This window comes from Topomyia yanbarensis, chromosome 3, assembly GCF_030247195.1.
Source record: "Topomyia yanbarensis strain Yona2022 chromosome 3, ASM3024719v1, whole genome shotgun sequence".
Taxonomy (NCBI): Eukaryota; Metazoa; Arthropoda; class Insecta; order Diptera; family Culicidae; genus Topomyia; species Topomyia yanbarensis.
In genome coordinates this window covers 319,619,368-319,691,456 of record NC_080672.1, presented here as the reverse complement: position 1 = coordinate 319,691,456, position 72,089 = coordinate 319,619,368, and positions in this window count along the sequence as shown.

The window sequence follows — 72,089 nt, the reverse complement described above, 5'->3', positions numbered from 1 at the left end:
TAATAAGGGTCTTTATTTAATAGGAAGCGAAGTTGATTCAATGTCTATAAAACATAGAACTGCTCACCAAAACATTGCATAACTTTCAACATTTGCTACAAATGTTTTTGCATTTCTCATTCAGTCTAAAAATCGATCCAGCCATCTCTGTTTCTTAGAGATGGCTGAACCGATTTGCACAAACTTTATCTCAAATGAAAGGTACAACCTTCGCATCGGCTGCTATTGAATTTTTCATTCCGGTTCCGGAGTTACGGGTTGAAGAGTGTGACCACACAGCAAATTAATAACGGAAAATTTCAAAATCAAGTTCGTAGCATTGAAATTTTTTTTTTGACTTTTTTGACTGGCACATTTTTGTCTTTCTCATATAGAAAGGTTATGCAATCATTCTAAAAATCGTCAATCATACCGGCCCGGAGGGAGTATGCAGTGAGGGGTTGCTACTTTAAAATTAAAACTAGTTTAAAATTTCTTAACAAGTTGAAAATTTTCGGCAGGACCCGGACCTCCCGGATCTTTCTCCATGATCCGCCGCTGGTTTCAAGCGATGTTTCAGTATCATATAGTATCTCAAGATCGTGGCTGTCGATCCATTGTACGTATGTGCAAATTGTACTGAACATGTAATATTCATTTCCACCATTGTATTGAACATAACCAGCCATGGAATCGTAGTCTGGACAAATGAGAAAAGCACAATTGCACCACTAGGTGGATTAAAACTGGTTTTTATTTTGGGAATGCGTCGAGTTGAGACGAAAACGTAATATGATTAATAACGAGGATAACACTTTCCGAATGTAGAGAGAAATTTATGAAAAATGGCGTTTTCCATTCGACTCTAGCAGGTCCTGATTGATTTTGATGAGCAATTGAATGACCAATTAAAGGAGTAGGTCAAATAAATGTTCAAAAACAGTAATTTAAGGGCAAGATAGCATCATTTTGAAACCGCCAATTTCGGAGGTTTAATATCTTCGATGAGTTTTACAACCGTTACCTATTTCATGCCTCCACGCGAGTCTAAGTCTATTGATGACATTTGGTCCTTAGACCGGCGACGACTGGGTGCTATCAGCCTTCTGCCGATAGTAGCAGAATGAGAGGGTGCGAACAGATCTAGTCGATGATTTCCATGATTTATAACATCTCGCGCTATCAGAACTCTTTGCCTGTATAATGTGTTATCACTCGGTAGTTTTCAACCCAATAAATATATCGTAGAGACGAAGTAACAAATTCCGTCTAAATACTGTTTCAATAAATAGTGATCCGGCCCATTACGCAGATAAGATTAGCTTACCTAGGCAATACTCCCACGGTCAGCTGTGTGGAGTTCAGATTGCTTTTGTTTAGGGAACATAGGATACTCTCGGTAGCCGGCTGTCCAGAGTTTAAAAAGAACCAAAAACTAAACAAGATCTTTTCTTTTTCGAGTCATCGTGCACTCGAAGACTAACTAAACAACTACCTAATAAAATATGCTTCATAGGTCGCATCGCTTGCTTGGAGCGAATCCTACCAACTCCGCGACACCTATGGAAGAGTCTGATGAATCGTCGTCCTTCCATTAAGTAGGTGGAGCATCAACACTTCCTGTCTACCTTATCCTTTATCCTTCCCCGTGAACGATGAAGATGGGGGCGGCCGGCAATGATGGCTATCATGCTGTTGAGGTTTTAATGTCGGTCGGATTGGTATGAATTCCTACTTACCATTTCCTGAGCAACTCTTAATAGATAATCAGCAGTCAAACATGATGAAGCCAGTGTGCAATCCGCCAAAATCATCGTCACAACGCACAGTGGATCCACTCTATACAAAAGCTGGACAAAACCTCAAAAGTAGTTTAAAATGTCTGAAAATATCATCTATGGGTAAGTTTGGTGCGCTGAACTCGATTTCAATTAAATTACGCTAAAATAAAAATTAGACAGCCTAGGGTGGCTCTAAAAGTTTTTTTTGAATTCGCAAAAGTGAATTTTATTAACTTCTCAAAACAGATACTTTGTAAATGAACAGAAAAATTTTGATTTCCTAGGGTAGTCCTTAGTAACAAGTTAGCTAGGGTGGTTCCAATTTATTGAAATCTGGTGAATAAAAAATGATGTAATTTTATACATTTGTTTGTAGATCTTCAGTCCAATCTGAATACCATCGTAAAAAAATCATCCCTTCACAACTCTTTAAGATATAATCCTCATTTACTAATTTACGTATGCGTTTAGAATAGTTATAAAAGATAGCATATCTTAAGGTGTTTGAAAGAATGCCTGAAATATTTGTTTTATTGGTTTATTTCTTTATAGTTATCGCCAAAGCTATTAAAAAATGACAGGTTTATTTGATTTTAATGGAGATCTCAAATCATGCCCTACTATGCTCTATTCACAGTTTCTCATACGATTCGTACTGCAGCTAAGCCGCTCAATACTTTTCCATTGATTTTCAATTCCAATGATTTTTTTTATTCATTTCGTTTATTTGATAGGCACAAATGCGTTAGCTTGGCGGTGCCAAATTCTTTTGTTCTTACATTTTGGATATTTTAAAACTAGGAGGTTACAATGTTGAAATATTTTTTTTATGAAAGAGAAAAATTTTACAGCTATCTTAAGACTAGAAATAAGATTCTATATACAAGAGAGGGAGCAAAAAAAAATTTTTTAATGAAAAATTTTAAAACAAGGAATTCAATAGAAATAGTTTTTAGGAAATATTTACAGTTATCTTAAAACTAACAATATAGTTTGGTACACAAAAGGGGGAACAAATATTTATGGAAAATTTCACCGGTGTTTTAAAACTATTGATACAATTCTATTTACAAGATGGGGGACAATAGTTTTAACAAAGAGGTAAAATTACAAATATCTTAAAACTAGGAATACGGAATACAAATTTGATTTTTTATCGGAGACTTATGCTTGGTCAAGATATTCAGAGGGGGGATTATTTCCAAAATCGGTGTAGAAGCAGTTGTATCAAGGACAGGGGAGAGAAGGCGTAGATGGTGACCGGGAGAGAAGAGCAAAACTTGCAACTTTCGGCCAAACGGGAGATCAGCGAAACCAATCAGCGCCTCAGTCCAGTAGGTCGGATTGGCGGATGGTACTCTTCGGACCCGCGGGGAATCCTTCAAAAGTCATCGGACCTCGAGTCGCTCTCGGTTCAGTTTCCGCAGTGGTAAGGGCGACGGCGGTTACACAGTGGCAGTCTGGAGCTGATCGGTTCCACACGGCAGGAGGAAACTTCTAAAAACGAGAAATAAAAAGGGAGGGGCTAAATTGGGATATTTATCGTTTTTATGAAAGTATAAATAAGGGACATATAGGGGAAATCACGATTTGCCAGCATATCTCGGACTGGGACATTGGGTGGTCTACCTCGGGCCCGAAGGGAATCCTTTAACTGAGACCTGGCGTCCAAATACCCGGCGCATACCCAGACAACGTGCTCGATGTCGTAATAGCCCTCCTAACAAGCGCACAGACTACTCTCCGCAAGCCCAATACGCCCGCAAATGCGCATCTAAGGTGTAGTGGTTGAACATAAGTCGGGACATTACACGAATAAAATCCCGACCCACATCCATCCCCCTGAACCAAGGCTTCGTTGATACCTTTGGGATAATGGAATGTAGCCATCGTCCAAGTTCACCATTGCTCCACGAGGTTTGCCAGCTGTTGAGTGTGCTCTGTCGACAAATACTAAAAAATTCGTTGAAGCAGATTGGTCTTTCGTATATGTCACCATTTAATGCGCCCACCTTTGCTAATGAGTCGGCCTTTTCATTGCCCGGGATAGAGCAATGAGAGGGGACCCAAACAAAGGTAATCTGGTAAGATTTTTCAGATAACGTACACAAAGACTCCCGTATCTTTCCCAGAAAATATGGGAATTGCTTTTTGGGCTTCATCGAACGAAGAGCCTCGATAGAGCTGAGGCTGTCCGAAATGATGAAGTAGTGATCTGTGGGCAGAGTGTCGATGATCCCAAGGGTGTACTGAATTGCAGCTAACTCTGCGACGTAAACTGAAGCGGGATCATTGAGCTTGAATGAAGCGGTGATAGTATTGTTGAAGATACCGAAGCCAGTGGACCCATCGAGATTTGATCCGTCAGTGTAGAACATTTTGTCACAGTCGACTTCTCGGAATTTATTATAAAATATATTGGGGATCACTTGCGGGCGCATATGGTCCGGGATTCCACGAATCTCTTCCTTCATGGATGTGTCGAAGAATACAGTAGAATCAGAAGTATCTAGGAAACGAACACGGTTGGGAGTATATGAAGAAGGATTAATGCTCTGTGCCATGTAGTCGAAGTACAAGGACATAAAACGGGTTTGAGAATTAAGTTCGACGAGCCTCTCGAAGTTTTCAATCACCAACGGGTTCAGAATGTCGCATCGGATGAGCAATCGATATGAGAGTTCCCAAAATCGATTTTTTAGCGAAAGAACGTCCGCCAGCACTTCGAGACTCATCGTATGGGTCGAGTGCATGCAACCCAAGGCAATGCGCAAGCAACGATACTGGATTCTCTCTAGTTTGATGAAGTGTATGTTCGCAGCGGAGCGGAAACAGAAACACCCGTACTCCATCACCGACAATATCGTTGTTTGGTACAACCTGATCAGGTCTCCTGGGTGAGCACCCCACCATGTTCCAGTTATTGTTCGGAGAAAATTGATCCTTTGTTGGCATTTCTATTTCAGATACCTAATGTGACATCCCCAGGTACCTTTAGAGTCGAACCAGACCCCGAGATATTTAAATGTGAAAACCTGGTTGATCGTTGCACCCATTAATAGAAGCTGGAGTTTCGCCGGCTCACGCTTCCTAGAAAAAACAACCAACTCAGTTTTCTCCGTGGAGAACTCAATACCCAGCTGAAGAGCCCAAGCAGACAAATTGTCCAAGGTATTTTGTAATGGTCCTTGCAAGTCGGCAGCTTTGGGCCCTGTAACAGAGACCACGCCGTCGTCTGCAAGTTGCCTTAGCGTGCATGAATTGGCAAGACAATCGTCAATGTCATTCACGTAAAAATTGTAGAGTAGGGGACTTAGACATGAGCCCTAGGGAAGACCCATGTAGCTAAATCGCGATGTTGTTAAATCGCCATGCGAAAAGTGCATGTGCTTTTCAGACAACAGGTTTAGCAAAAAGTTATTTAAAATTGGCGAAAGACCATGCTGGTGCAGCTTCTCTGACAGAATGTTGATAGAAACTGAGTCAAAAGCCCCCTTAATATCCAAGAAGACTGATGCCATCTGCTCTTTGTTAGCATAGGCCATTTGGATTTCTGTAGAAAGCAACGCAAAGCAATCGTTCGTCCCTTTGCCTTTGCGGAAGCCAAATTGTGCATCTGACAGTAAGCCATTTGCTTCAACCCAATTGTCGAGGCGAAACAAGAACATTTTCTCGAACAACTTCCGAATACAGGACAGCATTGCAATCGGCTGATACGAGTTGTGGTCGGAGGCTGGTTTTCCTGGTTTTTGGATGGCGATGACCTTCACTTGCCTCCATTCATAAGGGACAATGTTACCCTCAAGAAACTTGTTAAATAAATTCAACAAGCGCCTTTTTGCAGTGTCAGGCAGATTCTTCAGCAAGTCGAATTTGATTCTGTCTAACCCTGGGACGTTATTTTTGCATGATAAGAGAGCAAGTGAGAACTCCACCATCGAAAACGGTGTTTCGTTCGCGGTATCGTGAGGAGACGCGGCGCGGCACGTTTTCTGTACCGGGACAGAGTCCGGACAGATTTTCTTGGCGAAAGCGAATATCCAGCGGTTTGAATATTCCACGTTCTCGTTGGTACTATTACGATTACGCATACATGGAGCCGTACCCCAAAGAGTGCTCATCGCTGTTTCTCTCGTTAACCCGTCGACGAACCGGCGCCAATAACTGCGTTTTTTGGCTTTCATTAGACTCTTCATTCGCCTTTCTAACGACGCGTACTGTTGATAGCTAGCGGGTAACCCGTCTTCCCGGAAGGTCTTATATGCAGTGGACTTTTCCGCGTACAGCTCTGAGCACTCTTTATCCCACCACATTGTGGGAGACCGTCCATGGGTATTCGCGCTGGGTACTGGTTTAGTCTGAGCTTGATTCGCACTGTCGAGAATCAAGCCAGCCAAAAACCTGTACTCTTCCTCCGGAGGAAGTTCTTGAGTGGATTCGATTCTAATGGATATCGCGGTCGCGTAACTCTTCCAATCAATGTTCCGTGTGAGGTCATACGAGACATTGATTGTTTCCGATGGTCTTGAACCGTTAGCGATTGAAATCACGATAGGCAAATGATCGCTGCCGTGGGGATCAGGGATCACCTTCCACATGCAATCTAACTGTAGCGATGTCGAGCAAAGCGATAAATCCAACGCGCTTGCGCGTGCTGGTGGTATAGGAATCCACGTCATTTCTCCCGTGTTTAAAATTCCAATGATGATATGTATATCTCTCCTTGTGGGTACTGACTTGGTTTTTTTTTACGAAAACATCCTGAGCATACTTTGCACTATATGTGTATGCTTTGAAATAGAGGCGTGAGCGTTTTTGTATAAAATTCTCAACAATTTGGAAGTGAATTATTGAGGGAGATTTTGAATTTGATTTTTGATTGTTTTTTCAATTTGTTTATTTGATGAAGCACGTATGCGTTAGCTTAAAGGTGCCATTTTTCATTGTTTTACATTTTGAATTTCTTAAAACTAGGAGGTTACACATTTCAATATTATTTTGTTTTATATATTGAAACTATAAAAAAAACTTTACAGCTAACTTATACATATAAAAGAAGGGAAATATAATATTCGTAAGATCAGGGGGACGGGTCATTTTGTGTGTTCTGATTTTTGATTGTGATAGATTCAATAGGGAGTTTACGCTTGAAAATAAATTTTGCATTACTGGCCAATAACTAAAGATTGGGTAAAAAAGAACACTTCCTCACGTGTTTACCTTACATCGGTCGCCAGTAAAACTAACAACCAATACCTACTAAAGATATAGTATTCATGGAAAGATATGATAACAGTTGCAGTTAGTTTGCCTCGTTGGCTTGTATTTATTTGATTTTTTCTATACTGCAGATAACTGTGAAAATGTAGAAACACGAGTCACAGTTGCAAGACGGTTAAGGCGTATTTATATTTGTATCAAGAAAATCGCCCCAAACCCTGAATTTACAAGCAGCGTTCAGAAAAAGAAATCCACCGGTGAAGAATAAAGCAAAACTTCATGAAATTAAAAAATACTATGCGTCTCCACAAAAAAAAAATAATTTTACAAATGTCCAAATATCAACCTTCGGTGCAAGATGGCACTATGATTTTGAAAAATTAGATAAAATTCTACGTCAGTTGTACTAGATGAGATCCTTCAACACGCTTTTACCGATAAAGAAATGACACTCTGAATCTAAATAAGTCCGTGTTAAACAACATAGTTACATTGATTTTATTGGTATCTTTCGAAATACTCATTGTTTCTCAAATCGAAATACACCATTGAATTCCTGAGATATTTATTATTTATTAGATTTATTAGATCTATTAGAAACGCCTATATGTGTTGTTAAATTATCATTGTAGTACTTATTAAAGCGAGATGAATTAGAATGAACAAAAGCTTTTTATCACGCAAATTCTTGCAGATTTTGAAGACCTTGTACGGTACAAAAAAAAATGTATATTTTTCAAAAAATTAACTCAAAAATTTGGCGAATACAGCTTTGGGTCATGTATATTTAGAAAAATAAATATAAAAGATGTGAAAATCGACAATAAATTTTGGAGGTTTTGACCGACCCGGCCCCCACTGTGCAACGCAACGCAACGCACCAGCTTGATATCTTCGCCAATTGGTGTCAATTACACAAAATGATGCTGAACGCATCAAAGTGCTCTATTATCACCTTCACTCGTAAACGTAACCCTATCATATATCATTATTCGCTGCTAGGATCTAACTTGAAACGGGAGACCTGCATCACAGATCCCGGGGTTATGCTAGATAGTAAACGGTCGTTCTGTGATCATACATCGTGTCCAAGGCATCCAAACAGCTCGGCTTTATATTCCGGATGACTAAATCATTCAAAAACATCCATTTCTTCAAGGCGTTGTACGTCGCCCTTGTTCGCTCGTTACTGGAGTATTCGGCAGTCGTTTGGTCGCCTTTTTACCACGATGGAGTGCAGCGCATTGAGGCAGTACAACGTAAATTTGTTCGCTTCGCTCTACGTCAGTTGCCTTTGGAGGGATCCAATAAATCTCCCGAGTTATGAGCACCGTTGCAACCTGATTGGTCTTGAAACACTCAGCGATCGGCGCAACACCTCAAAAGCAATGTTCATAACCGACTACTTTTGGACAATATAGACTGTCCCAGCCTCGTTAGCCAACTCAACATTAAATTTAGACGCAGGACGCTCCGGGCCTACTCTTTTCTCATTACACCCTTTACTAGAACAAATTATGGGTTCAACAAACCGATGGCAAGCATGTGCAAAATTTTCGACCAATGTTAGACGTCCTTTGACTTTAACTTGTTTTCCCCTTAGACGTCTATACAGTGTTATTTTGAAAACATGACCCGTAATTTAATACATAGTTCGTAACGCTTATTGTTATTATAATATTAGATAAGATGTGTTATTTTAGGATGTAATTTATATAGCTATAAGTAATTATGTATCATTTGGATTATGTCATATCTGTTGGTTCGAAAAAAAAGAGGAGGCTTTGCGCCCATTTGAGAAAGAGTGCTTAAGTTTTCTCATCTCAAGAGGGTTTTTCCCTGCTCCAATAAATAAATAAATAAATAAATAAATAATGGGTACGATGGGAAGAGTGTGTATCTCAATAATGACAATCACTCATCAATAGTGATATGTCATAGTAGATAGTACACTTGGATTAAGGAAGGGACATACCACAATAGATCTAAATACTGGTAGCAGTGGTTCGTCTCCAACAAAAAAAAATACGGTCAGTTACTCTATGTAGCTTAAAAACCGTGACCTTATAGCCAGACGAATTGAGTTCAAGTACCGTAGCAATGAACCTATATTGATTGTGTGCAGCGATTGTGTCGTACAAAACGCTTTTAATCCACCTAACAGTATGATGAGATATTTCTTATAACTTTTGTAACTCTCTTCGTACATTATATCAATTGTAAACATTTAAAACATAATGTTTTGCGATGTTATTGATAACGCTGATAGCTGGACTCAGAGAAACGCTCAAATCAGCTATATCAATGACAATTCGTACGCACGAAATCTGACGAATAATTTTTCACTTTTCTTTTATACACATTGTAAATATATAAAAAATCCAAGGCTCCGGCTGTATCAAATAAACGAATTATAAAACAGTGCAAAGCCAGTTCATTATGTCCTTATTTATTACATATGAATGGAACACTTTTTTGGAATGGAAAAATAAACTAGAATTGACTCTCTAACTCAATTGACAGATGATATACATAAACTTATCACTCATTTACAAGCTTATGCAAATAATCAGTTAAAAACTACTACTATTTTACTACAATATTTGTCGCCATTTATCAATTTAAATATATTACCTAGGAGGTATTGGACTTTTTGAAATTACCAAGGTGGCAAATATTTTCGCGCTTATAACCTATCCTTGTGTGTAGTTTCTGAGCTTCAACAGTGTCTTTGGTTGCATAGGTTGATATAAAATTTGTAATTGTCCTACTTTTGCTTGCTTAACGATTTGAGAGAACTGGTTGTGATAAATAACTTAAAAGTTATTGATAGCTCGTTGCCAAACTTATTTTTGATAAACTTAAATTCCCCTACCCGATCTAATGTTTATCTATATCCTGCAAAGCATGCTTAATATTTATTAGTTTCACAATCATTGGAAATAGATAAATCGTTCGATGCTGTACCTGACCTAAAACAAACAAGTTGATCGCACTCGATAACAAGTGATGTAGTGCAGGCTTACTTGCAAGCGGTCATCTATTGCTTGCGAATCATGCGTATTTTTTCCTCGTTCGGTTCTCCGAACATTGCTTCACTTTTCCTCCTACGTTCGTCGCTGTTCGTTAAGGGGTGCCACCGTACCCAATCAGTGCGACGAATGGCAATATTTGCATACTGAGACTCTCGTTTCTATTCGCCTGTCTGTTTTTGCTAATGTAGTTATGGAATATACGTATGTTATTGAAAATCAAACCTAGACAAATTAATCGAACAAGGCCGGTTCGGATCAACAGCAAATGTTCAGCGACGACGACCGGTCCAACTTTTAAGGCGGAACCGAATAGGCGCACATTTCTATCACCCATTCATGGACGCGTGACCGAGTCAAGTTCAAGTGAGTCATTTGGGAAAGAATGTGTTCTACTGAGTTTATTACTATATTAATAATTACACCTTAGAAGGATTTAATCAGCAAAATCACCGTCCAAGCCCGTGATAATTTTTATTACTTTTTACACCTTGTTGGCCTGCAATCCTTGTTCCAATCATAATAGTAGTGGATTCCGGTTGATTCGAACGCTGGCCTTCAGTTTTTTGTTCTGACGACGATGGTCCTAACTCTTCCCCATGGTCTTCGGTGGTCTGATTTTCGTAATAATTCTCTACGTAATCATAATCAAAATGTTCAGGTTGTTCAACGGGGACACTGCGCACCGGAGTGCGATACGATTCAACAGGAACTGCAACGATCGATAAGGCGACGAACAGTGCTATCTATAATATGAATTGAAATTGTTAATGTACGATGCTTCTGTAAAATTAAATAATTTACACTAAACATTGCGGTGTTGATGAGAAGGTTGTTTACAGCTTGAAGCAAATGCCAAAATTAAACTATGGGGAGTGGGTACATTTCCATTTTCATTTATACTGCAGCAAAGGTAATAACGCACCAAACAAAAAAAACACAACTCAGCACTATACCGAATGAGATGCATCCAAATGAATGAGATCTACCGAGGGGCCGAAGAGTATTCATCAACGTTTGAGCCGAAGCAATTTCGATTAAACTGGAGCGAAGTTTTTTGTAAAGTTCGGTCGTTTACAACCCCCCTGGTAAAAACCAATATTTATAGATATTATTCAATTTCCTTACAGCTAAATTTATATAATAGCTTTATTACCGAACTTTTCAGTCGTGAGCGATAAAAAAAGCAGTCGGACTGCCCCTTGACAACACGTCATTTCAATCAACCTTGCGCATCTTTTTTTTTGCTCCATTATATTTTGACTCGTAGCTAACAACACAGGCGGATGTATGATTGTTTTCGTTTGCATTATTTCCTATCCATAACAAGCACCGAAATTTGCCGGTTTAAGATCAATAGCTTTCAGGTGACTCTGCTGAAATTCTTTCTTGAGTGACTGTGTAATATTTCCACATGCAGCGAATAAGGGAACTGGTTGTAAGCCCGACAACGCGGGTTAGCCCGCGTCTTTTCCCAGATATCAAATTTTAAATCATGCAATAATAATAGTATATCATTAGTTCGATTATTTCGAGCATTTGGAGACACATCGATGCCATATAGAACGTCCAACGTCAACAAAATGAACAAAACATGCGAAAGCAAAGTTGATGCGCACTTGGATGTTATTTTTAGTTGATATATTTTAAGGTTTTAACAGCACAAAAGCTTTGAAAATCACCAGTTTTTCTATCGCAGACCGATAGTTTTTCGTAGGGTAAGATCGACACGGCGCTGTTGAGAAGGTTGAGTTCATTTTTGATTCAATACGAACGACTGAGAGATGTTTATGGTGTTTAATTACACTATTATTACATCATGGTAATAATTAAAATACACGGAAACTCTGGTTGTTGCATTTATTCCTTATCAGTATTGTCTCAAGCCGACCAAAAAACTAAAAATGAAATTGAGCGTGATTCATAGCTTTATGTTAAAACGAAAGGAAAAAATATAATCTAATATGAGATTCTGAAATGATATTAAAGAACAATTTTCATCGGCTGCCGGATTGTTGACCAACAAAGTTCCAAAAAATCATAACACGAACCGGATAGCTTACTATAAAGCGTATGTTACTTCTACGTGAATGAATCATAGTAACATGGAGACATATTCTTCTTGCAAAACTGATCTTACTTCTTAGCATGGCTTTACAAGCGATAATAAAGCTCAAATAGATTATTGGAGAAAATCCATACCATAATACAACCCAATTGTTAAACATTATTTATTCATAACAACACGCATTCGAACGCTCTTCCTCTTGCTACGCGATGAAACTCCAGAAAGCATGCATTTGCATCACATATACTCATATACACATAATTACACTTTATCACACATACACAACACATTTTAATATAAAGTTAAAAAGGGTGTCGCTCTTGCCACTTTGGGGTGTCGGTCTTACCCGCAGCGTTTCTAAACTTTATTTTTTCTCAATTTTTTGACAACCAATAATTTTTAATCAATTCAATTCTTTGAAACGCTGAAAAAAATCTATTTTGTTAAGAACAATCTAAACAAGGATTATACACAAAATATACAATTTTTGGAGTTTTGTGGTATTTTAGAAAAAATATTGCGCTTAAGGTGTCCGGCTTGCCCCCGGTTCCCCTACTCAAATTAATCACAAAAGATCGTTCGCTCTCTTCACTAGCTTGTGTAATAAGTATATAGTATTTCCGGATTCTGCATTGTTGTAACCTTCTTGGTATTGTTATTTTTGTTCCAAAGGATCGTAACATTAGCCCTAAGACAAGATATGACAATATAAAATGTCGTTTTGTTCCAATTTTACGTCAGAATGGTCCAGCTTGACAACTTGCACCATAGGAAATGAGAAACAAAAGGTACTACGGGAAGAGAAAAGTTAAGTTTGGCAGTGTTGCTATGTTTATAGGAAAATATAGAGAAAACATTTTTCAAATAAAATTATTGTGCTAAATTATACAGGAATTTAGCGCAAAATCAGAATGAGTATTAACCATGCTTTAGCCGTAAACGTGAAAAATAATAAGATAAATAGATTGGCATAATCAAAAAAAAAACTCCAGAAGGAAATTTGATTAAGGAACATCAAACTAGTGGAATAGTAGACGCTTGACTTGAACAAATCATTATAATTCATTAATATGGTGGAATCACGTTTCAAAATAATGCATATGTAAGCTAAGCGTAAAAGCGTTTTCATTAATAAACTTAATAACAACATTGTTCGGAAACGTTACATGTCAAGCAATCTTGTCTTTAACAATGGTGTTAAGTTTTCAAAAAGAAGAGTTCGAAGGAAAAATAAGAAGCCGATTGTGTTATTCATACACAAAATTGCTGCGCTGGCGGAGCAATCGTTCTTAAAGAAACCTACTATAGGAAACGAAACCCAACGTAATCCACCTAGCAGTGACCTACGATTTGATCCACCTAGCAGTGAACCTCGAATGACCATTAACCAATTATACAAAATCAATAAAATGAATTAAATTCAACAAAAAAAAAACGAAATAAATAATATTAGATGATTGAAAACAATTTCAAAACGTCATTTTCACGATCAAAATTCAATAACCGTTACTGAACCATTGGTTTTGGAGAATGGACTTCTTCGCAGAAGTTTATAGATATAAATAGACGCATCTTTTGATACAGAGAATTGAGTGATTAATCCCCCTAAAAGTGAGATAGAAAATTTATTTCCCCAACTAATTTAGCTAGAAGCTCGCGGTCTTCATCAAAGTTCTAGAAAATATTGTTGTGAATAACTTTACTGAAGATACTAAATTTTTAATCATATTTCTAGTCCAGTGGAAATCGAAACCTGTGGCAACCCTATTAAAAACTCGCTCAAGTCCGGTCCCAGCGCTGTGGCGACCGTAGTTGGTTCGCCTAAAACGTAGCCGCAGTAGAGAGTTAGTACGCGGTGCTCGAATGCGAGTTTGAAGATTCAGGCATTCGAGAATTGTAGTGAAGTGTAAGTCCGAGACGAACAGGGCTCGGGAGCAGTCCCTCCGAATGCTGAGTGTATCGAGGAGTATTAACTGGCAGCGGGATTGAATGATCCCCCGGCGTTGTCTGACGACTTGTAGTACTACGATATGAATGTAAATAATATCGAGCGGCCCCTCGAAAAACTGGTCCGCTCAGCATGGGTAAAGCTTCTGTAATTTCTCCCGAAATGTGAATGAGAGTGAGTGGTTGGTTGGAGTTCCTTCGAATGAACTGTCAGATGAGTGGTTGAGCACCCACCGGATCCAGTCGTGGTTGGAGCCGAGTTACTTTTGGCGGGTGGTCGCGACGCAGGCGTCGCCCCGCTTTGAGATAACCCTTTCTGCGACCTTTAACCGCAGAATCAGCTATAGTGGAGGGGAAACTATTTGTCTCTGGGTTTTGAAAGCCATTCGGCAGCCCCCGGGATTTGGTGGTACAGGATCGAGGTCTGGGGATATTCAAAAGAAATTGAAGCCGTATACAAAAAAGGCTTCGGGGAAACTTGCGTAATTTCGTGAACGATTGCGTAGTTCCGGTCACGAAGATATGACTCATGCTTTAAACTGAGGACTCCAAAGATCTGATTTTTCACTTTGTTCTGGATCGTGGAAGAGGCAGGAGTGGTTTAGTTTTTTTTCTCGCGCCTCGGTGTGGTTTTATAGTTCTAACTCGTACAAGTTAAGTGGCCTCCCCGCATATCGAAGCAAAAGTTTAGAGTCGGTATTCCCGAATTAAGGTTCGAAGCTGCAGCATCCCGTCACACCGATCATCATCCGTCATCAACCGCTTCTGACCCCGCCATCTAGCTACAAAGTTCCCGGTGAACCATCCGGAAGAGCGACGACCGTCAAATTCGCGCTAGCTAGGGAGCAGCGTCGTTGCCAGCATACGTCCAGTTGCTGGGCACCGACTATCGATCAACCCACGTGGGAAACATGTAATGCAGTGACCTCCATCAGGTCAGTCTCTGCCAGCAAACTACCGGGCAAATCGTTTGTGACAACCGGATCAGCATCTCCAGCGGACTGGATCTTCGAGCGACCCACGTAAAACCATGGTAGTGTCAGTACTCATTTCCTTTTTTGACATGCGCATGATCAATTTTGTTTAAACACGCAAATGCCGGTTCAGTGAGCTAAGTGACAGCGTTTTCGTGACAAGCTCAATAAGCCCGAGTTCGAAACCCGATTATCAATTTTTTTGTTCGGCGGTTTTATTTTTCCCACCCCGTAAAAATCCTAGGTCAGCGATGAAATCGCTGTATTACACGCAAACACGCCGACTGTATATGCAGTGCACCGTAAGTTGAGCCACTCATTTTCGGATGAACACCACGTTAGGTAGTTAGATTTTTGGTATGCTTTGGGAAGGGAGAGAGATAGGATAGGCAGTGACCATGTTGGTTAGCGCGCTGCGAGGAAATTAGTTAGCAAGTTGGAAGGCCTGGGTTCGAGAATGTGAAATAAATATTTTTTTGTAAGCGAATTATGAGTTGAAATGATTAAACAGTTTTTTTGCAGTAAACTATTTTTTGGTATTTTCTGGTGTAGGCAGTTTCACGATTTTCGGTCGTTCCGTTTTTAGCGAGCAGAGTTGACTCCTTTTTCCTTCGACTCAACCTTTCCTAAATCGGCCACGATTGGGGACCTTGTGTTTGAGTAGATCTTTGCCCGTGATGATAAAAAGCGTTAGAGCTAATTAATTATACAGGTCTGAGGCCTTCTTTGTATACTGTTGTTGATTTCTAGCGAATGTTTTCAGACTGGTAATCAAGGTACCTGAGTCCAGTTGGACCATTCTGGAGCCAGAACTCAGAAACAAATGGTACCCGCCCGTAGAAGGGGTCTCAATAGCTGCGCAAACCAAAAAGGCGAATGGTCTGCTTCGGGAGTGGCGCTGAAGCCATCCGCTAAATATTGATTTAGGCTCCGGCTCCAACTGTCTCGGGTTACAGACTCCGACAATGCTCACGGCCTAGGAAAAGAAGCTCCGCTCGCAAAGGTAAATTGCGTACGAAAGATTCAATGGAAGCACATTGAAATATAAATTTTTAACCCTCCGGCACTCGCGCGAAAGGCTCCCCGAATGAGCAGCCGCTGGTGCTGGAAGGAGATTTCGCTAAAGTTTCGGAAGGTGTTGCACAAAATACAACGACGGCGCGAGTGCCACAGGGCTCCCATGGCTCCTTTTAGCTCACGCAACGAGCCATGTCAAATAAACGAATTAAAAAAAACTGGCAACGGTTTTCATAGCTCGGCAGTTGGAATTCGCTCCGCCATGGGAGATGTCGACGGGCGAAGCGTATGCAGTGCGGTAAAATATCAATTTCAAACGAAAATATTCGTTTCAAGTGAAACTGCGAGTCTTTCACTGTAAGCATACCACCACTATATCAATTGAGTTCTGCTGCCGTCTTCGTTTGAGTCACTCAGAGTTCACTGTCAATTGAATAACAGGTTCTGGTCATTTGACGTTTTTGCCTGTTTAGTTTCTACCACCAGAAAACCAGAGGAGGATCAAACGAAGGAGGTTGAATATGAATTGCAACTCATTTGAAAGCATCGATGAGTGAAGTGCCACGAACTGAGCTTCAGATCAACAGCAACTGATGCGTTAAATGAATATGAATGCTACCGTAGACGACTGATTGACTGCGTTCATTCAGTTTCGATTGAATGAAATGAAATTTTACTGCACTGCGTATGAACCCGCGTTGGACAGCCTCGATTCGGTCAATCCCGTTCTGATAGTACGGATTCCAAACAGCAGAACAATATTCTAATATTGAATGGACCAACGCGCAATAAAGCGATTTAAAACAGTATACGTCCCTGAAGTTTTTCGCTATTTGGAAGTTGAACCCAAGCTGTCTTGAAGCCATATCTACGATGTATGAAGTATGTGGTTTGAGCGTTAGTGCCGAATCCATGATGAATCCGAGATCCTTGTTGTGAAATTGTTTGAGAATGCTCGAGTCGAAGAAATGGTAATTAAACTGAGTTGGATGGCGTTTCCGCGTGAACGTAACGATTGAGCATTCACTCGAGTTTAAAACCATTCTGTTTAGATCACAGCACATACTAAAGTTGTCCAGTTCCCTCTGAAGAAGCTCGGCATCGGTTTTATCACGTATATGTCGAAAAAATTCATGTCAACGGCGAAAGTAAGGCGAGGTCCTTGTAATGTGATGTTGACGTCATTAAAGTAGAGAAGCAATAATACTGGACCTAAATGACTTCCTTGTGGGATGCCGGATGTAGCGAAGAATGATGCAGACAGACAGTCCTTAATGCTGATTTGAAGTTGCATTCCATCTATTGAGGAACGAAACCAGTACATAAGTTGTCCATGAATACCGAGTTTGTCCAGCTTCGCTATTGCGATATCATTGTTGATTTTGTCGAAGGCCGCAGATAGATCCATGTAAATAGTGTCGGTTTGCAATCCGGCAGCGAATCCATCGAGTACAAATTAGGGTGGGGCATTGTTATATGGAAAAACGTAATCATAGCCACATCAACCGAGCACAGCACTTTTTTGGTTCCTTTTGGGGTCCCAAACAACTGTGCAAAATTTGGGGTCGATTGGTGTTGACTCGGCGTAGCGCATTGCGTTTGAAATTTGTATGGAGATTAGTATGGGAAAACCTACATTTTTGCATTTTTAATTCTACAGACTACAATTATTCCTGTAGTGTACCAACAAATAGATAGAAGTATAGTCCAGGATATGCTGAACAACTTTACCGAAGGATGTATGGTGTTAGAATGTCTCTAAGCCAAGTTATAACTGTTCAAAGTTCGATACATCGAATTAAATGCCAAAAATCATTTTTTATTGCCAACACTGGTACACCGGCAATGGTATTTCATATAGCATTCCAAAATAACATTATATATTTTAGTTTTACCACATTGGTATGTTTGGATGAATTATTCAAAAGCCTTAGCTCAATTTCATGAGCGTAGGTAGTTGAGCAATAGGGCGTAGTGAGGGGTGAGGGAGGATGGGGGGGACTTTAATATGTAGAAATTCGAACTGAAATGTTGCCGAATTGGAATGTTCAGATGAATTATTTCAAAACAATTACACAATGTCCTACGCATAATAGTAACGATGAAATAAAACATACTGTATCCCTTTGCCTTGACTTTTATCAATAGAAGTTACGTTACAGACTGAATCAACTGATGTCGAGTTGATATGTCGCCGAAGTGGTTCAAGAAGCCCGCTGATACACTTTATGGCAAAAATCGAGCGAACGCCATCTGGGCCCGGCGAACTAGCTGCTTTCAGTTTGGAATTTGCTGCAAGAATAGAAGCATTATCGACGCAAAATCGGTTGATGGTTCGTCCTAGAGGAGTTGAATTGACGGCGGCAGCGACTTGTTGTGGTGAAAGACGCTCGTTGGGCAAAAAACGCTAGAAAATTTGTCGGAGAACAGTTGGCAAATTTCCTTAGTGTCGGTGCCCAAAATTCCATAAAACGACATAAAAGATGGTAAAGGTATGTAGGGTTGCTAGCGATAGACCCCTTAAAAACAGTTTTTCTAATATAACTTTGCACGATTATTTTTTATATTAAAAGGGTCTTCTACAAAGTTGTTAAGATAAAGTACACATTTTTGTTGATCACGATGAATCTGTAGCTCTTTGATCAACAATTTATATTGTCAATTTATGAATATTTTAGGTCAACTTACACCTTAAGCAACTTTCTTAATCGCAAAAATTCGCAGATTGCTTTGATATAAATTTGATAATATTTAACTATGTACCCCTTATTTTGTAGTGCTTTCAAATTGCTATCAGAACGAACGGACGTATTTTTGGAGGCTTCCCGATCAGAAACACATAACTAAAATATTTCAAAACTATATCTCGCATTGTTACTTGTTATAATTCTCTGATATTTTAACTACTAACGAGACCAAATTTATAACACAGTATGTTTCAAAAATTACATTCTCGGTATTCTATTCTGATCGGGATTGCTTTACACACGTCAATGGCAAAGTTTCAAAAATGTGACGATAAATCTCTGCGCAAAATCACATAACTCAACAGAAGAAAATGACCTACTGAATGATTGACTTCAATGTTCTCTTGAATATATAGTACATCAATGAAAAATTTCGAAAAATATTGAACGCCACGTCCGAGCGATTCGTCAGTGCCGCCGCTTCCCGAGATGCCTTTTTGGTCACTGCACAGTGGTCCAGATCGCTAATTTAGGAGGAATTTTTACTTTCTGACAAACCTGTATAATTTAGCCGTATCATGTCTTAGGATGAATTTGTGTACTTTAGAAGATGCTTCTTTTTATTGGAATAGTTATTAGGGTGGTTCTAATTTATCTAAAATACGAAAATAAACTTTTTACTGATGAAAGATAGAGCTCCACAGTCTTCCACAAAGTTGTAAAGTAACTTATTTTGAATAAATTTGTTGAACATATTAAAGCTCTATCTCTTTTAGTTTTTGTTATACAAGAAATTTAAAAAAAAAGATTAGGGTGTTCCTGAAAAAAACGTTTTTTTAGTATAACTTTCGTATCTTTTACTTTTTGTTAACACAACCTTTGAACAGCTTATTGAAAACTTCAAGCCGAGTATTTTTCTCCAAGACACCGAAGGTCTAACTTTTTTCTTTAAAAAGTTATGGACACTTTTCGTTAAAAAAATAGCCTATTTCAAGGCTCAATATCGCTGATGCGGGCACCTAAAATTGAATTCTGTTTCCACCACATGAAAGACCATACTTATTAGTATATTTGAGCAAAAATTGGCGAATACGATATTTTTTTAAAATTTGCAATTTAGATTTAAAGTTTGTAGTTTTGCAGGTTCAACGCATTAAAGCATTTACACACATATCGTTGTATTATGAAAAAAGCCACTTTCAAATATCATTCTCTCATCGCAGCAAGCTTTGCATAAGTGAAACGACTGTCAAAAAAGGTTTCTGATTTTATTCGTTTTAAATAAAACTAGTAAATATGGATATTAGTCGAAGAGAGTTGGCGAATTTGCTTATTGCTGGTAAAAAGACAGATGAACTGCTTAAGTTCATTACAAGTAGTAATCCAAATGTAAAATTGAGACTTGTTAATGTTCGAAAGAAATTTTATATTTTGTTAAAACAACCTTTGAACAGCTTTTAGAAAACTTCAATCCACGTTTTTTCATAACTCTGAAAGTCTAACTTTATACTTTCAAAAGTTATGGAAACTTTTCGCTCATAAATAGCCCTTTTTCAAATGTCATTATCTCTGATTGGGGCAAATAAAAGTAAGTTCGGATTGAACCATAGAAAAGAACATACTTTTAAGTATATTTGAGCAAAAATTGGAAAATATTATTTTTTTTAAGCATGTAATTTTAAATTTACTAACCGAAGTTTTAAATTTTATCGCATAGCGACATAAAAGAAATTGCCTAAAGCCTTTGTATTTCCTTTTCTGTTTTGCTTACATATCAACAATACAGAATGTGTTCATTAAAAATAATTTGGCTATGACAACAATTTATGATTTATATAAGGAGAATTTATTCAATGCCAATTAATTCAAAAGTAGATGCATTGCATTTTCAGGTATATCCAGCGGTGCTCGTTGAATTCGACGTTTACATTTAAGAGAAATTATAGGATCTGATGAAACAAGAAGTCTCTTGAAAACGTCATCAAGATTGACGAGTCGATCGAATTTGCGTGCGTGGAATTCTCGGAATCTGCGAATACTTTTATTCCTGGTTTCTTGAACTTCTTCACTGCACATACCTACTGGCAGCATGTTATGTTGAATAATGCTTCCTCCATGGACCAGGAGTTTATGCACGGTTGGTGAGAGAGCGTACCAACCATACAGGCGTACATAAAGCAATCGTGTATCTTCGGCGTAACTCCGGTAAGCATCCGCGTTAATTCCCAATTTGCTGTTGATGATTGTTAATAGCACATACATACGTTCTAGCAACATTTCGTCCAACCCGGTTTCTTCTGCAACGACATCTCGGTTTCTGAAAAATTTTCGAGCTGTGTTACCATCGTTAGAATTTCCGCCACCTGGCAAAGGTTCGCTAATACGAAGACCTAAACGGTCACGTAACGCTTGTCGAATTTTTATTTGTCGTTCCTTAAGCTCGCTGGTATTTTTGCCTACGCGCCAACGCGGTTTTGCTAGAGCTAAACGGTAAGCAATATTCAATAGTAACTCCATTGCTCGTATTAATGCATGTAAAGGTGAAAAAACATATAAACTATCCGGTGGATCGCTGGCTTCCAGTAAAGGATCATTCAATCGCTTTCCGGAGCGTTTGCATATATAACACGCTTGAGACGGTGTGCCTGTTACGTCATTCACTACCTTCGTATCAACCATGGAAAATATGAAGCTTGAACTAATTGGAATCTTGCGCATATTAACATTTACTATAGTCGGGACTAATTCATCGATTTGCTTGTTCATCGCGGCAACTTCATCCTTTGTTAGTTCAGGATTTTCCTTCTTGAAAATTAATTTTACTGGTCGGCACAGGGATACTGAAGATGGAAAATCATTATTCCAAAGAATGCAATCTCTTGACTCATCTTTCCGGCGACTAACTACACGTAAAGGTACTATAGATAGAGCAAATATATGCGAATCGTTATACTCGAACAGTTCTCCATTTTCATCTTCGTCAACGCACATTTGCTTGTATCTATGTTCAAGTGGAAAAGAGACTGTCAGTCAAAGTTTAGAAGAAAAATAATGTTGCCTACCGGAAATGGTTGCTGCTTCCATCGCAGCCCCACTTAAAGATAACAAACGTATTATCCTCAGGATGCAGTGGTAGAACTCCAATATTCAGAAACGAGATGAGTCGTTCCACGGTATGGTTAACAAGAGCTTGAAGGGGAACATACGCACAAGAAGGCTGAACAGAAATTCCTGAAAAAAATTGTTGATCCAGGGACGAATCTTTGAGAATAGTACATACCGATCGGATAGCATAGTTTCTTTTCTTCTACTATTTTATTATACGCGGGATAAATGTCCAAACCCTTCTGCATAACTGAGCTGCGTATGTTTTGGTACTGCGCCTTAGAAAAATCATTTTCACAAATAAATCTAAGTGCCTCCTCCGCAGTAAACGCTTCTGCAATCGGGACAGCCATAGATCCTAAATTCTCTACGGTAGATCTGACGGGACTTTTCGACAATCGTTCGATTTGTCTGCCAACTAAACGGAAACCAGTAGAATTAGCGTTGACGGCTGACGCTAAACCAAGTTCTTCCGTGGAATACTTATCGCGCAACTTTCCTAATCTTTTTATTTTGGCTCTGCGACATATTTCGGAAAATGGTTTCCTCTTTCGGCCTTTACCTTTACCTTCGACTTCGAATCTTAGCTTTCCTTCAAGCCACACAAAATTTTCCAGCTCAAACCGAATTTGCGTGCGCTTACTCCGAATCCACAACCTTCTAAATTCCAACATGAAGATTTTTATTTTCTTCCGAGCACTAACAAGTCTCAATTTTACATTTGGATTACTACTTGTAATGAACTTAAGCAGTTCATCTGTCTTTTTACCAGCAATAAGCAAATTCGCCAACTCTCTTCGACTAATATCCATATTTACTAGTTTTATTTAAAACGAATAAAATCAGAAACCTTTTTTGACAGTCGTTTCACTTATGCAAAGCTTGCTGCGATGAGAGAATGATATTTGAAAGTGGCTTTTTTCATAATACAACGATATGTGTGTAAATGCTTTAATGCGTTGAACCTGCAAAACTACAAACTTTAAATCTAAATTGCAAATTTTAAAAAAATATCGTATTCGCCAATTTTTGCTCAAATATACTAATAAGTATGGTCTTTCATGTGGTGGAAACAGAATTCAATTTTAGGTGCCCGCATCAGCGATATTGAGCCTTGAAATAGGCTATTTTTTTAACGAAAAGTGTCCATAACTTTTTAAAGAAAAAAGTTAGACCTTCGGTGTCTTGAAGAAAAATACTCGGCTTGAAGTTTTCAATAAGCTGTTCAAAGGTTGTGTTAACAAAAAGTAAAAGATACGAAAGTTATACTAAAAAAACGTTTTTTTCAGGAACACCCTAATCTTTTTTTTTTAATTTCTTGTATAACAAAAACTAAAAGAGATAGAGCTTTAATATGTTCAACAAATTTATTCAAAATAAGTTACTTTACAACTTTGTGGAAGACTGTGGAGCTCTATCTTTCATCAGTAAAAAGTTTATTTTCGTATTTTAGATAAATTAGAACCACCCTAATAACTATTCCAATAAAAAGAAGCATCTTCTAAAGTACACAAATTCATCCTAAGACATGATACGGCTAAATTATACAGGTTTGTCAGAAAGTAAAAATTCCTCCTAAATTAGCGATCTGGACCACTGTGCACTGATTTGAGGCAAAAATATTATTTTTGTGCGATATGACCAACGCTTCGAAAAAATATCTTTTCATCTTCAGGGTTTTAACTTAAATTAATTATAGTTTGCTCGTAACACAAACTGTTGCAAGCTTTTGCATTCCTACAAATATTTCTTTTGTCACATAGGGTGTAATATAGAATAATATGTACTATATACAGATATTGCAGTGTGTAGTAATGTTTGTTGGGGTTTTAACCTCGATGGGTCATTCGCTCTATTTATACGGATACTAATATACAACTTAAGACACAAATTTGGTTTCGTTTTCCCAAGCATTAACAATTACGCCACGCACTTCACATCAGATTGGAAATTGACATATTTCAGAATTGTAGAAAGTTAGTGTGTGAGGGATGGTAGCAGATTGTTAGTGCCATTTATATTAAAAATAATGCCCCATGTGCAATATAACCTAAATTTTGCAATAGAAGCTAGAATTGCAGTAGAAGTTTTGAATTCAAAAATACAATTACTCTCTGCAATTCCACAGATATAAAATTAAAATGAACTATCTGAGAAAACTATTCTCTCACTACTAAGTTGATTACATTACATTGAATAAATACTATGTATTCATATTCCATCAAACATCTCAAACACGATTGAACGCAACACCTAATGCAAAGGGCAAATACCACAATTTAAAAAAAAAACTTCTCTTTACCTCTCAAATCAACTTACCCATTTTTTTTAAAAAAAAGCTCAATTAATATTGATTAAAATCACAAACTGTTTATTCAATCAAATTTCGTAGATGTGTTTCTATCAGAGCATAAAAAAATTGACATCGTTGCCTGAACTTGAAAGAAAACAAAATTCAATTCACGCCCGCAGCGATGAATGAAATTTTTGGTTCGTTTCAATCGTCATTCGTTCGGCCGACGCAGCGCTTTCAGGTACGGACATGTTCGGTTTCAGAAGCAAAGTGAATTTTATTTCTATTCTAGCTCTGAGAGGGATTATTGATCAAAAGTGCACCAAATATAGATTACGCAGTTCCCTTATGCTCGAAAATGTATAAGATGCTAACTTCTGCCTTGAAACTGTCCACATAATAACAAATTAATGCTTTGGTTGGTGAATGAATTTATATTTCCTCTGCACTCAAGCATTCGATTCTGCATGAAATTTCAGTCAGCTGGAAAGTGAATGAATGAGGAAGGCGCTGAATCTGAATGGCGGTTTCGGTAAACGCAAGCAGAAATAGGTAGGGTGATGTGCCTATTATGGCAGTAGAGCCTATTGTGACCCTATTTCGTACCCCTTGGTTTCGAACCAAGCATATGAGATAATGACAATATCGATTCGGCTAAAACAGGTGTGCAAAAAAAAGCTCAAGTTATATTCTTTATTTGTTGTGCACATACGTATTCAGAACTATCCACTAAATCCAACTTTTAATTAAAACAAAATCACCTTATTGAAATATCTGCTGATCCGCCTCACTCGCGTAGTGAACCGAAACAGGACGCAACGGCGCTTAGCAAAATAAACACTTTCGAGCCAGCATTTACCGCCTCATATCTCGTTATTCCGGCACAAATATATTAAATATTGCACTGATACATACCTTTATTTTAGCTGGAGAACCTTTTTACGATTATTTCACTTTAAAAGCACTCGTCAAACACTAGAATAGGCCTAGTGTTATAATAGGATAAAACTAAATACGGGGGTTCCAATTATTGGCATGTTTTGCTGATACACTACCACAATCAAAACCAACTTTTTGCATCCATCATACAGAAAAGAATCACCAGTGCGGCCAAACCAAAACATGAACTTGAAAACATAATGTTATGCAATTTCAGGTATAAGTAATCAATTATTTCAAGTTATTCAACTAATTGTTGATCGCAGATATTTTATTTTCATCTGCACATACAATTTGGATCGGGAGGAAGTAATGTGTGATGTGAACTTTATATTCCAGTTGTTAACTTTCGCATGGTTATTTCCTGCATGTACAGTTCTGGGCGCTCTTCTACTAACAGCTGATGAGTTTCTTTCGTGTGCGTAATGTTTACGTTTGTTTTGATCGGCTGAAAAAAGCAGAATAATTCGTTTTACAAATCACGCGTTGGCGTCCATGATCTGGATACCTAGTTAGAATCGACGCAAATGAAATATGAGGCATTGCGTTTCAACTAGATTGTTTTTCGATGAGGTGGAAATCGGCACACCCATGAGGCGATAATTGGAACGTTCAGGTGGGAATAGATGCACAGAATAGAACATTTATTTTCATTTATGCTGAAAATTGAGACAATTCTGCCAAATAAGCATTATACAGATGTTTAAGAAACAGTACACTGATACTTTATTCTGAAAAAGGTTATAGGTAATATGGCTTCTTTTTAAGTTATTCAAAAAATAGTGCGACCCTCTCCATAATGGTGCCAAAATAGGCTCATCACCCTAACTGATTTTGAAATTTCGTAACACTGGTTTCTATATCCCAACAAATAGTACGTTCGGTTTATACCATGTTCACACTACAGAGTTAAAACATGTTATAATAATTAGCAACAAGAAAAATGTCATCAAGATAGCGTTAAAACACGTTTTAACTCGTAGTGTGAACGTAGTATTAGTCGTACCACTGAAATACCAGTACTACGCTTTATGAAATGGCCTCAAATGGAGGTGATTTCCGCCATGCGTGAACGGATTTAGACAAGCTACCGTTTGTCCCAATTCGTCAAGCTCAATCGATCAGTATGCGAGACTCGGCCTTCTGGATCTCGGAGAAAGTTTCAAGGTATGAGCGAATCCTATGCATTAAAAATTTGTCAATTTCAGTTTTCCACTATTTTTTGCATCCAACACAATAAACCAAACCATTTTACAAATCAGTAGAAATATTTAAATATTACTGAGTAGCTGATTTTTTAGTGTTCAAAGTACCACAAAAACAGTTTTTAATAATAAAATAATCATTTGAGGTTTATAATAAATAAATACTGCTTGACCTGGCCTTTTTGAAAAGTTCCGAATCTCAGCAACAGAGCACCGTGTTATTTGAAATAAATATAGGAAGTTATGCGTAAAATTTCAGTTGTATTGTTCTCTAGGACGTCCGAGTACAGAAAAAACACAGCAATCCACATAATTAAGCAAGTGTAACCGGCTCTTCACATTGGCATCAATCACTTGATCGCATTTGTGCACGCAATACTGCAATATGTTGCCCCATCCATCGAAAAGAATTGTTTCTCTTTGAAACTCACCGACAGGCAGCACTCGACAGAATCTGTTCACCCTACGTCTCTGCCAGCGTAACGACGTGTCGCCCAATCAGTGCACCATCGTAGTGGTGTGATTGGAACTTTTTTTTCGAACGCTATTGAACGCCTTACCCGATCCAGCCATCGAAAGAAGCCCAGGGGTGGTAATTTCCATGACACAAACATGTCAAATCGAATCGACCGCAACATGGTGGCACCTGGCTGCGCGACCAACGGGCATTCCCTTCTAGATCGGCGATTTGTTCCACGATACCATTGATGCCGATAGAATGCGAGCAGTCATCGATCGGCGGAACGTGAATCGGACGTTACACGCACCGCACGAAATAAAGTGTCTTTTTGCGAGTTGGTCAACCACAACGGTGCGTACGGCGCGTAGACGAGTCGAAGAATGCTGACGATTAATCCCACGTGATCTTGGCAGATCTTGACGGGTAAATTTATTAAATTAGCCTAGTTTGTGGACCGGTTGTGTATGGACTGAGCCAAATGCATAATCTGATTTTCCCTTTTTAGATCTTTTTAAACTAACTAAAAGCACCTTACGGTAATGAGAAATAAGTCACATACAAAATGTTGTAAAATGTTAGCTAGATTCCGTATGATGAAATGTTTCAACATGGAACAATGTTGTGCTATGCACTCAAAACTACTGATATTTAATGAGTGGTTCATGTCAATATTGAGACTTACGGTGCAGCTGTAAGTAACTAATTAAATAAAAACCGAAGAAACTCGAGAGAGCAGCTATAGACAGTTTTTGTAATTTAATAGCAGTAAAAAAAAATTAAATGTTAGGACATTTATAATTTTGACATTGATGGATGTAACTGCTGATTAAGACCGCTCCTGCAAATAAAATACACACACTCGAGGGTCGGATACATGGGAAACACAAAAATTTAAAATTATATTGGTAATGTTATAGAATCCATTCGCAGTAATGCTATATTTCATTGCTTGGATTAGATCGGTTACGTTGTACCTACGTTTCACTTGTAGCATGAAAAGTGAAATGGCAACGGAATAGGAATAGAAGTGTGTCAGTGTTTTTTTTATTCAGTTCGTTGCGTTAGCTTGGCGGTGCCAAATTGCTTTTTTTTAACATTTTGAATATCTTAAAACTAAGAGGTTACAACGAACATTTTTTTTTTAATATTGAAAGGAACATTTTTTTATCACTATCTTAAACTAAAAATACTATTCGATACACAAGATCGAACAATATTTTTTTTTAAGATTAATAGTTTTATTTAAGAAAAAATTAAGACTAGGAATACAGATTAATATACAAGAAGAAGAATAAGTTTTTATGAGAAATTTCACAGCTCTCTTACAAAGATGGGGATGAATAATTTTTTATGAAAAAGTTTAAATCTATCTTAAAACTAGGAATATAACACAAGTTTGTTTTTGTAGCAGCAGCAGCAATTGTATCAGGGACAGGGGAGAGTATTCGGACACGATGGCAGGGGAAGAACAAAACTTGCAACTTAATGATAGCCCTCGTCACAAGCGCACAGACTACCCTCTGCAAGCCCAATACGCCGCAAATGCGCATCCAATGTGTAGTGGTTGGACATAAGCCGGGACATTACACGTATGTAATCCAAACCAACATCTATCGCCCTGAACCAAGGCTTCGTTGATACCTTTGGAATAATTGTCCTTGTCCTCTGACTACATATACTAAAAAATTCGTCGAAGCAGATGTTTGCCCACCTTTGCTAATGAGTCAGCCTTTTCATTGCCCGGGATAGAGCAATGAGAGGGGACCCAAACAAAGGTAATCTGGTAAGATTTTTCAGATAACTTGCGCAGAGACTCCCTATCATCCCCAGAAAATACAGGAAATGCTTTTTAGGCTTCACCACACGAAGAGTCTCGATAGAGCTGAGACTATTCGAAATGATGAAGTAGTGATCTGTGGGCAAAGGGTCGATGATCCCAAGGGTATACTAAATAGCAGCTAATTCGGCAACGTAAACTGAAGCACGATAATTGAAGATACCGAAGCCAGTGAACCCATCGAGATTTGATCCGTCGGTGTAAAACATTTTGTCGCAGTCGACTTCTCGGAATTTATTATAAAATATATTGAGGATCACTTGTGGGCGTATATGATCCGGTATTCCACTCTTCCTTCATGGATGTGTCGAAGAATACAGTGAAATCAGAAGTATCCAAGAAAGGGTCGGGATTATATGAAGAAGGATTGGTGCTCTGTGCCATGTAGTCGAAGTACAAGGACATAAAACGGGGTTGAGAATTAAGCTCGACGAGCCTCTTGCAGTTTTCAATCACCAGCGGGTTCAAGATGTCGCATTGGATGAGTAATCGATATGAGAGTTCCCAAAATCGATTTTAGTTAGCGGTAGAACGCCCGCCAGCACTTCGATGGGTCGTATGGATCGAGTGCATGCAACCCAAGGCTGATCGATACTGGATTCTCTCCAGTTTGATGAAGTGTATGTTCGCAGCAGAGCGAAAACAGAAACACCCGTACTCCATCACCGACAATATCGTTGTTTGGTGTAACCTGATCAGGTATCCTGGGTGGGCACCCCACCATGTTCCAGTTATTGTCCGTAGAAAATTGATCCTTTGTTGGCACTTCTGTTTCAGATACCTAATGCGACATCCCCAGGTACCTTTAGAGTCGAACCAGACCTCAAGATATTTGAATGTGAAGACCTGATTGATCGTTACACCCATTAATAAAAGCTGGAGTTGTGACCGTCTGGGGTGGACTCTCACGGTCTCTTCTCTAGGTAGCTCGATCATGAAAGCACGAAGACTTTCAGGGTCGGCTCCGGGGCCTACTTTAGGATCAAGTGTTCGGATGATTAATGTCACTAACTTCACTTCACTGTAGTACATTTATTCACTTAATCTAGTGTGTGTGTGTGTGTGTGTGTGTGTGTGTATGTGTGTACTCACAGTCGGCCGATTTTTCTCCTAGGGCTTTCCTTGGAGTGGGGAAATACTCGCTCTGCGTGATTCTGGTGGGTTATTTCTTCCTGTGCGTGCGATCTCCAAAGCAAAGTTATTGTCGCGATTGAAGAATCCTGCTGTACGATGAGAGAGTCGAGATATACTCGATACACGTGGTGTTTCTGCTGTCTTATCACGTGTTGTGTGATGGTTGGATGGATTACCAGGCCGCCGTTGCCTCTTGAGGGTGGTCGACACCGGCGCGAAGGCGGATACCGTTGGTGTTTTATTGGTGTAGGGTTTTTATCGTTGGTCTCTCCAATGAACTGGGGCGGCTACACGACACTGCGGATGTCGGGCAATGCAGACAGCGAACCGCGGAGCGGTTTCAATGGCTGGAGTCAGTACGTGGCTGGTAGGCACGGCTGGTAATTTGCTGGTACAATAATGGGTCCTGGTACGGTTGGATGAGAAACTGATTTAAATCTGACTCACCAGTATTTAACTATAATTTTTCCAATTTTCCAACAATTTTAGTACCTGACTCGTGGACTCGTCCTCGCTGTAGGTTACTCACTTTATCACTTGTCAACTCACCTTAAATATAATTAATCTGGTTGGGTTTAAGGTTAGTATGTAAATGTCTCAGTACCTCATTTTACATACTTTTAATAACTCCTTTCTCTCCCTTTATCAGCTAGCTATCTCTCTCCCTTTCAATTTCCGTATTTCCTGAATTATTACCCCTTGCACTGAAACTTTGGTGCCAACTTCGCAGAGAAATAGTATGTAGAGTGTTGTGTATGTTTACAATTTTAGTACAAAGGAAGTAAATTTAGTACAATATATTTTAAATTGATCGTTAGTGACATACGTTTTAATTGGAATTCTATTTAATTACATTTTATACCTCTGACTACTATTTAGATTATTTTAATATTATTTATTTTTTTGAAACGCATTCCCATGAATTTTATAACTAACATTTAAGCCTAATATTTCCAAACGATGATATTTTTGTTCTCCTGCATGGACAGGGTATAAGATGCGGAACGGTAACAGGCTCACGCTTCATAGAAAAACAACCAATTCAGTTTTCTCCGTGGAGAACTCGATACCCTGCTGGAGAGCCCAAGCAGACAATAAACATGAGTTGAAAGGATTGTAAAAGAAGAAAAGAACTAAGCAACTTTTTATTGAAAGCTTCTCCATAATCCAAATACATTGAAAAAGTTTCGTTTACGTCTTTAAAACAATAAACATTGACATTTTCTGATGGGGTAACGCGAATTACTTTTAAAAAGGGCATAATTACACGAATTAATTGTTTTTGTTGGAGCAAAATTCCAAATACAGTAGGATTCCGTTTTTGGCAACAATCTTTTTTTCAGTTGCCAAAACCGGAAGCGTGCCAAAAATGGAACCGTTTTATAAAGTCGGTACTTTCAATTTACTATTTCAAAAATGCAAAAAGAATATTTAATCATATAATAATATGTGAAATGGAATAAGATGAAAGAAAAGAAAAGCATATTCAATTTTATTCAAGTTTTATCAAATTCAGTCGTAGTCCAGTAGAATTCTCACAACCTTTAATCGTTTAATTCGAATAGCTTTTCTTCGGCCCACTGGATGTCAAAACTCAAACAATTCACTGCATGGTAGTGCTGATTTCGCTCCTGAAATTGTTATCTCGTCTTTCTGATAATCAATGAACGATTTTATTTAAAAACCATAGCTTTTTTAAAAAATTAAAAAACGATTAATTCTCCATAACTAACCAATCGTCGATCTTTCAAGTGGAATTGATAATTTTAACATTGAATTACAACGATTCGAGAGATTTAGGTTTGAAGAAAACCATTTTCGTTGTAAAAATTACTTGCAACTGTCCAAGCTAAAGGGATTGAAAAATCATTACTACGGTAAAAATGTGTGCCAATGAAAGTTCCAAAAATCTCTGAAACATTTGCGAGAAATATAAAACATCAATAAATAATATAAGCAAAGAGCCACCCTACCTCAAATCTTTAAAATAATCATAACAAATTAACCATTATAGATAGCTTTGTTTATTCAGAAAAGTTGCTTCGATTCATTTTGTTTTATAAAATTGTAGAGCATTGTGCAGGTAAACTTCACACATCTAAACAGTCGATACTTTGAACACCCTAACCCCAAAAACCACCCTAACTCCCTTCATTCGAAAAAATCGTCAACTAAATACTAACAAGTTTGCCAAAGACATCGTAAAGCTAAAACAAACTATTCGGGAGCCATCAGTTTTGTATTTCTAAATACGGCTTTGGGACGCACTACGGTAAGCTTGCGAGAAAAGTGGCAGCACTGCCGAATCGATCAAAACTGATTTTGTGTTCGTCCAAAATTTTGCAGTGACATATAGTGTGTTTAACAGGAAATCAAAGTTAATCGCTCAGTAGGTCGGTTCTCCTGTTGTGTTATGTGTGATTTGACGTAGTGATTTTATCGTCACATCTTAATTATTTTGCTATGTATGTGCGCGAATAAAGCCACAAAAAATACGCCCACTTAACATCCACAGCGCCATTTGAACTTGACTAGTTGATTAACGAATTCAGAGCAACACGCTGGTGAGATCGTTTTGTATTATTCTTCAATGTTTAAATATTTTACCTTATTGTAAATACGTGCTGGAATCAAAATTTGTTTTTCCATTCTGGAAGTGCGAATATATTGCACATATCCAATTAATACGTGGATATTTTCGCGCGGGGCTTATTGTATATGAAGACGGCCGCAGAATGTATTAGTAGAGTGACAAGAGAAAAAAATGACCCCCACCGGCTCAGCCCTGAGTCGATTCCTAGTCCCACCAGGAGTACTTGCACCAAATTTGAGGCAAATAGAACAAGTCTAGCTACCGGACCAACGTGCCTGAATATAAACTGTCGAAAAATCCCTGTATGGGCGTTTTCGACAGTTTATATGAAGAAAACCCACTAGCTCGCATTTTCCCCGCTAGGTGACACTGTTTGTATCATATTATCACTGTGAGTGAAAATAAGAAAAGTAATTTAAATGTGTAACTTTGTGGAACTGCTAGTCAATCCGGCTTTGTTAAAAGAAATTATTAAACTTTTAACGAAGGGATGTCTGAGTCAGTTTTGCATGGGGCGTAGCAGTGCATGGTTGTGTATTAGTATTCGATTCCCACGAACTAAACATTTTTGTGAAATAATGGTTAGGCTTAGCTCAATAGCATGTTCAAAAGAATTATAGTAAATAATACGAATCATATTTTGGTTAGAACATTTTAGTTCCACGTGTTACCAAATAAAGGGCGCCAACACTACACACTTCGACAAAGTTATATACAATTAAATTATCTCTCTTATTTTCACTCACAGTGATAATACAATGCGTACAGTGCCACTTAATGGTGAAAATGCGAGCTAATGGGTTTTCTCCAAGTAAATTATCAAAAAATCTCACACAAACTTCAGGCACGTTGGTCCGGTAGCTAGACTTGTCCGGTTTGATTCAAATTTAGTGCCAATACTCCTGGTGGGACTAGGAACCGACTCAGAGGTGGGCCGACTGACCTTTCAAAAAATTCATTATTTTTCTGGGCAGTCTAATGAACAGGTATTCTTGAAATGGGTCGTTGGATGTACAGTAGAGTTATCGCCCTTCATCTCTAGGGCTAAACACATGTACATCTATGGATAATTTATCAATTTATCAATAAATAGATTTAATTTAAAAAAAAATTAAAATTTATACGCATAGAGACGTTTACGCCTTTTTGAAAAATTGCTCTTGGTTTAAAATATTGAAATTGCTAGAAAAACATGGAGATCTATAAACCGAACACAACTGCAAAGTTTCGTTCGAATCGACGATGGTCATATTTTGCGGTCGGCCGGTATCTCATGGAATCCCACATACGGTCAAGGCTTCTGTCTGTCACATTACGAGCTTACGCATATTTTATAAGATAGGTCTGCAAAAATGAAAAAATCAGATTCTACCACAATTGGACATTATTAAGGTCGCAAAACCCCACATTTTTCCTAAAGAAAGATATTTTCTATAATGAACGGTATTCGCTTTATTGCCATTATAATACGTCTGTCACGTTACACAATTTTCGCGGTGATTTTGGATGTTGCCCGACTAAATTGAAATAGTCTGTTCCATTGGCCCCAAACTTTACATGAACACAGTTGAAGCTTGGAAAACAAAGAAGAGTTTAAAATGTAGCTTTCCTGAAGAAAAACTTTTTCTCCGATTTTTTCCGAGTATTCTTAATGATCTGTCACGTTACCAGCAAAATCTGTCACGTTACAGTAGTGTATTTTTATTGAAGCAAGGATATATGGGCAGTCGTACAGAAACTATCCTTGATCTGGGAGCCGAGGATTTACGGAAAATTTTTGAAAAACATATTCGTTTTGATGAACAAACGATAATAACTTATGAAAAGGTCGTAAATTCACGAGGTAACACTTTATGTCGAAAAAAATCTAAAATAACTCGAAAATAGCTGCAGTGTTCGTTTCATATTTTTTGCGAGTCGTCATCATTTTTCAGTTTAAATATAATTATCGGATAGCGTGCTACAGTTGTATTTAGTTAGATAAACCTAAAGACACAAAAACCAAAGTATTCAAAAACATAATATTCACACTGCCAATATACATTTATATCCACGTTGTTCAGTCACAAATGGAACTGTCTTTACATTTGATCAATGGGCAAAATGTTGGCCCTATTAGTTTTTCGCTTGAGGCCATTACTTGCCAGAGCCGTAACAAGTGTCCCTCGTAATCCGTGGCGATCGAAATTGATTTGTTGCAATTACAGAAGCTGTAACGTCTCGCTACATGTGTAAGGCAGCAATCTGATAACGATCTCTCGGTTTTGTGCGGCACGAGTTTTGTTCTAATTTCACCTTGTACACCACACCCAACCTGCGAGCTTGACTCAGCGTCGCGACGTATGCCGGATTTCGATGGTATCACCCCCTTTTGAGAGTACATGAATTCGTTAGGGTGGTTTTGTGTTAACCTACATTCACGTGGCTGAAAAGCGCTCACAGCTCCTGTGAGATACTCCCCAGCTGGCCAGCCACCAACTAGTGTAGCAGTCAACGCAGTCAGTGAGCTCATTCAAGTAAGTACGCCGCTTGTACACAAGATCTTTATCGGACATAATTGCCTGTGTTACTTTACTGCGTGTCCTAAACCGAGTCAAGTTTTTGTCACACATAATCCTTAGGCTAATACACTTGTTAAAGATCAGTCAATTTTGCGTCCACTTCGAGATCACTTTGTTTACATTGACCTTGGCTGTCACCTCTAACAACCGAATAAATTTATCCAATTGATGATAAATGCGCACGAGTACTGATCTGCAGACTATGGTTACTACAGTAATAAGGCCACAAGCATATTTTTTTCAACGAACATGTCATGTAGGGCTAGTGCCCTTCTGACTGCCATTTGTTAGAAACCACGACTGAACATGTGATAAATGCCGTCTACATACATATGAGGGTCGCTGCAACCCACCAAGTTAACACTCCTTAGCAGGTTCTGTTCTTGCAGCGGCTTCACAGATGAATGACATTTTAGTACGACACGATAGGTTTTACATTACTGAAGTTCAATTCTTACCACGCGAACAAACCGCCGCACCTATTGAGTTATGATAACTCTATTCAGTTTTATATCAAATGATTGCGTACAACAAATTGTGTATAGGACCCAGAACGACAGCTCAAGTGACTTTGATATGGACTTTGATATATCCAGGAGCACCTCAAACATTAAGTTGTAAGTATTAGTTAGGCATGAAATGGACTTTGATAGTGCTCTGAATATTTCAACGCTAGTAAAATGACGAGTAAACTGAATGATAACAAAAACAAACGTACTTAACAGGACATGGGGCGGGCATAGCGCAGTTGGTAAAGCGATTGCCTTGTACGCAGCTCACGCGAATGAATCTACGGTTAAAACTTTAAGGGGGGCGCCTGGTGTAAAGTGCTCAAACCGAAAGCTATTTCGCTTTACGATTTTGAAAGCAAGGTGATAATGGATCTTTTGTATAATGTTAAGATTTATTAAGATTTATAATTGTTGCAAAAAGTACCTAATGTTCAATAATTTTTTTAAGCTGTAAAATATCTTAGACATGTGCGCTATTCTGCGAAATGTTTATTAAGGTTTCATCTATAAAATAAAAATTTTCGTGTGTAATGTCAAAAATGGCGTCCAAAATGGCGGCTTTCTGGGAACAAGATTTTTCGAATGTGCGGGCATTCTCGTTTTTGAACCATTCAACCAATCAACTTCAAGAAGACAACATTCTCAGACGCTGTAACCTACAAAATCGCAATATTTTAATTATTAACGATTTTTTACAGCCGGCCAAAGTGGAAAAATCATGCGAAAAAGCGATACTTTATTTTCAAGTGGCCGCCATTTTGTTTCTATATCGAATTTTTTCATGTTTTTTAGGTTGGGCGCCTCTACGTAGTATAATCTTCAAGCTCGTTGCGGTGTGCTGCTTATAGACGACGAATTGCGACCTTTATCGTGCTCGCAGATGAAGTCGGTTTTCAAAACACCTTTTGCTGGAGCCGCCAATTTGGTCGCCATTTTTGACACCTTGCACTCGAAAATTTTTATTTTATAGATGAAACCTTAATAAACATTTTGCGGAATAGTGCACATGTCTAAGTCATTTTACTTCTTCAGGAAAAATTATCAAACATTAGGTACTTTTTGCACAATTTTGCACAAACGCATGATTCATTGTGGACGGAAAAAAATATTTTCAATCACGCAGAGCCACACATACGAGCGTTCCAAGAGTAGACGTCCAACCATTTCCATGTCGAGGAGCGCCTCTTTGTAAATCTTAGACTTGTAGTTACTCGATGAACAAATAAAAATAGAAAAAAGTTCATGTTTCGAAAAATGGTTTCATGGAAACCGAAAAAACTCATATTTTACTGTAAAATTCGCTCATTTTTCTTCAAATTAATGGGAAGAAAAAAAATTACTCAGTTTTCTGTGGTTCATCAGCAGGCTACACATATTGTGCATTCTCATAAACAAATCAAGTCAATTCGTTGATTAGTTTGTGAGTTTTCGTGTTCGCCAATTTGAAAAACGCAATTAAAAGGTGTCCCACATCAAATTGCATCACGGCAAAAACGCTAACCCGTTGTGCATTTTCTCTCGAAATGTTGGATAGAAGTAGTTAAGAGTGTATTGTTTACACTGTATTTATATCGCTGTCAGTTTTTCGAAAATTGTTGCCGAGAGATTGAAATCTGCGTGTGTTATAACTTTATTCAACAGTTCCTTCAGGCAGTTTCGTTATCCTTCCAGTTGGAAAAGATCAATTATGTTTCCTGTTTTCAAAAAAGGAGATCGGCGAAATGTTAAAAATTACAGAGGAATTACATCACTGTGTGCCTGCTCCAAAGTTTTTGAGATCATAATGAACGATATTCTCTCTGCATCTTGCCAAAGCTACATTTCCCCTGATCAACACGGGTTCATCCCAAAAAGATCAACCTCCTCGAATCTCGCTCAATTCGTGTCATTCTGCTTACGTAATATGGACGCTGATGCTCAGGTTGACTCTGTATACACTAAGGTTTTTTTTACACGGGGGATACGTGCCGTGTAAAAAAAACCGTGTAAAAAAACCGCATTAATAGCGAAATCCGTGTAAAAAAACCGTGCTAATTCCGAAAACCGTGTAAAAAAACCGCGTTAATTGCGAAATCCGTGTAAAAAAAACCGTGCTGATTCCGAAAACCGTGTAAAAAAACCGCGTTAATTGCGAAATCCGTGTAAAAAAACCGTGCTAATTCCGAAAACCGTGTAAAAAAAACCGCGTTAATTCCGGAATCCGTGTAAAAAAAACCGCGTTACTTGCGAAATCCGTGTAAAAAACGTGTTTAATCCACCTAACAGTGTGATGAGACATTTCTTATAACTCTTATCACTCTTCGGATATTATATCGTTTGAGAGCATTTAGAACTTGATGCTTCGCGATGTTTTTGATAACACATACTACATGGGATAGTGGCAGGACTCAGAGAATCGCTCAAATCAGCACAGGACAACATCAGTGCTAGGAATCTCAAACCAAATCAATGGGAAAGCGAAAAAATGGCCCATAAAATAGACATACCAACGAATTATTGTTAATGCTCTGTTAATAAAATATCTATATTGTGGTGGGAAAACTGAATTTTCCTAAAGGGGTTATATATTGTACTGAAACAAAAAAACGAATTTTTTTGAATCGATTTGAAGTTTATATTTTACTCAAATTTCCAACGCGACTGAGAACTAAGAAATCAACGCTTTTTCTTGAAAAGGGCGATACTAGCAGTGATACCATTCAAAGAAAATCAACAGTGTATATTTCCAGACTTGGTTTTATTTCCTATTTAAGAACTATTGTATTTTTTTACATTCTAGATTGCATGATTCAGTGATCGAAACCCAAAACTTCATAAAGTATTTGAAATTATTAAATTAAAATTTGTTTTTGCTATTGAAATTGACAAAATGATAGTATCGCCCCTTTGGCGATTGTTTACTTTTTCGGTCCCATCTATCAGCATTGAAGTATCGCCCTTACGTTTTTTTACAATAACTACCGTTTTACACCACCGATTTCGTCCGGGTTTTTTCAATAGAGATCATTGTTACTATTTACAGCTGGTATCAGTTTGATAATCCTAAAAAATACGAAAATAACAGTTTCGCCTCTAAACTGCTAGCAAAAAAAGTATCGCCCTGTTTGTTTGCATGGAGCGTGGAGGGCGAAACTTTAAATAAACAAACAAAAATACAGTTTCGCCTGTTGTACTTTTTGCTGTAGTTTAAGAAAGCAGTATCGTAGAATCCAAACTTTTAGGTTAATTTGTTGCGTTTCAAAGCCCTCATTCGCATGTATCTATGTTTACATTTGTAAGTATCGCCCTTTTCACAAAAAAAGCGTTGAAATGAAATCGCAGCTCCTGATATCACGCTATCTCTGAAGTACATGCGTGCATAGTTTCAAATTTTACTTCGACATCGACTTTTTCTAAAGGTGACTTCCCAGTAGTATTCTTGATTTGAATTATTATCGCTAATCCTAATGCAAAAGAACAAATAAAAACCACACGAAAACGAACCGTTTGGGAAAATCATCATCATTAGTGGAATTTTCATTTTCACGAAACTTTTCGATAACCTTCCGTCACTTACGTTAATGCACTGGGTGCACAGTAGGGTGACAGGAAAAAATGACCCCTATCGGCCCACCTCTGCGTCGATTCCTAGTCCCACCAGGAGTACTTGCACCAAATTTGAAGCAAATCGGACAAGTCCAACTACCGCACCAACGGGTCTGAAGTTTGTATAGGAACTTTCAATAATTTACATAGAGAAAACCCACCAGCACACATTTTCGCCGCTAGGTGGCACTGTATGCATCGTATTATCACTGTAAGTGAAAATAAGAAGGATAATTGAATTGTCTACAACTTAGTCGAAGACTGCAAGTAAATCCGACTTTGTTAAAAGAAGTTATTAAACTTTTAATGAAGTGATGTCTGAGTCAGTTTTGCATGGGGCCTGATAGTGCGTGGTTGTGTATCAGTACTCGATTCACACGAACTAAACATTTTTGTGAAATAATCGTTGGGTTTAGCTCAATGGTATGTTCAGAAGAATTATAGTAAATAATACGAGTCATGCTTTGATTAGAAAATTTTAGTTCCACCTGTTACCGCATAGAGGGCGCCAACACTAACTTTTCAACGGAGAGAGATAGAAATTTAGTGTCTTCTACAAAGTTATAGAACAGGCATTTTTCAGTATTTCTTCTGAACATCTTGATACTCTATCTCTCCTCTATGAAAAGTTAGTAGTGGCGCCCTCTATGCGGTCACAGGTGGAACTAAAATTTTCTAACCAAAACATAACTCGTATTATTTACTATAATTCTTGTAAACATACTATTCCGCTAAATCTAACCATCATTTCACAAAAATATATAGTTCGCGGGACTCGAGTACTGATACACAACCATGCACTGCTAGGCCCCATGCAAAACTGACTCAGACATCACTTCGTTAAAAGTTTAATAACTTCTTTTAACATAGCCGGATTTACTAGCAGTCTTCGACTAAGTTGTAAATAATTAAAATATCTTTCTTATTTTCACTTACAGTGATAATACAATGTATACAGTGCCCCCTAGCGGCGAAAATACGATCTAGTGAGTTTTCTTCATGTAAATTGTTGAAAAATCCAATATAAACTTCAGGCACGTTGGTCCGGTAGTTAGACTTGTCCGATTTGCTTCAAATTTGGTACAAGTACTCCTGGTGGGACTAGGAATCGACTCAGGGGTGGGCCGATTGAGTTTTCAAAAATTCATCATTTTTCTGGGCAGCCTAGTGCACAGTGCTTTAAAAATCTAGCGAAATCGTCTTAGGGCACCAGCGGGTCTGTAAAGAATACTAAATATTAATTTCTATTCCATACTTTTCAGTTCAGCAATTCGAGAGATCGTGCTCACCGCAAGCCATGAAAAATAGACTACGTTGTGAAGCGATGGTCACTATTTATTAAAAAATCACGGTTGAATAAAAAATAAAACTATTAAAAAATTTCAAATAGTTTATAATTTTCACAAACTTATTAGGAAAAATTGTTTAATAAGCTTTCGTAATATTGTGTAGGAAAAAAGCTGAAAATTTGAAAATAAATCTGAGGATTATGATTGATTACAGAACTCTGGAATTTTCTATTGGAATGTTTTCAGGCAGGAATTTGATATTGATGCTATTAGACAACTGTGAAATCAAGATCAATAGATCAGTTACATATCAGGACCCCATTCCGACAATTTATCAAAAGTCCTCATGATGTTTACAACAACAGAATATCAATCTACGGATCAGATAATGTTAGTGTAATATTGAATTGAATCAGTCTGCATCAATAAATTTTCAACTCCAATCCAATATTTTTTTTTGGTGTGGGGGAGGGGGGCTGTATGGTGTTAAACCCCAAAACCTTCTTTTGGCTACACCGTTGCTTGGAGTTATTTATTTCGCTTTTCATTTTCCGAAAGGTTTCAGATCTATCCGATGGTCATAAGTTAGAAAAATTGCAGTCAGAAGGTTCGCATAAATGTACATTTTTGCACTGATAAGTTATCAAGTTCCTTCCAGACAACTTGGAAGTGTTCGGTGATTATTTCTAGCGGTTGTAGATAGAAAAATGAAATACAAAATTCGTTTTATCGAAATAATGTTTGGCTTATTTCAATGGATTATTACTATATTGAACAATAAATAGGCGACGAAGAGTAATCCACAAACAACAAGCCATAACTTTTAAAGTATTCAAAATAGATATTTGAAGTCTTCAGTAAAGTTATTCGCAAAAGTAAGAGCTACAAATTTGCTGAAGGCATCATTTCGTTATAATCACTTCCAAGAAAATTTGAGAAAATATCTCACTCATAGGGGGATTAATCAGCAAAAGCACAATACCAAAAGAAAGGGCATATTACCTCCATTAAATTCTCCGAAGATACAATTGACCTAAAATAAGCCGTTTTGGCGTTAATAATAGATTACATGTTTTTGGTCATATTTCTGGCAATGGGAAATGATAAAAATCTTTCGTCCGCATTTAATGTTAAATATCTCTTTTGATAACAGTCCGATTTCAACAATCTATAGCTTGTTCGAAAGGTATTCGTTAAAGCTGTCTAAAAACATATAAATTGTTAATCTATATTGTCAATTTCTGCAGATAATTTAAAAAAAACTGCAAAAAACGCCATTTTTACGCATTCAAACATTTATATCTTAAAAACTAAACATCAGAATCAAAAACAAATTAATAGCGTTCATACTGTTTTTTAATTCTTTCATTTAAAATTGGTTTGGATAAGATCGGTTCAGCCATTGCTGAGAAACACGAATGAGAATTTGTCCGTTACATACACACACACACACCCAAAACGTACCCGGTAAGATTCGCTTACATTAATGCAATAAATACGAGCGAAAATTGCAAGCGTTCTGGTAATGTGCGAAAATTGCAAGAAGCTTGCTTGCATGCAATGCAAGAAACAGAAAAACCTAATTTTGCCTATGTATTAGCGATGTATGTGTATTGGTGACCAATATGCGTTAGAAAAAAAGACTGTTGGCATTGAAAAATGAATCCTGCACAAACAGATCACTAAGCAATGCTTTATCCACCCAACCATACTACCAGATAGTAATAAGTGGATAAAAGCCATATATAAACAATTAGATGATTTCACGATTAATGAAAAAAGTAAAACAAGCAGCCAGATTTAAACTCAGGCCTTTCCGCATCATAGCGCTAACTATAAGCACTGATCTGTCCTTACACATATGGACAGGACGTTAAAACTCGTACAATTGTCACATCCGCAATTTGATGCCGTCTCGTGTGTAATGAATAAACCACACAACTGCGTTTGATGATGTTGGTGAGGAATGAATAAAAAGTAGACGGAAAATAAAAACTCGCCGTGCGTTGCTATACCAACCAGCATAGGCATGTGTATGTGGTGGTAATCCTTTGACAGTGTGTTGAAGAAACGTATGTACGTATAGCGAGAGATGAAGTGATTTTATATGCTTGCAACAATTGCAAGCGGCTTTAACTGCAAAATTGCAAGCGATGCTAACATTATTTGCAAGTGATTGTCGCTTGCAATAATTGCAAGAGATTTTTGTTTTGGGTGCACAGACACACACACACACAGACATTGTCCCAAATCGTCGAGCTGAGTCGATTGGTATATAAGACTCGGCCCTCCGGGCCTCGGAAAAAATCTTGAAAGTTTGAGCGAATTCTATACATTTCTTTTATAAGAAATGTAAAAACCGTGTTAATTCCGAAAACCGTGTAAAAAACCGCAGTAACTCCGGAAGCCGTGCAAAAAAACGCGTTAATTTCAAAAACCGTGTAAAAAATACTGCGTTACATTGAATGCAAAAGACTTTGAACGATTTTTGAATTTTGTTTGCACGGATTTCGCAATTACATACCACGGTTTCTGCATTCATTCTAAGTCTTTTTATGTACAAAAAACTTAGAAGATTTTTGAACGATGTAGACGAATCTTGAAGATTGAAGTCGGCACTTCTAGGATATGGGTGTTTTCAGAACAGGATTAACGCCTAGACGCCAAATGTCGATGCCTGACATCATTTTGAAAACTAAGATGGCACCTTTCGGTTAAGTGAAATTCTCTAAAACCCAATCAATATGGGTATTGTCGGAACGGGCTTGATGAGTGTATAATAGAGATCAATGCCCAAAGATATTTTGTAATACATGATGACTACTTCCGGCATAGGAAAATTTTATATAGCTCAGACAATATGGAATGTGTTGGAACCGGATGACTAAGCAGTTTCCAGATGTCTACATCTGAAGCCATTTTAAGATCCAAGATTTCAACTTACCGAAAATACATATACACTAGGTTTTTTTTACACGGGTGATACATACCGTATAAAAAGTGCAAATCACCGCGATAATTGCGGGCTCCATGTAAAAAAACATAATAATAAACACGGTTTTGGCGGAAACAATCTACATTCTTTTGAAAGTAAAAAACTTAGAAAATTACAGAATGAGGGATAACGACTGGTCTTGGAGATTCCTTTTGAAAATCAAGATGGCGACTTCAGGTTCAGCGGAATTCTCAATAATTCAGTCAATATTAGTGCTTTCGGAACGGGATTGGCATGTAGATGCCAGAGATCGAAGTCAGATGGCGTTTTGAAACCAAAGATGACGATTTCCGATTTTGTTGATAATAATAAAAAAACCTATGAGAATTTTCGAAATGGAATTAAGGCGATGTCTGGCCCATTGTTCCTTAAACCAAATAATAGATATTTTATCAATTCTAATGGATTGGATTTAGCCCGGTCTGATTAAGTCAAATTCTTGGGTCTAAATTATGACTGAAATCTTACTTTTATGCATAAACACTAAAGAAATTCAAGCAAAACGTAACAAATATTTAAAAATGGCGAAAGTTATTATGAAAACCACCACCACTGGAACCGTTCTAACAGCGCTTAGAAAAGAAAAACCAACTTAATCCACCTAGCAGTGAGATGAGACATTTCTTACACATATCACTGTTGGAGCATTTATTAGTTTGCAGAATTTACGCGAAGTAGGCACACAACAGTTTCTTGTCTGCACGAATAAAACCTGAATAAACTATCAAAAATCAATAAAACGAACAAAATAAAAAAGAAGAGAAATACGAAAAAAAGGCTTTAAAATTCATAAAATGAATAAAAAGATTAATATAAATAAAATTAATGAAATATATAAATCAAATTAGATTCGCTCATTAAATGGAAAATTAGGCAATATTTAAATATAGTAATAAAACTAATAGAATAAATTAAATTGACTCAAACTAACAAATTGAATAAAATAAATTATGAAATGAATCAAATGAATCAAACGAATCAAATTAATCAAATTAATCAAATGAATCAAATGAATCAAATGAATGAAATGAATCAAATGAATCAAATGAATCAAATAAATCAAATGAATCAAATGAATCAAATGAATCAAATGAATCAAATAAATCAAATGAATCAATTGAATCAAATTAATCAAATTAATCAAATTAATCAAATTAATCAAATTAATCAAATAAATCAAATGAATCAAGTGAATCGAATGAATTTAATGAATCCAGTGAATACAATGAATCAAACAAATGAAATGGATAAAGTGAATTTAATGACTGGAATGAATTAATTGAATAAAATTAATAAAACAAAAAATAATGAATTGAATAAGATGAACACAAAGGAATCAAATAAACAAAACGAATAGAATTGGTAAAATGCAGGACAAAATGAATTAAATGAAATTAAGCGATGTTAAAAAGTTATAAATTTATAGAAAAAAAATAAATTGTGTGAAATAAATAATTTCGATGAAATCAATAAAACTGAAAAATTGTCAGATTATTAAAATGAAGAAATTGAAACATACATGTTGAACTGGAATAAAAACGAATAGAATGCATAGAATGAAAACAGTGAATAAAATAAGTTTTATGAATGACATAAATAAAATGCACGAAAAAAATAAACTGATCAGAAAGAATCCAAATAATGAAACGAATAAAATAGTTAACATGAACCCAAATGAACAAAATTAATAACAATGCTGAATGAAATAAATAATTAACACGCAATGATCATACACTTAAATCATTCAAATATTCAAAATGAATAAATTAAACAATACGAATGACTTCCATGAAATGAAGAAACTGAAAAATTGACTATTTAGCATGAAATTAAAAATCATTTTGAATGAAGTAAATGAATAAATAGAATTGTACGAATTTGAGAACCATTGTTTCAGAAAGTTATGAATTGTTTTTGAAAATCTCATTATCTGAAAAATGGCTAAATAATATAAAATGGACTTTCTAGGGTTTCCATTCTTTTTTTGTTTTCATCTTTTCGTATTCGTTCTCCTTTTCTTGACGGCGTCGTTTAAGATTATCTGGTGATTCTACTTCATTGATCAACCTTAATTAGGCATCAGGAACCTGGAATGTTCAATTTGTTTTGGCATTAAAAATTTTCTTTTTGGTCACATACACACACCTTAGGGTCATTTGCTGCTTTTTCGGCATTCTCTTTTAAAAACATTGCTAAAACTAAGCCCGACCCTAAGCTTATTGAGAATTTCACTAAATCGGATGTCGCCATCTCGGATTTTAAAACGGCGCCAAACATCGATCTCTAGCACCTAGTCATGAAAACCATTCCGGAATTTACCATATTGATTGAGTTTTAAGGAATTCCGCCAAAGCGAAAGTTACCTACTTGGTTTTCAAAATGGCCACAGACATCGATATCTGACGTCCACTCATCAATCCCGTTCCAAAAATACCCATGTTGATGGGGTTTTAGAGAATTCCATTGAACCGGAAATCACCATCTTGGTTTTCAAAATAGCCTTAAACATCTATATCTGACGTCCACTCATCAATCCCGTTCAAATTGATAGTTTTAGAGAATTCCACTGAACCGGAAGTCGCCATCTTGGTTTTCAAAATGACCTTAAACATCGATATCTGACGTCTACTCATCAATCCCGTTCCAAAAATACCCATGTTGATGGAGTTTAAGAGAATTCCATTGAACCGGAAGTCGCCATCTTGGTTTTCAAAATGGTCTTAAACATCGATATCTGACGTCCACTCATCAATCCCGTTCCAGAAATACCCATGTTGATGGGGTTTAGAGAATTTCTTTGAACCGGAATTCGCCATCTTGGTTTTCAAAATAGCCTTAAACATCTATATCTGACGTCCACTCATCAATCCCGTTCCAAAAACACCCATGTTGATGGGGTTTTAGAGAATTCCATTGAGCCGGAAGTCGCCATTTTGGTTTTCAAAATGGCCTCAGACACGGCGTCTACTCGTTAATACTGTTCCAAAAGCAACCAAATTGTTGACGTGCTAGAAGGAACCCTTTCCCACTTTTTCAAAAATCTTTAGTCTTTGAATAAAAGCAAAATCCGCGCTAAAAACTTGATTAAAAATCGTCTAAGTCATTTGCCTTCAATAGGACTGCGAATAACCATGTTAATTGCAAAATCCATGCAAAAAAAACTTGATCAAAAATCGTCTGTCTTTTGCCTTTAAAAGGACTTAGAATATTTTTGCGAAAAACCGTGTTAATTGCGAAAACCGTGCAAAAAAACCGTGCTAATTGCGAAAACCGTGTAAAAAAGCCGTGTAAAAAAAACCGTGCAAAAAAAACCGTGTAAAAAAAACCTTAGTGTATACCGACTTGAAATCAGCATTTGACAGAGTTGATCACGCAATACTTTTGGAACGGCTGAAGTTATTAGGAGTGTCTCTTGATCCGATCCGTTGGCTCGAATCATATATGAGAGATCGAACACTTGTAGTAGAAATTGGATGTGTGTTCTCTGCCCCTTTTACGAACAATTCGGGTGGTCCCCAAGGAAGTAACTTGGGCCCACTCTTATTCACACTCTTTACCAATGATCTAGCCAAGGTATTACCTCCGAGTTGTCGTATATTCTACGCTGATGGCGTTAAATTATACATGATCGTCAAGTGCATCAGGGATTACTTAGCTTTACAACAGCTCTTGAACACTTTCAATGACTGTTGCTCCTTAAACTCGCTTACAATTAGTATTCACAAGTGCAGTGTAATATCGCATCATCGCAAGCACAAGCCAATTTCGTTCAACTACTGTATTGGAGATCAACATCTTGAGCGTGTACGACAAGTGTGTGATCTTGGAGTCACTTTGGATTCTGCACTCACTTTTCGACCTCACTTCGACTATATCATTAACAAGGCAAACCGCCAGATGGGATTCATGTTTAAAATTTCGAATGAATTTAACGACCCTCTTTGTCTTCGCTCACTGTACTGCGCATTGGTACGGTCGATATTGGAATCTAACTCTATAATATGGTGTTCGTATCAAGCAACATGGATAGCAAGAATTGAAGCCATTCAAAGATTCAATTCGTTCGTTATGCATTAAGACCCCTTCCGTGGTAGGACCCTATTAATCTTCCGCCGTACGAAGACCGCTGTAGATTATTGGGTCTACACACGCTCGAAACGAGAAGGAGAGTAGCCCAAGCTGTTTTCGTCGCTAAGATTCTTTTAGGTGAGTTAGATACGCCGGAATTATTAGGTCAACTCCACATCTATGCATCAGGACGTGTGCTCCGTCAACGAAGCTTTTTGCTGTTGGAATATAGGAACTCCCTATATGGTGGTCATGATCCGATTCGCTTCATGTCTCCCATATTCAACGATGTGTTTGCGGATTTCGATTTCAACGTGTCATCTACCACTTTCAAGAACCGGCTGCTAAGGAGTTTCTGACTTGACAGTTATTTACCGACGACTTTTTAATCTGTAGTTTTAGTTGCTGCTTTTCTTTTATATTTTTTATTTTTTTTTACTTTTTATATTAGCCTGTTTTGTTACACTTTTTTTTCTTGTATTTTTATTGTTAAGTTTTTATTGTCATTGTTAAGTTCTGTATTGTATATTCAATTGAAATGATACGGGGTTTTTATGCCAATTTGAGAAGAGTTAACGCTTCACTCAAATTGACTTTTCCTCATCCCCATATTCATTAAGACCATTAGGTCAGATGATAAATAAAATAAAATAAAATTAAAAAAATAGCAAATATGCGCGAGGAAGGTATGGCTATTTGAAACAAAAAACGTTCAGCGTGGCCACCGAGACTGCGGGAGACTATTCTAGAGGTTCAATACTAACAATTAAGCGGCTAAAATAGAAATCGATTTTTTTACCCACTACCTACTATGTTTAACTATTTGCATGTTTTTCATGAAAAATCTCAAACAATTGGCAATTTTCATATTGTTGTCCCAAAATTGCACATTATTTCTTAAAACAGCATCATACAGCATACCGTTGGAAAGGCCTATTTTTTTTTCTTTCCAAAAAAGTTAAATCGCAAATAGGCTGAGAAATGATGGCGTAGCTATATTTTTAGTGCCCAAAATCCCAAAAATTGGATTTTTTGCTATAAATCAAGCATTTGTGGGTGTATAAAATTTTTCAAACATTTTTTTGTGTTGCATAAGATGCGCTCTATAAACTGTACTACGTCTTTCGAAAAGTTCAAAATCACTGTAGCACCGTGTTATTATTAATTTCTTCGCTGATGTTGCTTACAATTGTTCTTGTGGTTTTTATGGTTCAGGTATTGGCATCGAAAACTCTGTTTTGGATTGGTTTGCCGTGGGTGCGTTGGCAATCAGTAGAGGTGCATTCTCCTCCCTATCTTCCGCGCAAAGTTTACCGTGACGCGCTGTCTGATTACAATGCTTGCATGTAGGAGTTTGCCCCTCATAGATGCATAACATAGTTTGATTAATAGTACCTTCGTGGGTTTTGAGTTTTACAGCCAAGTTGGAGGGGATTGGTCTTTCGATCCGCATCCTCATCACAAGAATTCCGTTGGGTGTACCCGGGAAGAAATTTATATGAATGATATCAAACCTGTATTGCGAAGAAGATGATTCTGAAGATAGAAAACCTCCTTAAGCCCAAGCTCCATCCTTCTTTCAGCAGGCATTCCACTTCACGAAAACTCGGTTGTATTGAACAGAATTTAAAGTCAACGACCGCTGCGTTGGGTTGGAACAGAGCTTTTTCGTCAACTTTACTAATGATGCCAAGGATAAATAAAATGTACACTAGATCGAGAGGTTGCTAGTTTTCGTTCACTTTATTCGATTATACGTACGCAGAAGTAGAAAGTAGACTGATACAATTGTATTGGTAATACGTCTAATAGGCTAAAATGGGCTAGAACGAAAGCTGATTACTTAAATGAAAAAAGCATTCCGCTCATCCACGGAAAAATATAAAAGAATTCTACACTTGTAATAGATAAATATGTCGCATGGTATTTTTCATTTTGCAGTAGGTTATACGATGGCATGGTTTCTAGGCCATTAAAACAAGCATAGGGTCGACATATCTATAATTTCTGCAAACCTTTATATTTTTGTGAATTATGCCTATCGTCCATTATGCCTAACGTACACTATGCCAATCGTCCATAATGCCTTTCGTCCAATATGCCTAACGTACTTATGCCTAAAGTAGGTATGCTTAACCTTTTGTCACTAGCGCTAGTGCACTGAGTGCGAAATCGTCTAAGTGTGCCAGCGGCTGCTAGTTCAGTGAGGCATATGCGTGACTTTCGGAGGGTTAAAGTACTCATACCTAACGTACGTTAATGGATTTCTAAATAACTCAAGATTGCTGCAAATTGGACAGTAAAATATAACAGCATGTCATGTAACTACAGTCAGAAATTCCGTGATTATGTACATAAAACTAGAAAAAAAAAATTATTCGACCAATGATACAATAATTGTATTCAAAAACAAGCTGTACAAAACATTATGACATGAAATCCATAAATTGTGTGTAGATTCCTCCAAAAATCAAAATGCATGGTTGAATAGCTAGGTGCAAGCAAAAGGCTCCATTAAGAGTAGAGAGTTCAGAGGGTCTCATAACTCCAATTATTTGCGTATTATCAATGAGTTATGGGAGAAACAAAGTTCCATTAATTTCTAGGCCATATAATGTATTTTTAGCTGCAATGTTTGATCGGTAGTATTGAAGGGTGCCCAACAAAATGGGCACGAAAATCTGACTTGGACCCGAAACAGATATTAAGGTGTGAGAAAATTCTGCAAAGAAGTATAAGTCGAACTCAACGGACTCACTTTTTTCACCTAAGACAAGATTTCTTTATTTTTCTACTGCCCCGGTGAAAACAATTTATAACTTTCAATTTGAATCGAATATTGCTGTCCATAAAAATCATTTAGCATTGCTAGTATTTAGGTTTCTAGGCCATTATATTGATTTCTCCAACGCTCGCGATTATAGAAACGGTCAATATCTGCGTTCAAGCACAGCTCGATTCTATCCGCTTTCTCCATTCAGTCTGATACAAACTAATTATAAACGAAAATTTCCCTAAAACGTAGACGAAATTATATCTCAAAGTTCGATAAACATATTTAAACGAACGAAAAGCAGCTTGATAGGTGTACGAATCAAATCGTCGCTTGAACACAAAATGACAAATTTTCAATTTGTGAAATAATCTAAATCAGCTTATAATGCTCGATATTACTTCGTTACAGAAATTTACGAATCAATTCGATTTACGATTCGGTTAGCTTGCTTACACTTCTTTGAGCAATCTTCGCAAATAGAATATGAATTTATTTATTAAGTGTAATCATAATCTAAGAAAAAGGCGTGCACTAATTCTCTCGAAATGAACGAGAATTATAGCATCGATAGCATGCACTTATGAAGATATCTCAAAGCAGTGAGTAAGCCGATTACAACTGCTACCCAGATCGTCGACCCGACATTCATTAGCTCTAGTTAGGCTATCTACGTGCAAATCCCAATCGAACAGTAACTTAAGAAAGATTGCGCGTACGCGATGAACGCAAAATCATTATATTGAACCAATCAGCGGTAATAACCCGTTTGATTCCAATCGTCAGATTCGTTTGGCTTGGAAAATTTTTACTTCCCCACGGACGGTCTGCATAGCAGATCGTAATCTTTAACGTCGCTGCTCTGCCCCAGTTTGCGAACTCTGGTACTCGGTCGTGATTGAAAGTACACCGCTTGCAATATTGCCTCACCGTGCTGGTTGTCGAGGGAGAGATCTAAAATTTTGCGCACATTTCAGCTGCAGTGCGAAAATTGACAAGACATTACCCAAACTGGACCTTGCCTTACCATATTCTACCAATGTGGAACCAACTAACTAGCACATGGCAATTTTAATTAATTGCCATCCAGCAGCAACAACGACGAAATGTGGTACGGGTTCAGTGCTGATCACTCAGTGAAAATCTGTCAGCACTGAACCTGGCAAATAGTCCCGCACCATAAAACTCTTTATTTCAATAGAGTATGTTAGGTGAAAATTGTTTCAGAAATAAAATTCTCATAGTTTTCTCTAGAATCAATATACTTTGAGAGTTCTAAAAAGATGAATGCGCAAAAATTTACAGTAACTAAAATGTGTGCTGTAACTTAGAGTGACTTTCATCAAGTCTCAAAGTAAATGCATACAGAAGCCAAACACAATACTCACTTTTTCGTAGTTTACGGAAGCTTTTTTGTATATTTATTTGATCGCACTAATTGAATATTGCAACTCATTTTTTGGATAATAATAATGGTATTCATAAGCAAGGCCGTCTTAAGACCCCTTGGGCGCCCTGGGCACAATTGAACTAGGGGCGCCTATAATTTAGTAAGTGTAAACAGATGTATAGTAGGATGCATCCCCAAGGGAAGTATGGAACAAACTTGAGATTAACCACGTATGTGTCTCGCGCTCCAAATGCATGCGTCTGAAATTCTCGATGCACAACAATTCATATTTTTATTCAGATGCAAATTTTTTGCTTCACAATTTAATTTTTTTGAAAATGTGGGATAATAAATAAGATTTGTTTGAAATTTGATATTATATTTCATATTGGTACTAAGGGGAATACATTTTGACACATCTACATCATAAAACAAAAAGTTCAAATAGATACACAAAAAATATTAATGTAATTTTATTCAGACTAAATGACTCAGTTATAAAAATATACCATTTGTAATTTTTTAACAAAAAATATTATTAAGTTTTTAATAAGAAAGGATAAATACATACACAAGAGAGGTTGATGCCAACACCAGTAGCAGAGGCCATATCAGGTAAAGTGAAGAGAAGACGGGAAACTATGACAGAAAAAAAAGAAATCTAACTTGCATCTTTTTGGAAAACGGATAATCACTGTCAGGACAACATGAAACGGATCACCGACTGACCTCCTTGTGTATACTGCGAACTCTTGGGATTAGATTTCCAGGTAGCTGATAGCATGTCAACCAAAAGAGAAGAGATAACTAAATTCGTATATCTATTGTCTTTAAAAATATGTATATAAGAGACATATAAGAGAGATCGAGGATAGCCAGCACACCTCGAACTGGAACGAGACCGAAGGGATTCGTTTAATGGAGATCTAGCGCTAGAACCATAGGCGCACAACCAGACAACATGTTTAATGTTGCGATAACCGTCACTACAAGCGCAGAGATCGCTCTCTACGACTCCAATATGCCGGAAATGCATATTCAACGTATAATCATTGGATATGGCCCGAGATATCACCCGAAGGAAGTCACGGCCTTCATCCATTCCCTTGAACCATAGTTTATTGATACGTTTGTGATTCCTAAACTTCCGTTGTCCCATGCAATTTTCTAATTTTAGAGCGTCTTCTAAGCTAATTTTCTAATTTTAGAGCGTTGAAGCTACGTGATCTTTCATAAACATCACCTTCTAATGTCTAAGTGTTCGCCTTCTCATTACCATTCTAATCCAAGTGTTCCCTTTCACATTACCCGGAATAGGGCAATGCGAAAGAACTCAAACTAATAGTTCTATCTGGTAATCTGGTACGATTTTTCAGATAAAGCTCTCCGGAACTCCCATATTTTCCACGGGCAACACAGGAAGTGATTTCCATGCTCCATCGAACGTAGAGTCTCCTTGGAACTGTATCGATGTAGACATTACGTTTATATTTAGTATTATCATTTCATAGCGAAACGTCTATCGTTGGGATGTGGATCGACATGGAATGCTGTTGTCGCTGAGAAATGATTCTTAGTTCCGTGTATTCCGATCGTAAGTTAAATCTAGTATGCATAGTTTCTCTCGTTAATCCGTCGACGGACCGGTGCCAATAACCGCGATTTTTAACTTTCATCAAGTTTTCATTTGCGTTTCCAACGTCGTGTATTTTTGGAAATAATCGGGCGATCCGACGTTCAGAAAGGACTTAGAGAACTATTGCGCGTGGGAGACTGTCCACGGTTGTTTGCGCCGGGTACCCGTTTCGTCTGACCTTTAATGGCAGTGAAGAGAATCCAGCCAGTCAAAACGTTGTAAGCTTCCACTGCAGCAATTTCTTGTTTTGATTCAACTGTTTAGGATATGGTGGACGCGTAGCGTATCAATGGGCACACTAACTGCAGCGAGGTCAGGTAAATGATAAATCTAACGCGCTTGACCGCGCTGGTGGAGTAGGAATTCGTGTCATTTCCACCGCATTCAAGATGGTTATATTGAAATTGTCACGAATCATAGTGAAGACAACCCCATGGCATACCGTGGGGATTGAAGTCTTCTAGAATCAGTTGAGATGCGATATATATGGAAACAATGTCAATAAGCGAGAATGTCAATACCTGGTACCGATCAATAGCTAATCCGATTGAAATAATAGCTCGTATTGATCCCCAAAACGCTCCTATATTGTGTCTTCTTAGACTTGGCGAATAATGTTAAAATTGTGGAAGATCTACGTCGGAAGTTAACCAGGTTTTACATAACGTAAATGCATTGTGCAAAACAATAATAACACTGATGCACTTACGTCGGTTTTGTAACAGCACCCATCAAGGGACACTCTCAGATCCCTATGAGGAAGCTTAGGGACGATCCATAAATGACGTAGCATTTTTTGAGTGATTTTTAACACCCCCCTCCCCCATCGTAGCATTTCGTCACAAACCTCTAAATACCCCCTGGTAATTACGTAGCTTGAAGGTATTTCTCCCCCCCCCCCCCCTTGTCACCGTAGAATTTAACAAAAAATAAAAAACGATGCTAGTTATTCCCCTTTAAAAAAGCTATGTAGCATGACATGACCCCTTACCCCCCTGTCTCACACATCATCACAAAATACAAAACTCCCCCATATAATGCTACGTCATTTATGGATGATCCCTTAGGAGAGGAAATTATTCTCCTCTTTCGAAAATGTATAGGCACATTAGAAGATGATCCCTCAATAAGATTGTCAGAATCTCGCACTTTAGTGAAGAAGGGAGCGCAGAAATTAGTCGTGACCAGTGGCGTAACCTACTTTAACATTTCTTCTTGGAGCGTTCATGCGGAGTCTCTCCACAGAAGGAAAACTTTTCATGAGAGGAGAGCCTAATTTTCCACACAGTGCGTTGTTTCTACAATGGGTAACTCTGTGGCCTCATTGTTTGCAACGACTGCAGCTCATGCCCCGTGTCACAAAAAGACGAACAGGTAGACGAGCCCCGTTCAAAAAACAAAGTTTGGAAGAACAGATCCAGCGAACGGCTCAAAACGAGTCTGATGGAAAATAAGTTGTTTTCTTATATGTACTCCTCGATTTTTACTGAGCGCTTACCAGAATTTTCATTGACTGATTCGAAGGGTTCTGGAAGGAGCCAATCCCATATCAGAATTTTCACTGACTGAAGCGAAAGGTTCTGGAAGGAGCCAACCCTATATTTCGCAATTAAGGCCCCTCTCTGAGAATACACTATCACTCTCTACTTCCCAGGCGGGTGCGTAGACAAAATACTTCTACGTACACGCCCGAGTGTTGTTTAGTTAGATCACGCGATATATCGATGATGTTAAATGGCTTATCTTTGGTCCAGAATTAGACTATCCAGGGGCCAGTTATATTAAAATGATATGGTTTGTATTGAAAAGGAGACTTATCGGCATTATTTGTGCCATCAGTGTTCAAATCGACCTCCATTAAGCCTGAAAGGATCTCGGTCGTCGGAGATACCTGAGGAATTCCACGAAGATCCGTCCGAAAATCTCTAAAACCGTGACCGACCATTTCAGATTCCGATAAAACATTACAGGTTTAACCGGAATGGAAGACTAAACATTTTCCACAGTCAATAACATTATTTTGACACAAGCGCAATTTTTCAAAAGGGCGTAGACATTTCTACGTGCAATAATTTCAAAAAAATTTTGTTCGATTACACTATTTTATACAGTAAAACTATCTGAGAACGAGTCACAGGGAATGAATCTGCACAAAAAAATATACACTGATAAAAATTTTGTGTCATTTTTCACAAAAACAAAAAGTCATGATAAAATTTCTAATTGCCAAAAAACCCATTTTTTAATTTTTTTTATATTTTGTCAACCAAAATTTAAAGAGAAAAGAAACATTTTGAATGTGATTTCATGATGGAGAAATTATCACCAAAAAAGTTTTTCTAACAATAACTTTATAAATGTTTTACATTTCTTATAAAAGAAATGTATAGAATTCGCTCAAACTTTCAAGATTTTTTCCGAGGCCCGGAGGGCCGAGTCTTATATACCAATCGACTCAGCTCGACGATTTGGGACAATGTCTGTGTGTGTGTGTATGTAACGGACAAATTCTCATTCGTGTTTCTCAGCAATGGCTGAACCGATCTTATCCAAACCAATTTTAAATGAAAGAACTAAAAAACAGTATGAACGCTATTAAATTGTTTTTGATTCTGATGTTTAGTTTCCAAGATATGAATGTTTGAATGTGTAAAAATGGCGTTTTTTGCAGTTTCTTGGAATTATTTGCCGAAGTTGACAATATAGATTACAAATTTATATGTTTTTAGATAGCTTTAACAAATACCTTTCGAACTAGCTATAGATTGTTGAAATCGGACTATTATCAAAAGAGATATTTAACATTAAATGCGGACGAAAGATTTTTATCATTTCCCATTGCCAGAAATATGACCAAAAACATGTGATCTATTTTTAACGCCAAAACGGCTTATTTTAGGTCAATAGTATCTTCGGAGAATTTAATGAAGGCAATATGCCCTTTCTTTTGGTATTGTGCTTTTGCTGATTAATCCCCCTATGAGTGAGATATTTTCACAAATTTTCTTGGAAGTGATTATATCGAAATGATGCCTTCAGCAAATTTGTAGCTCTTACTTTTGCGAATAACTTTACTGAAGACTTCAAATATCTATTTTGAATACTTTAAAAGTTATGGCTTGTTGTTTGTGGATTACTCTTTGTCGCCTATTTATTGTTCAATATAGTAATAATCCATTGAAATAAGCCAAACATTATTTCGATAAAACGAATTTTGTATTTCATTTTTCTATCTACAACCGCTAGAAATAATCACCGAACACTTCCAAGTTGTCTGGAAGGAACTTGATAACTTATCAGTGCAAAAATGTTCATTTGTGCGAACCTTCTGACTGCAATTTTTCTAACTCATGACCTTTGGATCGATCTGAAACACATCGGAAAATGAAAAGCGAAATAAATAACTCCAAGCAATGGCGTTGCCAAGAGAAGGTTTTGGGGTTTAACACCATACAACGCCCCCCCCCCACCACACCCAAAAAAAAATGGATTGAAGTTGAAAATTTATTGATGCAGACTGATTCAATTCAATATTACAATAACAATTATCTGATCCGTACATTGATATCCTGTTGTTGTAAACATCATGAGGACTTTTGATAAATTGTCGGAATGGGGTTCTGATATGTAACTGATCTATTGGTCTTGATTTCACAGTTGTCTAATAGCATCAATATCAAAATCCTGCCTGAAAACATTCCAATAGAAAATTCCAGAGTTCTGTACCCGATCAGAAATTCACATCAAAATTATATCAAAATAAGATATTATATCACGGCAAAATCTATATCTAAGTTTGATATAAAATATAGCTGGATAGTTGTTAAAATATCAAGTTTTTATACCAAGAAAACGTATCGGTTATATCATATTATATCTCAATCTATTTTAGTATAAAGCATGTTAGTTATATCTTGGTTTGATAAAATAATTGTATCACACAGACGGATATTTAAGATATTTTATATCTAAATGAGTAAATATATCCGAAAATATCAGAATTATATCACAAAAATCTGTTTTTTTTAATTGTTTTTAATTAATAAATCAAATATTTTCTTGTGAAAAATAATTCATTATTCTTATTAGTACAAGTGGTCGGTGTTAAGTTCGACCGAACTAAGTCGCAAAACATCAAAAAATGAGATAATGATAGCAGAAAGAATTTTTTAGCTGAAGACTTTTTACAGATTTGAAATATGTAACAATAAGCAAGAGTTATGACAAAAATATGTTTTTATTTATATCCCGAACATATGCATTTATATTCGCTGTGTTACTAATTTTATTATTTTTTATTACCATCGAATTTACTTGTTAGAACTCGCAGTTAGCTCAGCATATAATTTAAAAAAAATTTCATTGGTTTTTTTTCTGAAGGTGTTCCTGTTTTTCACATCACATCCTTTACAGTTTTAAAATGCCTGTTTCTATTCTTTCGTATGCTCTTCTCTCTTTTAATCTTCTTTAATGGTTTACCTGCAGTTGATATAGGTTTTGCTTCCATTCCTCTTCAAGGCTGACCGATTGTTGCTCTTTCGGCTTGTCATATGCCGAAACCCATCTAATCAAATCTTTAAAACTACTTGTTGCTTCGTGGCCCTCCAGCAAAACATTTTCTCTGTTGTGATTTATAATCAGCGAGTAACTTTACAAAACGTACATTTTCATATGTATTTACATTCAAACATATTACAAGACAAGACCACTAGTAATGCCATTTGGAGCCAGTTCTTGGGAGGATCCATCACTGGAGGCATTGTTATAGCTCTGCCAAACTGTCTTGGAAAGATAATATTTTATTGTACATATTATGTTGAAAAGACACGATATGGTTGATATAAATATGATATATTATTTGATATCATTATTGACGAATCAAAACATGATATAATTTTAATTTAATCTTAATTCGTTCCAAACGACCTATGTCAAAATTATATGATTATTTGATATAAATATCAAATCGAGAAATAATTTTGATATATTCTTGATATGGTTTTCTGATCGGGTAATCAATCATAATCCTCAGATTTCTTTTCAAATTGAGCTCGTTTTTGTAGAGATGTACTGTAATAAGGGTCTTTATTTAATAGGAAGCGAAGTTAAAATTGATTTAATGTCTATGAAACATAGAACAGCTCACCAAAAAAAAATGCATAACTTTCAACATTTGCTAAAATGTTTTTGCCTTTCTCATTCACTCTAAAATTCGTCAATCTAATCCCGACCGGGAGGGCCGAGTGTCATATGCCAATCGACTCAGTTCGTCGAGATCGGAAAATGTCTGTGTGTGTATGTATGTATGTGTGTGTATGTGTGTATGTGGAAAAAAATGTAACCTCTGTTAATCAGAGATGGCTGGATCGATTTGCACAAAGTTAGTCTCAAATGAAAGGTACAACCTTACCATCGGCTGCAATTGATTTTTTTTATTGATTGGACTTCCGGTTCCGGAGTTACGAGTTGAAGAGTGCAATCACACAGCAAATTCCCATATAAACTGAAATGAAAAATTTTCAAAATCAAATTTGTATTTTTGATGCCAAATGACTTTATAATGCATGAAACATCGAGATTTGATGTAAACTCGAAAAAAAATAATGTTTGACAAAAATTGATTTTTTTGGGACATTTTTGCCTTTCTCATATAGAAAGGTTATCCAATCACTCTAAAAATCGTCAATCATACCGGCCCGGAGGGAGTATGCAGTAAGTGGTTGCTACTTTAAAATTAAAACTAGTTTAAAATTTCTTAACAAGTTGAAAATTTTCGGCAGGACCCGAACCTCCCGGATCTTACTATGTGATACTGAAACATCGCTTGAAACCAGCGGCGGTCAGTATCTCAAGATCGTGGCTGTCGATCCATTGTACGTATGTGCAAATCGAACTGAACATGTAATATTTAATTCCACCATTGTATTGAACATAACCAGCCATGGAATCGTAGTCTGGACAAATGAGAAAAGCACTATTGCACCACTAGATGGATTAAAACAGGTTTTCATTTTGGGAATGCGTCGAGTTGAGACGAAAACGTAATATGATTAATAACGAGGATAACACTTTCCGAATGAAGAGAGAAATTTATGAAAAATTACGATTTCCATTCGACTCTAGCAGGTTCTGATCGATTTTGATGAGAATTTGATTTTTGTTGTATGACCAATTATATGTATAGGTCAAATGTTCAAAAACAGTAATTTAATGTCAAGATAACATCATTTTGAAACCGCCAATTTCGGAGGGTTAGTATCTTCGATGAGTTTTACAAACGTTAAACAGCGCATCATTTGATAAAATAATTTTGACGGTATATCGTCCAAGAAGTATTTATGGTGAATTTTCTCAGGTTAATATTCATGACTACAATAAAGTCTCAACAAATTCGCTAAAAACACGAACTCTGTTACTATTTTTTGAAAAATTGATTCTGCATAATTTTAAAACTTCAAAAATTACGGTTTCGGAATTATGCCGTTTGGGCAGTAAGATCGATTTTTACCAAACCCCCACCAATTGTAAAATTGGTATTGTAAACAAAATGTAAGGGTGATACTTCAATGCTGATAGGTGGGACCGAAAAAGTAAACAATCGTCAAAGGGGCGATACTATCATTTTGTCAATTTCAATAGCAAACACAAATTTTAATTTAATAATTTCAAATACTTCATGAAGTTTTGGGTTTCGATCACTGAATCATGCAATCTAGGATGTAAAAAACACAATATTTCTTAAATAGGAAATAAAACCAAGTCTGGAAATATTCACTGTTGATTTTCTTTGAATGGTGTCACTGCTAGTATCGCTTTTTTCCAGAAAAAGCGTTGATATTTAGGTCTGAGTCGCGTTGAAAATTTGAGTAAAGTATAAACTTCATTCCGATTCAAAAAAAATTCGATTTTTTGGCTCAGTACAATATACATAACCCCTTTAGGAAAAATCAGTTTTCCCACCACAATGCATTGATTGAGGAATTTAGATATTTTATTAACAGAGCATTAGCAATAATTCGTTTGTATGTCTATTTTATGGGCCACTTTTTCGCTTTCCCATTGATTTGGTTTGAGATTTCTAGCACTGATGTTGTCCTATGCTGATTTGAGCGATTCTCTGTGTCCTGCCACAATCCCATGTAGTATGTGTTATCAAAAACATCGCGAAGCATCAAGTTCTAAATGTTCTCAAACGATATAATATCCGAAGAGAGTGATAAGAGTTATAAGAAATGTCTCATCACACTGTTAGGTGGATTAAAAGCGTTTTTAAATTTCATACTAATTGACTTACAAAACTGTAATTTTATTACAGAATATAATTCTAAATATCATTTTAAACCAAAATGCATTTAACAAATATCTTGCAAAATGCGAGTTTTGGAGTTTTCGAGATATTTGGAATTTTGCTCCAACAAGAACAATTAATTCATGTAATTAAGCCCTTTTTAAAAGTTATTCGTGTTACCCCACCATAAATTGTCAAAAGTCTAATGTGTATCGTTTTACAGACATAAAGGAAGCTTTTTCAGTATATTTGGATCATGGAGAAACTTTAAATAAAAAAGTTTTCCTAACAACAACTTTTGACAAATTTTCATAATTCATACTATTTGTAGTCAAAAGTAAAATTTTATTTTTGAATATGATTCCAAGCGCCATTTTAAATCGAAATTTTTATAACAAAAATTTTCTGAAATGTAGTAGTTCTCGAGATATTTTAAATTTTGTTTTGACAACCCAATTATTTTGTTTTATTACGACCTTTTCAGAAGTTATTCGCGTTTCTCCATCAACAGCGATTAGTTTTTCGTAAGGCCCATAACATTTCTTGTAACTTTCCCATTGACATCAAGGCGATATTGTAAACCATTTGAAAGCTATATAAAAACAATCAAAGTATTATTCAACCCGATGATTGAACTTTATATTAGAATACTGCAATTACCAGAGAAAATCATGGAGATTCATAAACTGAACACAAATGTAAAGTTTCGTTCGAATCGACGATGGTCATATTTTCTTACCGGACTGCCGGTTTCTCGCCTTCCCATTAGTCAACACTATCATGCTGGCTTCAGTACCCACCTTTGGTTCTATCGCAGGGAATGGAAAATTAGTGCAACAAAATTCAAAAGAATTGAGTAATTGGTACATAGCTGTACAAATGCTCCATGCAGTACCGTAAACCGGGGTGACTTTGATCATCGGGGTGACTTTGATCACTCGAAACTTTTTTCGTAGATCGCATATTAAACCAGAATAGTCTACCGAATCATTTTAATATGGAATGATTTTTACTCTAAACTTATAAAATACTGAATTGTTATAATTTTTGAGTATATTGTTCGGTTTTTGGGTACAAAAACTACAAAAAACCGAAATTTGATTTTACCTTATTTTTACGAAGCTTCGTAAAGTGTCTATTTTTTATAACACAAATAAATCTCAGGTTTGAGCAAGAGTAATAAATTACAAGCGAGTTTTTATTTTCCTTTAGAGTGGGATGTGCCAAATTTATTTTTAAGAGTTTGCTTATTTTAAATGCAATTTTTTTGTGAAACTAGTTGGCAATTATTTCAGATTATTTCAAGCTAAAATTTGCAATATTTTTTATTGTTCAATAGTCCAACGTGTTAAAATGGATGACACCTTTTCTACATTGATAAAGCACCGAAATAAAACAATTTTAGCAGTTTTAAAGGTTTTCAAGATCTTTTATTCAAGTTGGACACTAATTATACGAATTTTGGTTACTCGAATTTTACAGTATATTGAAATACTTTCTATAATACCAATTAACATCTATTTAACAATGAGTATCTTTCCAGAATTAGTTTAAACAAACATTTGAATGAAAAACATTGACATCAATAACTTAATGTGGGTTGCAGGTTATCAAAGTCACCCCGGAATACGAAAAGGGACTTCAATTTGAAATCATTTTTGGAAAAATAGCTGGAGCGAAGAATTTCAGATAAAACCATCCTATCTTGTTCTCCATACATCAGTACAAGGTTTAAAAATATTACTTGAAAAAAATGTGTTGCGTCTAAAAATATGTAATGATTACTTCGAAAAGTGATCAATGTCACCCCGGTTTACGGTATCAGTAATCAACAACAACACTTTCGCTGAGACGTCGTCCATACAGTCCGTTAACAAAGGGTGTTTCCAAATGGCCAACAGCTCGTCGCTGTTGTGCTATGTTATGACAACCGCCATTTAGCTCATTTCGAGAAAAACGATTTTTAAAGTTTCAGATTGAAAATCTTGAAATTTATAAATGGTATAAACAATTCAAAGAAGACAATTGATGCTTCTATCTATTCTGCATTAATCTCTCAAGTATTGGGAAGATCGGTTGAATATGTTGCGAGTTTTTACTATGAATGTAAACAAAAGTCGCACTCACACTTGTCATAGGTCTGTATTGATGACAAAAATTGTATGACGTGTCATAATTGCGCATCGAAAATTTTTCATAGAAAAAAGCATCAATTCTTAACTTTTATTCATACCTTTGGCTTTATTTGGCCTATAAATAATCGGTGAGGTGTATTTTAAAGGAAATGAGTCAGGGAAACTATAAAAAATAGTTATTTTTGGTTACAGTGTTGCCAAGTATGCTATATTTCATGTTTAAAACTCAAATAGCTTTTTCTCACAATTCGTGAATTTTTATTTTGAAAATGATAATGCCATTGTGTTTCTCAGATAGTTTTACACATAAAAACATCTTATACATCAAGATAACTTGAGCCAATCCACAGACACAGTCATTTGAAGTAAAAAACTAAAAATTCGTTTCCTACTATATCTCAGTAACCAGAGATGGGAATTATTATTCATTCGCATGATTCTTGGCAAATCCGTTCATTGCTTTGACAGCAGCCAGTCGTTCATTCACGATCCGACTAAAACTCTCCAAACGAACACAACTGAACGTAGGTAGAGATGAACATCCGAAAAAGGGAGCCAGGTAAAAGAATGACACGTACTATGTTGAATGAAGAAGATTGTGGTTCTTTGTTCGCGGATTGAATCGGAAGATTGAATTGTAAACATTCACAAGTGAATCAACTTTTAGTTCACAAATGAATGTGAGGTTGTATTCTCCAGTTGGGTTAGGTTAACTTTATACTGCAAATGTACACTATAATCAATATTGGGAAGTATATAGCACTAGAATCCACTTGAAATTGATATTGTTATATGCACGGAATCGTTTTATGAAGTTATTTCTGGGCAAATGCATGCTTGTACGTGACTTACATGAAAATTATATAATTAACAATTTCGTATTTTTCAAACAATCCATGTTACGGCTCCGCGGCTAGGCATTCTCGTCTGGTGGTGCTGGTAAATTCAGTACTGCGTAGACAGCAGGGTGCATTTTAAAAATGTTCCTTTTGAAATTTTCGAGCATTAGCGGTGCTTGCTTATATTTGCAATTCTCATCTGCTTTGCAGCGGAATTTTCTGCCCTCCTTCTGGATAACTTGCAACAGGATCTTTTTCTGGATACAGCGTCGTTTCATTCTAAAAATTGTTTTTTTTTTCACCAGCACATTGCATTCATTAGAACGATCTGGTGAATGTTTTGAAATGAATCTTTGCGAATGAAAGAATGCATTCATTTGTGATCCTTTCTGCTTTCATTCAAAACACTATATATGTGATGGAGAATGAATCATTAGGTGAACACTAACATTGCCGTGCGCTGTCAATTTTTGCAGTTTTTTGTTTTGTTTCTCGCTTTCGCACGAACGCGTAACTCTACACAAGAAGGGTTACCGAGATCGGGTTTCACAGTAGGAGCATGTTAGTGGATGATTTCAAATTGATCGTTTCGTGAAATGATTTTTCCCATGCCTGTCAGTAACCAAGCAGAATGTCAAAATTCTGAAAACGCATTTTGTAGAAATTTTTTAGACAAGTTATGTGGCATATCTAGCTCAGTTTACTTCCAAATTCCGGCTACCGATTCACCGATAAGAGGCATTGGGATATTGATGAAACAATGCCAGTATTTTAAACTATAATCGAGTTTCAACTCAAATTCTTGCCATTTTAGCAACACACTAAAGAGTTGCAAATAATTGAGCGCACCTTTTTCGAATACAGGCTTTAGTTTAGATTTATCCATTCCCAGTACGGGGGCCCCAAAACCCCGGGATCTCTTGCCCAGGCCCAGTGCGCCCATGCGTAAAGACGGTACTGTTCATAAGTATTTATTTTGATAAAATAAATTAAAACAAATTTGATTAGGGATGATTTTGAATAATTCACCGCTAAAAGGTTACTTAATTTCAATAATAAAGGCTGCATTTAGTAGAAAATTTATTCAGATTTTGAATTATGGTAAAATAATAGCAACACAAAGCATCATTTTTTATTTAGAGTTATTTACAGATAAAGCTCAATAATTCTAAAACTCTAAAGCTATGAAAGTACCCTCTTTCACGTCTCATAAGATTCTGAATCATGAACCAAATACCGTAACAACGTATTTGGTCTGTTGCATTTAGATTTGGGGTGCTTGTTTTAAATTATTGTAGATTCTAATATTTAAAACATCTTGCTTAAAATATTCCAAGCTGTATCATTTGTCTTTAAAATGCACATCCGTTATGTTTATTTAATAAATTTGGTCTCGCTTCCATTCAATATTTTTTTGATAAAAAATAACCCGTTTTGATCCACCTAGCGGTACCACTTCTCATATTATATGTCAATATATTACATTTTTATTATATATGACATAACAACAATATACAAGAAAATAAATCAATATTATAGTTCTAAAATTTTGTAAAAGAAAAAGATGGAATAGAAAAGAATCTATAAGGATAACCATATCGTTTTTTGAATTGTGCACTGATGATTCAAGATATTCTTAAACTTTTAGGTAACCCGATCAGCTGACATGCTAGTATAGGTGATATGGTGTAGTACCATCATTATTAGCTATTATAATGATATATTTTACTAGTGATCTAACTAATAAAAAATAAATGTGTTTCACGAGTCTTGAAAACAGTTTTGGCTGCCTACAGTACCATAAATCGTTGCATAAATCATGCTTAGTATGTACATAGTCTATTGTAATCAGATCGAAGAGTTCTAAAATGGTTCATTCTAAACTAGGTGTTAGCTCCAAAACAAGCAAATTGTTAACACGTTCCAGCTTTCAACGTTAATTTATTGCTCGCACCTAGTTGTGCAAACCGACGATCATTTTGTAATAACTCATTCCGTCGCTGTTGCAATTTTATTCGGATTAATACCCGATTTGCAATTGGTTGGCGCAGCAGTATTCATGACTGCTATATTTGAACAAGTGGGCCTGGTGGCTTGAAGCCGGCCAAACGTGTGATTTCATTTGATACAGATGTCAAAATATTTCACCCTTTTATTTCTTATTATGCACAAAGACAACATAAGATTTATGCACGATCGATATTCACTGATCGTCCAGCGGCGACTGTGGTGTGTCTGCTGATACTGGTGGTACTTAGTCTCAACGAAAAACTGGCATGTTGAGCATGGAGTGTTTCTAAACTGTAGGCGATCTCAACAAAAGCGCACGGAAAGCTATTTTCGGCTTATTGAATGACAGATGGACCATTAGCGACTAGTACGATGTATGCTGATATGCGAATTAATTTCACGAAAGGAGGTAATTGATGGTCTTGTCGATATTCTTTTATTGTGTTCGTTGATGTCGACTCTCTGAGCTCTATTTGCTCAAGAATATAAAAGTATAATGACAGATCAAAAAGATGTCTGTCAAAATTGAGACTTATTTTGTCGGCGAAACCAAAAATACTATTCGGTAACGAATTGAAAAATTTCACTCAGTAACAAATTGGATAATGGTACAGATTAATTAATCACGAGATGTATATCAAGTATACAAATATGTTGAAATTGTAGACAAACGAAACAGCATACTGAAGTACGAAAAGGGTGTTCGATCAAAGTACACAATTCTTACGATCTAAATTCGGAACAACGATTGTAGAAATCAAAAAATAGATTGTTAGATGAATTATTCCTAGAACTAGAGCGCAATTAATCAAACGCCTGACTCTTTCAGCTTCATAGAATGTATGTTGATTTCAGCTTTACCCAACAAGTGTTACCTGTTGATCATTCGCAGTCTGTATTGCACAAATCGTTTACTAATCTCAATGGCGTTGATCGACCAAATTCTACAACTAATCATTTAATATTTCAAGCAAAACCGCTTACGGCAATATCGAAAAATATTTCAAGGGCATCCAATTTGTCCGTTTTCAAATGATCCTTAATATCCCTACTATCAACTGGCCCATTCAATGCACCTTTACTACAGTCTGACATCAAGCATTGGCCGACAAGCGGCCGTCCGCAGTCAAAAATTGTCAATAATCCTGGCTGTAATCAATAGCTTCTGACAATCGAGCTGTGCAATTATCTCTGATTTATGGACACGTTCTGTCAATGGTCTGATTAATGGCACTCGAACCGATTCGATAGCTGTAGTAAAACTATCGATCACCTGGGAGCTTGGCGATCAAGAAAAAGTGGAAACCGAACCGGCAGCGCCCGGGAGCGAAATTATGGTAATAAAAGTAATAACTTTGCACAAAAGTTTTGAATGGGTTCGAAATTATAGATCACCATGCGTATACAATAATAATTATAACAAAACCGATCGGTGGCTTAGATAGGCCGTGAGAATATAGTGTACGTTTTACTATATGTTTTGTAGGCACATAACTAAAGGAGTTCCGCTGTCTCAGAGATAGACAAAGCGAAGGACACCGACGCAAGCACGCACTATGTAACGCCTCGGGGATTAACACTATGATAGCAATGGTAGTTATTTGCAAGGATGCCTATTGAATTCAGGAGTGAAATTAGGCTTTTCGATTCGATTAAAATTTTATCGGATCGATCTTGTTCCGCATTACGATTTTCGACCCAAGCTAGAAAATCAATTTAGGAGAGTGTAAAAATGTAGAGTTCAAACAGTGTAAAGAGTGTAAAGAAAGTTTTTTAGAGATCAGAAAAATGTTAAAAAAAGACCCTGAGCAGGAGGAAAATGTACAAAAACTAATAACTCAGGGAACGGGTTTCGGCAGCCACCCGACCAGCTAAAACAACTACTCTTGCGCGAAACCTGGCTTTTTATGTGCACAGCACACACTCGAATCCAACTACTTAGTACTTAGTTCCTTCGGTAGGGTTACAGTACCCCTCCTCGACACACTGCCAGTTTTCCACATAACGTGGTCATTTCTGTATGGCAGTAAGAAAGCTAGTTGTAGGTCGAGAATTAGTGTTCTTTCCCTACGAGGACATTCCGAGCGGCAAACTCCAGATTGCCTAATTTACTGAGCACTTCCTTGTGCTATTCAGCACCACAACTCCTTTGGGCCCTTTGGCTCGCTTCTTGTGCCATTTAGCACCTCTTTCACGTTAACCTCCCGTGTTCGCGAACTACTCGGTCCAGTCCCCGACGGAGAATTCCCCGGCAAGAGAAGTTCTCCCGAAACCAAGTGCCGAGGTCAGTACGGTGATTCATATGAAGCAGGGCGTCCGGTTCGCTGGTGCTCCGACGATCCACGACTGTGAATCTTATACCAACGGAGAAGTTCCCGGTGAAAGAAGTTCTCCCGATACCGATCCTTCTTTGGTTTACTCTTGAGGTTTCCGTGGTCGGTCCCGCAATTACGGGTGGAGCGTGGTGTCCGAATCGCTGGCGCCCCGACGCAACGGCCCATACCCGACGCTCTGTCGCTGTCTTTTCGAGTAGTACCAGGCGGTGGATCCGGCCTACTCCGGCAAAGAGTTTCCCGGCAGTGATTGCTCTCCCGAAATTTTTGCTCTCTGTTCATCACTCCACTTTCGCTGTAAGGCGATCATGACCTGCGTAACCATTCTGTTGACTGTGTTCCATGTGTTTACGTTACTTGTCATTCTTTAGACGACATTATCCGGGTTGACGTCTGGTCCTCCGTGTTGATGTCCGGCATTTATCTGCGTGTCGTTTCGACCCTCAGACATTCGAAGATCACATGTTCCGGAGTCTCCTCTCCTCCAGGCACAACGGTGACGTTGCGTGCCCGAACCGATGAAGATACTTCTGATGCAACCGTGGTCCGACAGCAGCTGCGAACTTCCCCTCTCCGTGCTTTCTATTGACCCACGTCAACAGGTTTTGGGATGCGCCGGTAGGTCCACCTTCCTTTCTACGTATTGTATAAGTCCTGCAGTCACGTCGCCATAGAATCGATTCATCACGTTTCTGGTGATTCTTCGATTGTAGTACTCGATATCGCCTGGCAGGGCGATACAGATGGAGAACACGATAATGCATACTACCTACGTCGATATTGATGTGTACGCGCTCGCGACCCGTACGGAACGTCCTGTTCAGCTTTTCGCGGTTTCGCTTGGTTTTCAACGCCGCACCCCAGGCAGAAACTGCACAGCACAGTATCCATGACAATACACTAGATAGCAGTCGTCTCGTGCTGCTTCTCGGACTGTCTACGTTTGGTATGATCCTCGTTATAGCGTTCGTTGTATTCGACTTCAGGCAAGCGTAATCAACATGGTGTTTCAACCGGTTGTCGATTGTCACTCCCAATTAGTTCAGTGCACTCCCAATTAGTTCAGTGCACCTGTATCCACTGAACCGCCTTGCAGTTTGTGACCAACAACACCTCCGTCTTGTGATGAGCTCTCCGCTGCTTGGCCTCATTCTTCCAGTTCTCGATCTAGTCTAGCGGCGATGGTTCCCCAGCTCACACTGTTAAATGCATCCTTCCCATTTATCGTGACTACAGCGCAGTATCAATCACCTCTTCGCTTCTGTTTAGATGCCTTCTCGGTACTCTTAAGCATTGTCTAAATTGCATCCACTGTTAACGATGATTCTTTCCAGAAGTTTTGCGAGGTTATACACCAAACATGTAGGCCTATTCGAGGCCGGATCGCCCGGTGTCTTCCATATCTTTTGTAGCAACATTAACTTCTGCACCTTTCACATTTCGGGGAAGCTGCCTTCATCTAGACACCACTGCAGCACCATCCTGAGCATGCCCTGGTATGCCAGGATCGCAGCGTTCAGCACCACGTTTAGTACTCCATCCGGACCGCGGGCTTTCTTTGATTTCAGTTGCTACGATGCTTCTACGAGCTCATCGTTAGTCACTTGCCGATCGTCCATGTTTGCTACTACTTCTTCGCCGTACATTGTCGGCGGCCAGGTAGTTGGATCATGCTTCTGGAAGAGACCCTAACTGATCATCTTCGGCTTACCCCGGCACATTTCGGCTGACGTCGACGGCCCTTCATTTTCACCATAACGACTCGGTACGTGTTGCCACAGGGACTTCTCGACACAGCTCCTTGTGGCAACCTGATTTGTTAAGCTTGATGTCCCGTTTTAAAGCGGCCATAGCTTACCGTAAAGCTGCCTTGCGCTCCTCTCTATCTAGCTCCGATACTGCTCACTGAGTTCGCTTTCTGGCTCTGAGTCCAGCATCGCGTAGCATACTGAGCGTTTATTTCCACCAGTAAGCTGGACGCCGTCTATTGCGTGGCTCCAGTTTTCGCGGCATTGTGGCGTCACAAACCATCACAATCTTTCTTGTCAGATCAGCCACATCTACGTTCTCGGTCCCGCCGTCCGGCCGAAATGTCTCAACGTAGAGCTTTGAAAGCTTTCATCTTCCACTTTCGTTTGGCAGTCCTCCTTCTCCGTGCTTCAGCGTGGTTCCGTTGGCCGATACGGTAGCGAATCGCCTGGTGAATACTTCTCGCATACTCTCCAATCCATGTTCGCTATCAGTGAAAGGCTGCAGAATGCGACGTCTATGGTAAACTCCCTCCCGTCTCTTCAAAATGTGCTAACGATACCTTCATTGTACAATCGTACAACTAACTTCGCTTGAACTTCCTGCAATATATAACCTCTTGTGTTGGTTACTCTACTGCTACACTCCACAGCTCAGGCGTTGAAGTCGCCACCAATGACTAACGGCTTTCGGCCAATCAACCGCTCAGAGAGTGAAAAAGTATAAAAAATGTAAAAAGTGTAAATAGTGTAAGGAGTGTAAGAAGAGTAAGAAGTGTAAGTATTGCAAGGAGTGCAAGAAGTGTAAGGGGTGTAAATAGTTTAAAGAGTATAAAGATTGTAAAGAGTATAAATAGTGAAATGAGTGTAAAGAGTGTAAAGAATGTAAAGAGGGTAAAGAGTGTGAAGAGTGTAAAAAGTGTCCATAGTCTTTCGACCCGCATCCCCACCACAATAACACCGTTAGGAATACCCTGGAAAAGTTTCTCCAAGCATCAGGTGTAACGAATCCCACTTCATAAAGCATTACACTTCACGAAAACTCAGTCGTATTGAACGAAATTTTAAGTCACCGATCGCAGCGTTAGGTCGGAGCAGAATTTTTTCCTCAACTTTACTCATGAATGCAAGACCAAATTGAATGCTTTCTTTGTTCCCGAGACAATGCACACTAGATCGAGAGGCTGCAAGTTGTCATTCACTTGGCTCGATTGTTCGTATGACTCAAGCAGAAATATAAACCAGACTGTTAGATTGTCTTAGACATAATTTCATGTAGATATAACTATGGGTTTAGCATAACTTCATATTTCAAATGTTTAACTGAAGAAAAACATTAATTGGCAAGTAACTACTACTAAGTACATAACTACTTGTTCCGAATTACTTTGTCTACTACTTGAAGCAGCACCACAAACATACGCATTTAACGCAAGCGAGAAACGACCCAACCCGAGCTCTGCATATTTTGACAAAAACAATCAATTTTCGCTGACAGCTATTAGTTAATATTCATCAAAGTGAAAAAATACACGCGATCACAGGGGCCAACACAACCCAAAGCTAATTCAGTAGAAAACAGTTTGTAAACAGAGAAAATCTAAACTATCAACAAAAGCTTGACACGCCGCTGCGCTTCACAATGGGACGAAACAAGAAAAAACGGTCAAAAGTGATTTCTTATCTTCAATGCTATTCTGTAGAGTTTGGAATATTCATCATAGTTTTTATTAAGTTGCGTGCCCACTAAAACAAGGCAAAGAATATTTCTTCAATTTTAACTAACTTTCCAGAAAACAAAAATATACCTATCTTCCTCATCATCATTATCGTCATTACCGATCAGTGTGAAAAATATCATTAACGTACATCACAGTAATTTGAATCAAACATCTGGTGACCAACATTTGCTGAATTTCTCCAACTGTGCGTTGGCATGCTGGCATGATCAAAGTGTAGCGAGCCTCTGTTCGCCTTCGACAATGGCAACGTCCGCCGCCCAAACGACTATCAAACGGAGCACGATTGCCGCACATCGTATAGTTGCCAATAGGTAAGAGGTAGGTATCTAAGATTTGAAAAAAAATAAATAATAAGCCCACCTTTGGAGTTAGCTCCACCAGACGCGATATGTACAGTGCACACTTGCTACCACAGAAAAGAATGGGCGTGCACCCGTGGTTAGATTAGGTGAATGAGATTGTTAAAACTGCGAGAACATAATTTTATTTAATTAAAACTAGTAGCGTATATTGATTCTGTTATGGGAAGGACAAGACTTTGATGAGGCCGATATTCATTGGATAAAGAATGTTCGGCCGAAGGATAAAATTCGAGATTAGCGGTTTATTCGTGATAGAACAAGAATTGTTAAAAGTATGACAACCATCATTTTTGGAAGCAGTTTGATGAGCCTATTGTTTAAATATAGATTATGAAAACGGCATTTCATGCTAAACTTGAAATGATTATTGTATAGAATTTCTCAAAACACCTCAGCGAGAAGTAAATAATCGTAATCGTCGCGCTTCTAATTTTTTCTCTAGCAATCAAGTCGTACACAAAAATAATAGTTATACAACAAAACACTAAAATAGTTCAGATATAGTCTACAGATCGATTAAAAAGTCTAAAATTGAAATCGAAAGCTGAGGCG